A 72,089-nucleotide genomic window follows, 5' to 3' on the forward strand; every position below is an offset into this window, starting at 1 on the left:
CTAGAATCGGCATGCAGGGCCGATTGAAATATAATAGTGGCAACCAAGAAAGGGAACGGGCTAATGAAAAATGAGCTGAGTGGCAGAAACATGACATTTCTGTATAAAGTATGGAGTCAGATGTGTATTTGTTGGAGAACTTCAGGTGAACTCTGTGTTTGTCACTTTCCTTGCTCGAGCAAATAAAGGTTTAACCTCTTGAAACCCGGCTCCTTGGTCTGTGAGATTTCTTTCTGCATTGGACAACTGATTCCGCCAAAACAATACATTAAAAAACAAAACATTAAGTCATTAAATCATCTTCATAAGTCATTCGTATACAATCATCTTTGGATAAATGTGGTTTCAGATAATACTCCTATTCTAATGTTCCTATGAATACTTCTTAATACTGCTTACGTATATCATAACTGTGATAAATAATAGTGCACATTGCATGTGAAATCAGCATCAAATCATCTCAAAACAACCCAGAAATGACACAATACATACGCTACAGAAATATAAAATCCAGCTGTGTCTGTGAGACCTGGAAGCCTATGCCTGAGAAGTTCAGAAGTTGAGACATGGAAAACCTTGGTACTTTCCACTGACCATTGTAACTAAGTTGTAACATTGTATACAATTATTTAAAAACACTTGGTAATAGCGAGCCAACCACCATTCATAACGTATCCTGTTGCCTGGGAGAAGAACAGCAATTGGTTCATAAAAATAAGAGATAACAGGGACTTAACCTTCAGAAGTTTCACTATAACACTGTATTTTCAGATGCTTTGGGAAGATCTCACTTTGTTTGGCTTGAACGAGTAAAGTTAACTCTTTGACACCTGGACCTTCTTCGTCTGAGGAATTTTTTGAACTACAAGATCCACTTCATACCATATATAAGAGGTCCGGTGCGCTCAACCACATCTCTCACAACCTTCAAAAAACGACTTCAAACCTCTTCTGTGAATACTTGACACACAAATGAAAAGAATAACGTACACTAAGCCTCTCTCTCTTTTCTCTCAACAGGTAGTGTTCTAGCTTTTGTTGAATCTAGTATCTTTGTATTAGCACCTAATGTATGTGACATATCGCTTATTGCTCCCTGAACTCCATGTAAGTCAATTTAAATAAAATAATAAAAGCGTCTGCTAAATGACTAAATGTAAATGTGAAGAGTAAACTAAATGAGTTCAAAAGCTCGATACGTCTCTGTGTCTCCCAGATCTGCACAGAAAGAAACTTGGTGAAGTTTTACAGGCATGTTTTATCCAGACGCTCATTGAGTAACATGTCCTCATCACCCTTAAATTCAAAGCCAAACCTGAAAGGCTCTTTGGCCCTTATTCAGTTCTGCCTGTGAAAGCTGCAGAGGGGCTTTTCCATCACATTCCTTAAGTCTCATTGGTCACTACACTGGTCACTACACTGGTCACTACACTGGTCACTACACTGGACACTACACTGGACACTACACTGGTCACTACACTGGTCACTACACTGGTCACTACACTGGACACTACACTGGTCACTACACTGGTCACTACACTGGTCACTACACTGGACACTACACTGGTCACTACACTGGACACTACACTGGACACTACACTGGTCACTACACTGGTCACTACACTGGTCACTGGTCACTACACTGGTCACTACACTGGTCACTACACTGGTCACTACACTGGTCACTACACTGGACACTACACTGGTCACTACACTGGACACTACACTGGACACTACACTGGTCACTACACTGGTCGCTACACTGGTCGCTACACTGGTCACTACACTGGACACTACACTGGTCACTACACTGGTCACTACACTGGTCACTACACTGGTCACTACACTGGACACTACACTGGACACTACACTGGTCATTACACTGGTCACTACACTGGACACTACACTGGACACTACACTGGTACACTGGTCACTACACTGGACACTACACTGGTCACTACACTGGACACTACACTGGTACACTGGTCACTACACTGGTCGCTACACTGGTCACTACACTGGTCACTACACTGGTCACTACACTGGTCACTGGTCACTACACTGGTCACTACACTGGTCACTACACTGGACACTACACTGGTCACTGGTCACTACACTGGTCACTACACTGGTTGCTACACTGGTCACTACACTGGTCACTACACTGGTCACTACATACACTGGTCACTACACTGGTCACTACACTGGACACTACACTGGTCACTACACTGGTCACTACACTGGTCGCTACACTGGTCACTACACTGGACACTACACTGGTCACTACACTGGTCACTACACTGGTCGCTACACTGGTCACTGCACTGGTCACTACACTGGCCACTACACTGGTCGCTACACTGGTCACTACACTGGTCACTACACTGGTCACTACACTGGACACTACACTGGACACTACACTGGTCGCTACACTGGACACTACACTGGTCACTAGACCGGTCACTACACTGGTCACTACACTGGTCGCTACACTGGTCACTACACTGGACACTACACTGGTCACTACACTGGTCACTACACTGGTCACTACACTGGTCACTACACTGGACACTACACTGGTCACTACACTGGTCACTACACTGGTACTACACTGGTCGCTACACTGGTCACTACACTGGTCATGTTGTGGAAAGTTGTTCTTGTAGTTTAAAAAAACTGCTCAAAAAAAAGGTCCAGTTGTCAAAGAGTAAACTTTATTTGTTCGAATCAAACAAAGTGACATCTTCCCAAAGCATCTGAAAATACAGTGTTCTTCAGCCCATAGTTATAGTGAAACTGGTGCAGGGGGTTCGTCTGTTACACCAATCAGGTAAATTCCCTTTATCTCTTATTTTTAATAACCAATAACCCTGCTTCTGCCACCAATAGATCACAGGCAACAGGATACGTATTTAATCGTGGTTGGCGCATAAACAAATAATTCATGTGCCCATATTTGGACACTTTTCCGGTTCTCTTCCGGTGAAGCAACTTAGTGAACTCATGAGGCGTCCTTGGCCATATGCAATAACTCATGAGGCGTCCTTGGCCATATGCAATAACTCATGAGGCGTCCTTGGCCATATGCAATAAATTTAATTTAATTGGATTTGTCTACCAAAATGTGTGTGGGGTACGTGCAGGTGTTCTATGTAAAAGTGTTTTCTGTATGTCATCCTCTGAGCTTTATTTGAACTTTAGGCCTCAGGCCTCTAGGCCTCACAGACATCACTGGATTTTATATTGCTGTAAAATGTTGAAAAGTATTCTTAAACATGCTATATATACACTGTTGGTAACCTCCTATATATATATATATATATAAATATATATTCAATAGTTCTACACAATGTTACTGTTACCCACATATATTTTAAAAGTACATATGTAACTAGAATAGATATGTAGGAGTAAGATAATCTGGACGATCTGAAACCACATTTATCCAAAGAAGAATGACTAAGACTATGCAGTTGATTATGAAATGATTTAAGGGCTATGATCAGTATACTAAGCCATAATCAAGTATCTTTTATTTACATTTATCAAACATATATATTTACACTTATGGTTTAAGAGCACGGCAGAGCACAGCATTTTAAAAATTCAGGGTTGTCTAAAAACGCATGATCCACACTTTTTGAACACCTGCACATACACCACACACACTTTTGTGGACAAATTTAATTAAATGTAACTTATTGCATGCAGCAAGGAAGCCTTATCACAAGTAGCCAAGGACGCCAGCTGAACATGAGCTCATTTTTAATAAAAGCCAATGATAAATCATGTTTAGTCGGAAGACCCAGGAAAAGTGTCCAAATAAGGGCACATGAGATATTGGGCTCTCACTATAAGTCTTGTCCTGTTGGAAATCCATTTCTTCGGCAGGATATGTTAAACGACTTTTTACAGTTTTATGCATGAGTTGCATTTTTAACAAACATGCCTTATGAACATTGAAACGATGTATAGGGCTATATGTTTTTAAAAAAGGGATCAATGATTGGCTAACCATAAGTAAAAACATACTTGACTGCTGGAAATCTATTGGTGGAATGTCATGTCATGTAATGAAAAGATAACAGTAAGGTGTTTGATTGGTTCAAAAGAAGCCCCCCTGTCAGAAATTCTACTATAACTATGGGCCTGAAAACACTGTCATTTTAGATGCTTTGGGAAGATCTCACTTTGTTTGGCATGCGCAAATAAAGTTCACTTTTTGACACCTGGATCCTCTTCGTCTGAGCAATTCTTTGAAACTACAAGAACAACTTTCCACAACATGACCAGTGTAGTGACCAGTGTAGTGACCAGTGTAGTGACCAGTGTAGTGACCAGTGTAGCGACCAGTGACCAGTGTAGTGTCCAGTGTAGTGACCAGTGCAGTGACCAGTGTAGTGTCCAGTGTAGTGACCAGTGTAGTGACCAGTGTAGCGACCAGTGACCAGTGTAGTGTCCAGTGTAGTGACCAGTGTAGTGACCAGTGTAGTGACCAGTGTAGTGACCAGTGTAGCGACCAGTGACCAGTGTAGTGACCAGTGTAGTACCAGTGTAGCGACCAGTGTAGCGACCAGTGTAGTGACCAGTGTAGTGTCCAGTGTAGTGACCAGTGTAGCGACCAGTGTAGCGACCAGTGTAGTGACCAGTGTAGCGACCAGTGACCAGTGTAGTGACCAGTGTAGTGTCCAGTGTAGTGACCAGTGTAGTGTCCAGTGTAGTGACCAGTGTAGTGACCAGTGACCAGTGTAGCGACCAGTGTAGTGACCAGTGTAGCGACCAGTGACCAGTGTAGTGTCCAGTGTAGCGACCAGTGACCAGTGTAGTGTCCAGTGTAGTGACCAGTGTAGTGACCAGTGTAGTGACCAGTGTAGTGACCAGTGTAGTGTCCAGTGTAGTGACCAGTGTAGTGACCAGTGTAGTGACCAGTGTAGTGTCCAGTGTAGTGACCAGTGTAGTGACCAGTGTAGCGACCAGTGTAGTGACCAGTGTAGTGACCAGTGACCAGTTTAGTGACCAGTGTAGTGACCAGTGACCAGTGTAGTGACCAGTGTAGTGTCCAGTGTAGTGACCAGTGTAGTGACCAGTGTAGCGACCAGTGTAGTGACCAGTGTAGTGACCAGTGACCAGTGTAATGACCAGTGTAGTGACCAGTGACCAGTGTAGTGACCAGTGTAGCAACCAGTGACCAGTGTAGTGACCAGTGTAGTGACCAGTGTAGTGACCAGTGTAGCGACCAGTGTAGTGACCAGTGTAGTGACCAGTGTAGCGACCAGTGTAGTGACCAGTGTAGTGACCAGTGTAGTGTCCAGTGTAGTGACCAGTGTAGCGACCAGTGTAGCGACCAGTGTAGTGACCAGTGTAGTGACCAGTGACCAGTGTAGTGACCAGTGTAGTGACCAGTGACCAGTGTAGTGACCAGTGTAGTGACCAGTGTAGTGACCAGTGTAGCGACCAGTGACCAGTGTAGTGACCAGTGTAGTGACCAGTGTAGTGACCAGTGTAGCGACCAGTGTAGTGACCAGTGTAGTGACCAGTGTAGTGTCCAGTGTAGTGACCAGTGTAGTGACCAGTGTAGTGACCAGTGTAGTGACCAGTGACCAGTGTAGTGACCAGTGTAGTGACCAGTGACCAGTGTAGTGACCAGTGTAGCAACCAGTGACCAGTGTAGTGACCAGTGTAGTGACCAGTGTAGTGACCAGTGTAGCGACCAGTGTAGTGACCAGTGTAGTGACCAGTGTAGCGACCAGTGTAGTGACCAGTGTAGTGACCAGTGTAGTGACCAGTGTAGCGACCAGTGACCAGTGTAGTGACCAGTGTAGTGACCAGTGTAGTGACCAGTGTAGTGACCAGTGTAGTGTCCAGTGAAGTGACCAGTGTAGTGACCAGTGTAGTGACCAGTGTAGCGACCAGTGACCAGTGTAGTGACCAGTGTAGTGTCCAGTGTAGTGACCAGTGTAGTGTCCAGTGTAGTGACCAGTGTAGTGACCAGTGTAGTGACCAGTGTAGCAACCAGTGACCAGTGTAATGACCAGTGTAATGACCAGTGTAGTGACCAGTGTAGTGACCAGTGTAGTGACCAGTGTAGTGACCAGTGTAGTGACCAGTGTAGTGACCAGTGTAGTACCAGTGTAGCGACCAGTGTAGTGACCAGTGTAGTGACCAGTGTAGCGACCAGTGACCAGTGTAGTGACCAGTGTAGTGACCAGTGTAGTGACCAGTGTAGCGACCAGTGACCAGTGTAGTGACCAGTGTAGTGACCAGTGTAGCGACCAGTGTAGTGACCAGTGTAGTGACCAGTGTAGTGACCAGTGTGGTGACCAGTGACCAGTGTAGTGACCAGTGTAGTGACCAGTGTAGTGACCAGTGTAGTGACCAGTGTAGTGTCCAGTGAAGTGACCAGTGTAGTGACCAGTGTAGTGACCAGTGTAGCGACCAGTGACCAGTGTAGTGACCAGTGTAGTATCCAGTGTAGTGACCAGTGTAGTGTCCAGTGTAGTGACCAGTGTAGTGACCAGTGTAGTGACCAGTGTAGCAACCAGTGACCAGTGTAGTGACCAGTGTAGTGACCAGTGTAGTACCAGTGTAGCGACCAGTGTAGTGACCAGTGTAGCGACCAGTGACCAGTGTAGTGTCCAGTGTAGTGACCAGTGCAGTGACCAGTGTAGTGTCCAGTGTAGTGACCAGTGTAGTGACCAGTGTAGCGACCAGTGACCAGTGTAGTGTCCAGTGTAGTGACCAGTGTAGTGACCAGTGTAGTGACCAGTGTAGTGACCAGTGTAGCGACCAGTGACCAGTGTAGTGACCAGTGTAGTGACCAGTGTAGTGACCAGTGTAGTGACCAGTGTAGTGTCCAGTGTAGTGACCAGTGTAGTGACCAGTGTAGTGTCCAGTGTAGTGACCAGTGTAGTGACCAGTGTAGTGACCAGTGTAGTGTCCAGTGTAGTGACCAGTGTAGTACCAGTGTAGCGACCAGTGTAGCGACCAGTGTAGTGACCAGTGTAGTGTCCAGTGTAGTGACCAGTGTAGCGACCAGTGTAGCGACCAGTGTAGTGACCAGTGTAGCGACCAGTGACCAGTGTAGTGACCAGTGTAGTGTCCAGTGTAGTGACCAGTGTAGTGTCCAGTGTAGTGACCAGTGTAGTGACCAGTGACCAGTGTAGCGACCAGTGTAGTGACCAGTGTAGCGACCAGTGACCAGTGTAGTGTCCAGTGTAGCGACCAGTGACCAGTGTAGTGTCCAGTGTAGTGACCAGTGTAGTGACCAGTGTAGTGACCAGTGTAGTGACCAGTGTAGTGTCCAGTGTAGTGACCAGTGTAGTGACCAGTGTAGTGACCAGTGTAGTGTCCAGTGTAGTGACCAGTGTAGTGACCAGTGTAGCGACCAGTGTAGTGACCAGTGTAGTGACCAGTGACCAGTTTAGTGACCAGTGTAGTGACCAGTGACCAGTGTAGTGACCAGTGTAGTGTCCAGTGTAGTGACCAGTGTAGTGACCAGTGTAGCGACCAGTGTAGTGACCAGTGTAGTGACCAGTGACCAGTGTAGTGACCAGTGTAGTGACCAGTGTAGTGACCAGTGACCAGTGTAGTGACCAGTGTAGCAACCAGTGACCAGTGTAGTGACCAGTGTAGTGACCAGTGTAGTGACCAGTGTAGCGACCAGTGTAGTGACCAGTGTAGTGACCAGTGTAGCGACCAGTGTAGTGACCAGTGTAGTGACCAGTGTAGTGTCCAGTGTAGTGACCAGTGTAGCGACCAGTGTAGCGACCAGTGTAGTGACCAGTGTAGTGACCAGTGACCAGTGTAGTGACCAGTGTAGTGACCAGTGACCAGTGTAGTGACCAGTGTAGTGACCAGTGTAGTGACCAGTGTAGTGACCAGTGTAGCGACCAGTGACCAGTGTAGTGACCAGTGTAGTGACCAGTGTAGTGACCAGTGTAGCGACCAGTGTAGTGACCAGTGTAGTGACCAGTGTAGTGTCCAGTGTAGTGACCAGTGTAGTGACCAGTGTAGTGACCAGTGTAGTGACCAGTGTAGCGACCAGTGACCAGTGTAGTGACCAGTGTAGTGACCAGTGTAGTGACCAGTGTAGTGTCCAGTGTAGTGACCAGTGTAGTGACCAGTGTAGTGACACGTGTAGTGACCGGTGTAGCGACCAGTGACCAGTGTAGTGACCAGTGTAGTGACCAGTGTAGTGACCAGTGTAGTGACCAGTGTAGTGTCCAGTGAAGTGACCAGTGTAGTGACCAGTGTAGTGACCAGTGTAGCGACCAGTGACCAGTGTAGTGACCAGTGTAGTGTCCAGTGTAGTGACCAGTGTAGTGTCCAGTGTAGTGACCAGTGTAGTGACCAGTGTAGTGACCAGTGTAGCAACCAGTGACCAGTGTAGTGACCAGTGTAGTGACCAGTGTAGTGACCAGTGTAGTACCAGTGTAGCGACCAGTGTAGTGACCAGTGTAGTGACCAGTGTAGCGACCAGTGACCAGTGTAGTGACCAGTGTAGTGACCAGTGTAGTGACCAGTGTAGCGACCAGTGACCAGTGTAGTGACCAGTGTAGTGACCAGTGTAGTGACCAGTGTAGCGACCAGTGTAGTGACCAGTGTAGTGACCAGTGTAGTGACCAGTGTAGTGACCAGTGACCAGTGTAGTGACCAGTGTAGTGACCAGTGTAGTGACCAGTGTAGTGACCAGTGTAGTGTCCAGTGAAGTGACCAGTGTAGTGACCAGTGTAGTGACCAGTGTAGCGACCAGTGACCAGTGTAGTGACCAGTGTAGTATCCAGTGTAGTGACCAGTGTAGTGTCCAGTGTAGTGACCAGTGTAGTGACCAGTGTAGTGACCAGTGTAGTGACCAGTGTAGTGACCAGTGTAGTGACCAGTGTAGTACCAGTGTAGCGACCAGTGTAGTGACCAGTGTAGTGACCAGTGTAGCAACCAGTGACCAGTGTAGTGACCAGTGTAGTGACCAGTGTAGTACCAGTGTAGCGACCAGTGTAGTGACCAGTGTAGTGACCAGTGTAGCGACCAGTGACCAGTGTAGTGACCAGTGTAGTGACCAGTGTAGCGACCAGTGACCAGTGTAGTGACCAGTGTAGTGACCAGTGTAGTGACCAGTGTAGCGACCAGTGTAGTGACCAGTGTAGTGACCAGTGTAGTGACCAGTGTAGTGACCAGTGTAGCGACCAGTGACCAGTGTAGCGACCAGAGTAGTGACCAGTGTAGTGACCAGTGTAGCGACCAGTGACCAGTGTAGTGACCAGTGTAGTGACCAGTGTAGTGACCAGTGTAGTGTCCAGTGTAGCGGCCAGTGACCAGTGTAGTGATCAGTGTAGTGACCAGTGTAGTGACCAGTGTAGTGACCAGTGTAGTGTCCAGTGAAGTGACCAGTGTAGTGACCAGTGTAGTGACCAGTGTAGCGACCAGTGACCAGTGTAGTGACCAGTGTAGTGACCAGTGTAGTGACCAGTGTAGTGACCAGTGTAGTGTCCAGTGTAGTGACCAGTGTAGTGACCAGTGTAGTGTCCAGTGTAGTGACCAGTGTAGTGACCAGTGTAGTGTCCAGTGTATTGACCAGTGTAGTGACCAGTGTAGTGACCAGTGTAGTGTCCAGTGTAGTGACCAGTGTAGTGACCAGTGTAGTGTCCAGTGTAGTGACCAGTGTAGTGACCAGCGTAGTGACCAGTGTAGCGACCAGTGACCAGTGTAGTGACCAGTGTAGTGTCCAGTGTAGTGACCAGTGTAGTGACCAGTGTAGTGTCCAGTGTAGTGACCAGTGTAGTGACCAGTGTAGTGTCCAGTGTAGTGACCAGTGTAGTGACCAGTGTAGTGTCCAGTGTAGTGACCAGTGTATCGACCAGTGTAGTGACCAGTGTAGTGTCCAGTGTAGTGACCAGTGTAGTGACCAGTGTAGTGTCCAGTGTAGTGACCAGTGTAGTGACCAGCGTAGTGACCAGTGTAGCGACCAGTGTAGCGTGTAGTGACCAGTGTAGTGACCAGTGTAGTGACCAGTGTAGTGACCAGTGTAGTGACCAGTGTAGTGACCAATGAGACTTAAGGAATGTGGTGGAAAAGCCCCTCTGCAGCTTTCACAGGCAGAACTGAATAAGGGCCAAAGAACCTTTCAGGTTTGGCTTTGAATTAAAGGGTGATGAGGACATGTTACTCAATGAGCGTCTGGATAAAACATGCCTGTAAAACTTCACCAAGTTTCTTTCTGTGCAGATCTGGGAGACACAGAGACGTATCGAGCTTTTGAACTCATTTAGTTTACTCTTCACATTTACATTTAGTCATTTAGCAGACGCTTTTATTATTTTATTTAAATTGACTTACATGGAGTTCAGGGAGCAATAAGCGATATGTCACATACATTAGGTGCTAATACAAAGATACTAGATTCAACAAAAGCTAGAACACTACCTGCTGAGAGAAGAGAGAGAGAGGGTTAGGGTACGTTATTCTTTTCATTTGTGTGTCAAGTATTCACAGAAGAGGTTTGAAGTCGTTTTTTGAAGGTTGTGAGAGATGTGGTTGAGCGCACCGGACCTCTTATATATGGTATGAAGTGGATCTTGTAGTTCAAAAAATTCCTCAGACGAAGAAGGTCCAGGTGTCAAAGAGTTAACTTTACTTGTTCAAGCCAAACAAAGTGAGATCTTCCCAAAGCATCTGAAAATACAGTGTTATAGTGAAACTTCTGAAGGTTAAGTCCCTGTTATCTCTTATTTTTATGAACCAATTGCTGTTCTTCTCCCAGGCAACAGGATACGTTATGAATGGTGGTTGGCTCGCTATTACCAAGTGTTTTTAAATAATTGTATACAATGTTACAACTTAGTTACAATGGTCAGTGGAAAGTACCAAGGTTTTCCATGTCTCAACTTCTGAACTTCTCAGGCATAGGCTTCCAGGTCTCACAGACACAGCTGGATTTTATATTTCCATAGGCTTCCAGGTCTCACAGACACAGCTGGATTTTATATTTCCATAGGCTTCCAGGTCTCACAGACACAGCTGGATTTTATATTTCTGTAGCGTATGTATTGTGTCATTTCTGGGTTGTTTTGAGATGATTTGATGCTGATTTCACATGCAATGTGCACTATTATTTATCACAGTTATGATATACGTAAGCAGTATTAAGAAGTATTCATAGGAACATTAGAATAGGAGTATTATCTGAAACCACATTTATCCAAAGATGATTGTATACGAATGACTTATGAAGATGATTTAATGACTTAATGTTTTGTTTTTTAATGTATTGTTTTGGCGGAATCAGTTGTCCAATGCAGAAAGAAATCTCACAGACCAAGGAGCCGGGTTTCAAGAGGTTAAACCTTTATTTGCTCGAGCAAGGAAAGTGACAAACACAGAGTTCACCTGAAGTTCTCCAACAAATACACATCTGACTCCATACTTTATACAGAAATGTCATGTTTCTGCCACTCAGCTCATTTTTCATTAGCCCGTTCCCTTTCTTGGTTGCCACTATTATATTTCAATCGGCCCTGCATGCCGATTCTAGAGAAAGAAAAACATGTATATCATGATGTAACCTTCAAAAACCTTTTAGCAGGGAGATGATGATGTTATCCTCTTTACCAGACATCGTTCTGGACGATATATGACTTACTACAGTTTTACTCCGGTACACGGTTTATGATTAAGTGTAATACTGTGCAACCCAGCGCCTGTGAGTTTGTTTAGAAAAAGTAATAACGGACAAACCAGTGTTCTTGACTTTGTGCATTAAATGAAATAATGAACAAACTAATGTCTACAAAAGTGTGTGTGGTGTACGTGCAGGTGCCTGGTGCTCAAACCCATATAGAGTTGAGGCCCGTAGCCTGTATTATATCTGAGGAATACATGAAAACTAACTGAATGTATCATTCTAACCTCTTATATTCCTATATTTGTATGCACACATTTCTACATGTTGCATATATAAACATATTCAAAGTATACATTTAAAACATTTAATTCTGTTTTCAGTACATCAAAATCATCCAACGAGAACTATGAAGTGAAGGACAAAAACCCAGAAGTTCCCTTCTGTCCAGTTTAAACAGTGCTGGATCATAATATATTTCTTCATTTCATTATGATAGAAACAATCTCAAAAAGCCTCAGACTGCCAACGAACAAACTTCTGACGAATGGCTCTTTCTCGAGAGGTGCGTATGACAATCTTAAACCCTTATCAACTGTCAAACAGTAAAACACAAGATAAATGTTTAACAGATATAAGTCAAAGAAGTCCATATATCTGTTAGTCAGGTATATTTCTTTCCCAAAACCTCTGGTTAGAAAGTAATCACGCAGTTCATAAGCATGAGTTCACACGTGTGACATTTCACTGTTAAATGTCATGTTTTTAACTGAAACTAAAAAGCTCTTTGTATGGACGTCTATTCAATCATCATTGTAAGTTGTGAAGAATTGCAGCACATTGAAGACTTTACACAAGCGTTTTATATAAACATTATTATGTGCAAACAATCTGACAATTCTCTGGAAAAACAACAATCAAGAAATATATGCAGCAGAGGAATGTAGTCTACATATCTTAATAGTAATCTAAAGCATCTCTTTACTGATGTGTTTTTCAGAGCTTTGGCGCCACCGCGTGGATTCTTTGTGTAACAGCAGCGGTAAGGGCGCAGATCTAACTAACTGGACGGAACGTTATTCGTGGTATGATTACAATAACATGTCACAACACGTTTTTAGTCATTCTTAATAAATAAATGTTTGTATTTATTACGTTATTTTTTTACTTTTTTTAAATGAATGTAAATTCGTTATTTTCATTGTATTTATGTCTTGAACATCTAATTCACTCGGCTTTATAACTATAATTTAACTTAAACTAAAGTTATGCTTCAACCCTGTTAGTCATTCTGACAAGTTTATTTAAAGTTTGGTAACTATTTTGAAAAATGTTGGTTGCAAAATTTGAACCTTGAATAGTTTTTTTGACCCGATCTTCCCAATCAATATGAACATTTCTCAAACCTTACAAACAACAATTCTAACTGGTTATCTAAATGTGATGAAGTGCTTGAATCTTAACATAAAAGTTTCTTCTTCATGTTTTAAATCATGAAAAGTGAAAAGATAATGAAGAATAAACACCAAGCTCTTCTTTAGTGTCATTTTATCAGATTTTAGCTCTCAGTGATGCTTTTATGAATTATGAGATTAAAAGTCATATAAATACATTTTATTAGACGACTAAAAATTGTGAACCAAATAAGAAAAAAAGAAAAGAAAAGCCCAAAGATTAAATTTCTGCCTATTCTAGAAACGGCTGATAATGCCAAGAGGACAATTTTGGAAAGGGTGGATTCTAGTCTTAAAGTATTATTTCTGTTTGAGGCTTCTTAAATGGGACTCTGGATCAGTTCAAAAGAAATGAATCAGGTTGTTTGTATCCGCCTAATTAAATAAAATAAAAAATGCACAATTTATTTATATTTATACCGTATTAAGCAGCGTGCAGTCTTTTGCCTGCTCTGGACATTTTTAAATCATCATTTCAATGACTTCATTTTTGTATCTCATAATTATGACTTTTTAGATCCTGATTTTCTTTATCACGTGTTGGAAATCGGCTTCCATATGATACAGGGTCAAAAACCGGTCTGTCTGTCTAAATTCACAAATTTATTTTTAAGATTATTCTGTTTCTTTGTTAAAATAACAGCAAATAGGCAAGAAAACTAGTAAAGGACTGTAAGAAAAACATTTGAACCAACAACCCTCAGTATGTAATGAGCTTTAAGTGGCATTTTACAGCAAGAGACATCCGCATAACAAATGAAGTGACAATATAAAACACTTTTAATATTTGTGAGCCTCAGACCATCAGTAGTGACCAAAAGGGAACAACCCAACAGGCATATACACATTATTTTATCTTCAATAATATGTTCAAAGAGTGTAACTGTAAATTTACCAACTCAGGACATCACCTTTGGCCTTTAAAATCATTGTGTAAGAACGCTGTGCTTTCCACAGGCCCTGACGACAGATGATATTTCTCATCTTTTTTACTAAAGTTTACTAATTACCTGTATTTTCTTCACATATGCAGATTCTGCAAATGCATGGAGAAGAGAAAAGAAAGAGTGACCATGGCCGAGATCGAAGAGTTCAGAAACCCTTGACAGGCACAAACCAGCCTGAAGGTCAACAACCAAACCTCTTTCCAACGGGCCAGAGAACACCAGGCGTCCATGACTTTGCAGGTACAACAGGGCTTACAGTGAAGGAAATCCTTTGCCTTCATCCTATAAATGTATAAAAAATACTGCCAAAACTAATATTAAATCTATAATAGGCTTACTATGCAGTGATATTGTCCATTTATTTTATCATTGTTTTTTATCATGTGTTCTCCTGAATGGACGGCCATTTACAGGTGCATCTAATAAATTAGAATATCGTGAAAAGTCAGAGCAGTCATCTAATAGGACATTTTCATGCTTCCTTCTGCTGAAAAGCTTTATGGAGATGGTGATTCACTTTCCAGCAGGACTTGGCACCTGTCCACACTGCCAAAGGTACCAAAAGCTGCTTCAATGACCGTGATGTTACTGCGCTTGACTGGCCAGCAAAACCCTATAGAGAATAAATGAGAGGAAGATGAGAGACACCAGACCCAACAATACAGATGACCTGAAGGCCGCTATCACTCCATCACACCTGAGCAGTGCCACAGACCGATAGTCTCCATGCCACATCTCCATTCAGTCACTGAATTTCAGTTTCATTATCTGTAAGTCATAATCATCATATTTCACTCTATGTGTAAAGAATCTATATTGGTCTTACTTTCTGAAATGAGTGACAACGAATATTGACCTTTTTCACGATATTCTAGCCCAAGCTGCAGACATGACCATGAATCCAACAGGTCCTCCATAATATACAACAATGAGTATATGTGCGCAACTACTTAATATTTAGACAAAGTTTAATCACTAACTCACTTTTTATATGAAACATTCTCATATATGCTGTCATTTCTTGGATGGTTACTTTTGACCTCTGATCTACTCTGACCGATCCTCCTGGCTGCCGTTCTTCTGCTGGCGGGAGCCGTCGACTGCGATAAAACAAAAAAACATGCGTTTGTTACCACATCATGGTTCTAAGGAACGCTCACAATGAGAGAAAGAAAATAAAACTTACTCTCTGACCACCATCTCTGTTTTTCCTTCTCCTGTCAATATAACACATCACATGTTTTGTTTATAAATGAATGGAGCTGATCTTTTTCACAATCACTTCATTGCTTTTACATTAGGAGAGATAAAAGAATAAAGTCAGATAATAAAACACATTCATATCAGATACACGTTTACTGGCCCATGTCCTTCCGTTTGAAAGATCCCCTCAGTGCAAGTAACACCAGAGGTCACGTCTACAGAAAATTCTCTGTCATGGACTGATTTTTATACCACCTTAAGTCACGGAGAAATTTGAAGGCCGTTCGATTTTTACAGATTGTCCTCTTTTTGTCGTGTTGGTAGCATCCAATAATTTTCTTTCATCCGAATGTTTCCGTTCAGGAAAACCCACGCAGGATTATGGCAAGCCTTTGGTGTCACAATTACACTATAAATTAAACGCGTTCATATGGGATCAGTGGAGACTCGCGGTGCAGAGCCGGGTAACATCGGTAAACTGAGGATTTTCCCCAGATGTGGCAGATTAGTTTTGTTATTTATTTGTATAGCTAGTCTTTTGCATTTAGCAAACACAGCAAAACGTGGAGAGCATGAGGTGAGTGGACAGAGGCAAATAGCGAATGAACATCAAATGAATGGTTGGATGATTCAAACTATTTATCGTCAGAAAAAATGATCCCATCTGCGCCGCTGGAACTCGAAAGTTGTGAAGCATCTGTCTCTCCGTCACCTCGATCAGGATGATCTCAGCAATAAACGATAAACCTTCAATATCAGTGAGAGGAAAAATGTCTCTCTGCGTCTTCTCCGTTCATGACCAGACAGCAGCACTCGTAAGTGAACGAAGGATTACAAAACAGCGTTTCATTGTTATTGTTACTGACTGGACATATGAGGATAAACATTGTCTGTTATTATTAACAGAAACATTAAATATGTAAACGACTTCGGCCTTATCGGGTACTCGGTTGGATTAAAATACAGTAAGTTCAGAGAGTAAACGCATTTGCTTTGCGATGACTTCGAGAACATGCTGATAAGCACATAATGTTTTACAAGCCTTATGAGAAAGTCTAGTGCAACCTCTACACCACTAAAAAGTACTTCTACTAAAAATATTGTAAAATCCATATTTTAAAGCTGTAAAAGAAGGAGAGGAAGATGGTTAAGGTGCTTTATGCTGTGAAACCGTAGACCACTGTGGTACTCTTGACTGCTTTTGAGTACGAAAGATTAACCAAAAACTAATATATATATTTGTTGACAGTCTCGTGTGTCTCACCAGTGAACGCAGACGATGAAGCCGATCATCAGACAGACCGTAATAACTCCAGCACATGAGATGAGGATGTAGAATAATCTGTGGTTGACAAACACTTCTGGTGTATTTTCTGCAAAACACAAAGCAAACAATTTTGATCTCATATCAGTCAATCGACCCTCAGAATGATGAAAATACAGTCAAAGAAATCCTGGAGTAACCTGTTACTGTTAATATCCATCTCATTGTTGTTCTAGTATTATAACAGGAATAGTTTCCAGCATCAGATGTTTGTATTTGACTTATTTTCAGTGTCATTGGAGCTGCTGGACTGATATACATCCTATCTGAAGTGAAGTTTGTCAGAGTTCTGTTATGAAACCAGTCGTAACTAAAAATAACACTGTTGTATATTTTCCATGTCAAATCTTCATTATGAAGAGTTGTGTTGCAGTGAAGTGTCACTGTGTCTTCAATAAAGACGCTTGTGTAGACATGATGCTGAATCTTTTGACCGCTGGATTCAGAATCTGATGAAAAGACACACAAGACCTCAGTCACTGAATGTTTTATAAGATCTGATAACACAAGTTAAACAGCACATGTATTTATCAACAAATCTGAAGAATATAATACAGTGAATCACATTCAAATGTACCTGCATGAGTCAGTAGAGTAAGAAAGACGCAGAGATTCAGATGAAGAATCCTGGTTTGTGAAATCTTCATGATGAGAACAGCAGTATCACAAACTCTTGCTCTCCTGTGAATGATCTCGAGCTCTTCTGGTGACAGGGGATGTGGTAACACAAGAGAAGCTGATAATAAAGCTTCTTTCTGAATGTCATTCACCTCTGGATTTCACATCTGTTATTTGATCATTTTACAATATACTGTACAGTGTTATGTCAAGTCTCCAGATGGTTTGGTTCTATATGTGAGATTATAGCACTCAAACACTGCACATACATTCATGCCATACCTGTGGGTATTTGTAAATGTTTTAATTTGTACACTGAGGTTCATGAGCTTTAAAATGACGTGTGAAACATCAGCCACAGATTTCCTGTGAATCTGTCATCCGCAAAAGCACATGCAGGCACGCAAAAGCACATACTATGACATAACAATATAAACAGTTCGACACTGGTTACACAATGAACAATAATAAATGACGTTTATTTAATTTAATTGGTGTAGGTAAAAATAGCACATCGCCTGTTGATGTCTCGTTCCCCTCTGGGAAGTTGGGAAATCATTTTGGTTCCCAAGATGGGCGTAGTGCCTTACAGTATGTCTTGTCATTAAATTAGTACATATATTTATAACCATTTTTTATAAACAGCGAAAACAGCATTCACCAATATTCTAGAATAGTCAGCAGGCTGACAGTAGGATGTACGGTTAAACTATTACCATAGTTTATATATAGGCTATAACAATTTCCCAAGACACACACAAACATGAATCTGGCGTCCTCCATTTTTATTCAACAACAAAGCACCTGAACACAACCAGCTCAGAATCATGACTTCACATCATGTTATGCACCCTGCAAAGTGTTGGGAACATAATAAAACCAAAGTAAGAAGTTTATGATGGATAAGTAATATTTGTGTCTTCATAAAAATACTGTAGTATACTATATACTTGATTCAGTGGGAATAGGCGATTCAATGTTTAGGTTCGCAAAGAACCTATTAAAGCACTAAGACATGGGAACAGTATAGATAACATTCACATTTCAATATTTATCTCAAGTCATATCGTCATCACAATATTAAACAATGTTATCGCACATCGCAGCTTTTCCTCATATCGCGCAGCCCCACTTGAACCATTAAATGTTTTTGCCTTTATATTTTTATTTAAAATAAGAAGGAACCAATTCAACGAAATGAAATAGAGACAGAAAGGAGAGATGGCCCGTCTTGAATGATCCTTAACTGCTTTAATGCATTTTCCACTGGAGTGGTTTTCTTACTTCTTCTCCCTTTTCCCCCTAAAGAGCAAGACCGTCCGAGTCGTGGCTGCATGGTCTGTCCATTTCTTAAGAACAACCTTCCAATTGCATTTGAATACAATTTGCACATTTATTTATTGATGTATAGCTAGTGATGTTGTCATTTAGTTATGAATTAAATTCAAAACAATTCAAATTGACTTCTGTTGTGCCCTTTACCATTTTGTATTATTGATAAGTAGTTAAAAATAAGTAAAATCTAGCGGCATCTAGAGGTCAGATTCTGATTTACAACCAATGGCTCACTCCCCCCTCCCCTTTGAAGTACTGCAGCTGCTCCTATGTTTGTATGGAGGGATTATTGGGTCAGATTGTAAACTAAAAGTCTAAATTTGAAACTAAAAGTCCAAATCAAAAATTAATCTGGTATATAGGATTGGGCATTTAATCGTTTAGCCATTTAGGTTTGAGGATTTGGGCATTTGAGGATTGAGGAGTGTATGCAAATTAGAAGGCGTGGCCCAAATACTAGAGGATGGGTTTGAAATGGCTGGTGAGCAGAGACACCTTATGGACAGCAGAGGGAGCTCCCAGTGCTAAGGAGCACACTGTAATGAAAACAAACAGAGCGAGTGAGTGGCTGGAGCGAGAATATGAGGCGCCGTATAGGGTTTAAATCAAACTGCGATTATGAATACATATATAAAAGCGTGCATACACACATATACATTGCTCATATATACATGTATAGTATTGGATGTTCAAGAAAACACATATGAAAAACATGTGCGCACTAATGTGAAATCCATACAAATACATATTATGTTAGGATCTTGCGCCTCCCCATCAAGTCGAGGGGCTACTTGTGTTACTCTGCCAACAGGCCTTTTCATTGGTTAGTAGAAGAATGACGAGACTTTTTTGTGATGAATAATGCCTGTGTTGTGTAACGAAGACGCGCATGAGTATATAACTGAGAAGATTGCACTGTGCAGATGAAGCGACGCCTGACTTGATAACTGCGCAGCTCGTGCTGTATAAAGAAGACCCGCCTGACATTGTAACTGTCTAAAATACAGGGATATTGTCTCCGCTATCGTTTGGGGCCTGAACGGACGCTGTGGCCTCGGTGACTGACGTATTATAACTGCGAATGCACGCAACGCGAATGCAAAAGACACTTATGCATATCATCAGCATCCAAAAGTGACCCTGACCTTTTTGTCGCATTCCGTGGATTTCTCCTTCTGTCCGGGCGGGGAATCTGAGGGCGAATGTGAACAGACGACCCCGTTCGTGATTGCATTCCGGAGACGGCCATTGTTACAATTACTTTTTTTGCAGTTGTTTATGTTGCGGTTCTGTTGTGCAATCAGTAAAGTGTTAAGTTAGTAAAATTTAGCAACTTTTTATAAACGTTTCAAGAGATCAAGACAAATACCTGAACAATATTAAATTTAACACATAGAAGATGATTCTTTGTTGTTTAAATCCTTATTAAAGCCAAAAGGCTTACATTATAATCGCATAAGCAGCCCTGTTGGAAAATTTCATAACCCTTCGGTTGAAGTGAGGTCCTGAAAAATGTTAGTTTGAATGGCAATATGGCCCTTCCGCTAACCCCTCGAATCAAAAGAGAATCAAGACAGGAGAAAGTGTAGGGGTAAGGGGTAGAAATGGGATTGGGCCTTAATATCCAATACTCCGCAGTACCCTCAGTTTCCGGTTGTAGAAACTAGGGCAATACGCAAATGCAGAAGTGGTTATATCATTACGATGACATAAAATATAATTCATTCTTTACCTCGTCCGTGAACATGATGAGCGATCTCCATAAGCCCTTGGATGGTGAAAACGACATGTCCCATAAATCCTCTCTCCTACATTACGTCATTTAGCTTTGCCTTTTGCTGTTTCAAAGCGCACCATCTACAGGACCAAATGTAAATATTGTGGCTTTAACTGAAAAACTCTAAGCTTGAAATCAGACTTTTCTATTCATAGTACTAGTAAGCACTGTACACTGTACTGTATATGACATTTTTTAATGATTAATACTAATAGTACTTACTGGAAAGATGATAGTCTGAAGATTGTAATGAGTTACTATGCAGAAAGAGTTGATGCTGACCATACATGTATGTGCCCTTTTTCCCGGACCTGTCCTGGCCAGGATTTCAGGTGTCCTCCGGAGGTCGCATTTGCCGTCCCCATAGGTCATCGAGGTTCTCATATTTCAGAAAAAAAAACAGTATAATATTAACGTTTATTCCCCTTAAAGCAGCATTATAGAACTTTTGCTCACAGCTCCTCCAGGTGGTTTATAGCACAGTTGTCTGTTACCGATGTCGTAAATAATGTCGGTTTATAAGCTTCCCAGTGGACAGCGGAATATATGTGAATTTGTTTACTAAGCTGATGAAACCGGCGAATGTAGAAATATTGTTTGGAAACCATGTGGTACCCTGAGCAGGGACCGATCAGAAACACACAACAGAGTGTGATTGAAATCGCTATGAAGCTGCTCAGGTGGCAGCGGCAGTAGAATTTGTCCGGTTAAAAGTTACAATATGCCTGAAACATTTGCAATAATCCCCCAATGTGTGAATAAACGGTGTTGCAGTTAAACGTATAAATAAGGTTAACGTATAATGTTATCTTAATTGCAAACTAGAAGCAGTGTCAGCGGTCTCGCAGTGAGCATGCCAGTGGCAAGGAACCAAAACTCCACTTGTGTGCAGGTGGAGAAAAAAACCTTTGGAAAAACCAGACTTAACTGAGAGGGGCAGTTCTCCTCTGGCACATGTGGCGAGTCCCCTATTGCGCAATCAGCATCCCATGAAACCGGAGGCAATCAGCACGGTGCACCTGCCGATAGTCCGCACCTGAAGCTACACAGAGTAAAGCCATATTTCAGTCAAAATTCACAATCTTCTAATGTGTTACTCACCCTCAAGGCATCCTGACTGAATATGACTTTCTTCTGGAAGAATACTGCAGTCGGAGTTATAATACCACGTATCATTTTACTTCCAAGCGATAGAAAGAGTGCATTCATCGATCAAAGAACAGCTCGACACGGCTCTGTGGTCTTTAAAAAAAGTCTTCTGAAGCGAATCGATGAGTTTGTTTAAGAGAAATATCCATATTGACGGCACTATTAACATTGATGTCCAGCTCCTTCACTCCCATTCTTTAGCTTGGAAGTAAAATGATACGTGGTTTCTAGAAGAATACCATATTCAGTTAGGATGCCTTAAAGGTAGGGTGGTTGATTTGGAAAGGTACTAACTTTAGCCTGCTATCACCGAAATTATAATATAACCTATGCAATTGGCCGTCCAAAGCCACGCCTCCTCCTAACACATGGATGTGTTTCGTGTACATAAACCATGTTATCGTCTTTCAGACCCTTTGCCTGCCGGAGCTGTCTCCATGTTAAAGCTAAACCGATGTTGATTCAAGTCTTTGCTTTTTCAAAAACTTTGTTTGGTAGATTTACTTGTTGTCCGTTCCGCAGGACACTTTAATTGTTGCTGTTTGTCTGCCATTCTCCCTACATTGACACAGCAGGTGTGAGCGTGCTTTATGACGCATGCTGTCTGCGTGAACAGGGTGAACAATGGCTGAAAATGTAAACATGACCAGTCACAGCTTTCGGCCAGAGCGTTTTGATTGGGCGAATAATTTTTTGTCCTACGCCTTTCACAGAAAATATATATTCTGAAAGATATATATAAAGATATATTAAAAAATATTATTTGACCACAATACTTCTTGACTGCTATCAGTATGTAAAGAGATTTCCAACCAACATCTTGTCTGAAATATCCCTTTAACATTACACAGCTGCCACTAGAGAGAGAATGTAAGCTGTGACATTCTGTGGAATGCATGCAGTTAAATCATATAAATAATAGAACAAAAACCACCAAGAGTGTCCTTTGTTAATGATGAGCATCACAGCGATACTGAAGCTGGGCCTCGGGTGTCCTCTGGAACCTGAGGATGAGACATGAAAATAAAAATATCAGCGTAGTGCCGCTCTCTTGCAGTATAAGTCTATGCAGAAAATAAATAAACACTGAAATGACCAGCTAACTAAATTACTAAAAATGATCTCAGTGTAGTGTCAATCTCATACAGTCTAAGTCTATGCAGAAAATAAATAAACACTGAAATGACCAGCTAACTAAATTACTAAAAATGATATCAGTGTAGTGTCAATCTCATACAGTCTAAGTCTATGCAGAAAATAAATAAACACTGAAATGACCAGCTAACTAAATTACTAAAAATGATATCGGTGTAGTGTCAATCTCATACAGTCTAAGTCTATGCAGAAAATAAATAAACACTGAAATGACCAGCTAACTAAATTACTAAAAATGATATCAGTGTAGTGTCAATCTCATACAGTCTAAGTCTATGCAGAAAATAAATAAACACTGAAATGACCAGCTAACTAAATTACTAAAAATGATATCAGTGTAGTGTCAATCTCATACAGTCTAAGTCTATGCAGAAAATAAATAAACACTGAAATGACCAGCTAACTAAATTACTAAAAATGATATCAGTGTAGTGTCAATCTCATACAGTCTAAGTCTATGCAGAAAATAAATAAACACTGAAATGACCAGCTAACTAAATTACTAAAAATGATATCAGTGTAGTGTCGATCTCATACAGTCTAAGTCTATGCAGAAAATAAATAAACACTGAAATGACCAGCTAACTAAATTACTAAAAATGATATCAGTGTAGTGTCAATCTCATACAGTCTAAGTCTATGCAGAAAATAAATAAACACTGAAATCCATCCATCCATCCATTTTCTACCGCTTATCCGGGGCCGGGTCGCGGGGGCAGCAGTCTAAGCAGAGATGCCCAGACATCCCTCACCCTAGACACTTCCTCCAGCTCTTCCGGGGGGACACCGAGGCGTTCCCAGGCCAGCCGGGAGACATAGTCCCACCAGCGTGTCCTAGGTCTTCCCCGGGGTCTCCTCCCGGTCGGACGGGCCCGGAGCACCTTCCGGGGAAGGTGTCCAGTAGGCATCCGTAACAGATGCCCAAGCCACCTCAGCTGACCCCTCTCGATGTGGAGGAGCAGCGGCTCTACTCCGAGCTCCTCCCGGGTGACCGAGCTTCTCACCCTATCTCTAAGGGATCGCCCAGCCACCCTGCGGAGGAAGCTCATTTCAGCCGTCTGTATCCGGGATCTTGTCCTTTCGGTCATGACCCAAAGCTCATGACCATAGGTGAGAGTAGGAACGTAGATTGACCGGTAAATTGAGAGCTTCGCCTTGCGGCTCAGCTCTTTCTTCACCACGACGGACCGGTACATCGACCGCATTACTGCAGAAGCTGCACCGATCCGTCTGTCAATCTCCCGTTCCATCCTTCCCTCACTCGTGAACAAGACCCCGAGATACTTAAACTCCTCCACTTGAGGAAGGAACTCTCCACCAACCTGAAGTGGGCAAGCCACCCTTTTCCGACTGATGGCCTCGGATTTGGAGGTACTGATTTCATTCCAGCCGCTTCACACTCTGCTGTAAACCGTCCCAGTGCATGCTGAAGGTCCTGGTTTGAAGGGGCCAACACGACAACATCATCCGCAAATAGCAGAGACGAGATCGTGTCGTCCCCAAACCTGACACCCTCCGGCCCCTGGCTGCGCCTAGAAATTCTGTCCATAAAAATTACGAACAGAACCGGTGACAAAGGGCAGCCCTGCCGGAGTCCGACATGCACTGGGAACAAGTCCGACTTACTGCCGGCAATGCGAACCAAGCTCCTGCTTCGGCCGTACAGGGACCTGACAGCCCTTAGTAAAGGACCACAGACCCCATACTCCAGAAGCACCCTCCACAGGATGCCACGAGGGACACAGTCGAATGCCTTCTCCAAATCCACAAAACACATGTGGATTGGTTGAGCAAACTCCCATGAACCCTCCAGCACCCTGTAGAGGGTGTAGAGCTGGTCCAGCGTTCCACGGCCTGGACGAAAACCACACTGTTCCTCCTGAATCCGAGGTTCTACTATCGGCCGTATTCTCCTCTCCAGTACCCTGGCATAGACTTTCCCGGGAAGGCTGAGAAGTGTGATCCCCCTGTAGTTGGAACACACCCTCCGGTCCCCCTTCTTAAAAAGAGGGACCACCACCCCGGTCTGCCATCCCAGAGGCACTGTCCCCGACCGCCACGCGATGCTGCAGAGGCGTGTCAGCCAAGACAGCCCCACAACATCCAGAGACTTGAGGTACTCAGGGCGAATCTCATCCACCCCCGGTGCCTTGCCACTGAGGAGTTTCTTGACTACCTCAGTGACTTCGGCTTGGGTGATGGACGAGTCCACCTCTGAGCCCTCAGCCTCTGCTTCCTCAATGGAGGACGTGACGGTGGGATTGAGGAGATCCTCGAAGTACTCCTTCCACCGTCCGACGACATCCCCAGTTGAGGTCAACAGCCTCCCACCTCCACTGTAAACAGCATTGGTAGGGCACTGTTTCCCTCTCCTGAGGCGCCGGACGGTTTGCCAGAATCTCTTCGAGGCCAGTCGATAGTCCTTCTCCATGGCCTCACCAAACTCCTCCCAGGCCCGGGTTTTTGCCTCCACAACCACCCGGGCAGCAGTCCGCTTGGCCTGCCGGTACCTGTCAGCTGCCTCAGGAGTCCCACAAGCCAACCAGGCCCGATAAGACTCCTTCTTCAGCTTGACGGTTTCCCTTACTTCCGGTGTTCACCACCGGGTTCGGGGATTCCCGCCTCGACAGGCACCGGAGACTTTACGGCCACAGCTCCGAGTGGCCGCTTCGACAATGGAGGCGGAGAACATGGTCCACTCGGACTCAATGTCTCCGGCCTCCCTCGGGATCTGGTTGAAGCTCTGCCGGAGGTGGGAGTTAAAGATCTCTCTGACAGGAGACTCGGCCAGGCGTTCCCAGCAGACCCTTACAGTACGTTTGGGTCTGCCGAGTCTGCCCAGCTTCCTCTCCTGCAATCGGATCCAACTCACCACCAGGTGGTGATCAGTTGACAGCTCCGCCCCTCTCTTAACCCGAGTGTCCAAAACATATGGTCGCAGGTCAGATGAAACGACCACAAAGTCGATCATCGACCTGCGGCCTAGGGTGTCCTGGTGCCACGTGCACTGATGGACACCCTTATGCTTGAACATGGTGTTCGTTATAGACAAACTGTGACTAGCACAGAAGTCCAATAACTGAACACCGCTCGGGTTCAGATCAGGGGGGCCGTTCCTCCCAATCACGCCCCTCCAGGTGTCACTGTCGTTGCCGACATGGGCGTTGAAGTCCCCCAGTAGGACGACGGAGTCCCCAGTCGGAGTACTTTCCAGCACCCCTCCCAGAGACTCCAAGAAGGTCGGGTACTCTACACTGCTGTTCGGCCCGTAGGCACAAACAACAGTGAGAGACCTAACCCCCGACCCGTAGGCGCAGGGAAACGACCCTCTCGTTCACCGGGGTAAACTCCAACACATGGTGGGAGACCTGGGGGGCTATAAGCAGACCCACACCAGCCCGCCGCCTCTCCCCATGGGCAACTCCAGAGTGATGAAGCGTCCATCCTCTCTCGAGGAGTGTGGTTCCAGAGCCCAAGCCATGCGTAGAGGTGATCCCGACTATCTCTAGTCGGAACCTCTCAACCTCACGCACCATCTCAGGCTCCTTCCCCCCCAGCGAGGTGACGTTCCACGTCCCTAGAGCTAGCTTCCGTGTCCAGGGATCCACTATCCACTACGCACCGACCCCCTATGGTCCCTCCCGCACGTGGTGAGCGCACGGGAAGGCGGCCCCACGTCGCTCCTTCGGGCTGAGCCCGGCCGGACCCCGTGGGGAAAGGCCCGGCCACCAGACGCTCGCATACGAGCACCGACCCCGGGCCTGGCTCTAGGGTGGTGCCCCGGTTGCGCCATACCGGGCAACGTCACGGTCCTTGTTATATTCAACATCATAGGGGGTTTTTGAACCACTCTTAGTCTTACCCGTCGCCTAGGACCTGTTTGCCTTGGGAGACCCTACCAGGGGCATATAGCCCCCGACAACATAGCTCCTAGGGTCACTCGGGACACTGAAATGACCAGCTAACTAAATTACTAAAAATGATATCAGTGTAGTGTCAATCTCATACAGTCTAAGTCTATGCAGAAAATAAATAAACACTGAAATGACCAGCTAACTAAATTACTAAAAATGATATCAGTGTAGTGTCGATCTCATACAGTCTAAGTCTATGCAGAAAATAAATAAACACTGAAATGACCAGCTAACTAAATTACTAAAAATGATATCAGTGTAGTGTCGATCTCATACAGTCTAAGTCTATGCAGAAAATAAATAAACACTGAAATGACCAGCTAACTAAATTACTAAAAATGATATCAGTGTAGTGTCAATCTCATACAGTCTAAGTCTATGCAGAAAATAAATAAACACTGAAATGACCAGCTAACTAAATTACTAAAAATGATATCAGTGTAGTGTCAATCTCATACAGTCTAAGTCTATGCAGAAAATAAATAAACACTGAAATGACCAGCTAACTAAATTACTAAAAATGATATCAGTGTAGTGTCAATCTCATACAGTCTAAGTCTATGCAGAAAATAAATAAACACTGAAATGACCAGCTAACTAAATTACTAAAAATGATATCAGTGTAGTGTCGATCTCATACAGTCTAAGTCTATGCAGAAAATAAATAAACACTGAAATGACCAGCTAACTAAATTACTAAAAATGAACACGTGTCTGTCAAACTTTTAGATGTCATCCTTGGGTAAACCAGCGGTGAGGTAAGATCTGTTCCAACGTTGGCCGTTTCGTTGAATCAATGGATGTACACCAATTCATAAGGTTTCTGCATGCTGTAAAAGTTTGAAGAAGAGATCTGGTTAGTCATGACCCCTGACACACATAACCTCTGATCATCTTAACTAAACTCTATCAAGTCTCTGATGACGTAATGCCAAGGTCACACCGGAAACATTTAGGACGGTTTTACACTGGTACTTGCTAGATATGACATCTGCTCTATTAACGTACGGCAACATTTGTTTGTCACTTCACTCACCCTGAGAGGTCAAAATGGAGTAAGGATCGTGAGGTCCGTCGATCATTTGCCGCAGGAGGATCCCTAGTTGCCAGACGTTTGCCCAGATGGCTCTGTACTCGTACACGTACGGTATTTCGTCATCTGTGAGAAAGAAGTTATCAGAGTTGAGGGAATCAGTGAAAAATCGAAATGATGAATATGTTTTTACAAACGGTTCGAAGCGCTAGCTCACCGGCACGTTGATGCCATATTTTGCCAGTATATGACTCCGAAAAGCCGAAGTCAAACAGCTTGATGTCCAAAGTGCTTGTGTTGACCAGAATGGTGTCTGCACTGATGTTGAAGTGAAAGACGCCGTGGGAAATGCAGTGCTGTGCTGCCTGTACTGCCTGACGCATAATGACGCGTGCTATCTTTTCGTTCAGCGGATTATGGTCGATTAATTTCCTCAATACAACACAGGAACCAGGGTCCTCCATGACAATAAACGTATGAAAGGGCTCGTGAAACCACTCCAACATTTGTATGACGTAGGGGCTCGTGGGAGGTTGTTTCAGTAGAGTCATCATTGCCACTTCGGTCATCACCTTATCGGTATAACCAGCCTAGAGAAAAGAGTATAAGACAGGGTTACTTCGCTATCGTAAACATTTCCCGCTTATATTTGGATGGACGTTATGTAGATACGATCACAAACACCTGACCTGCTCAAAGCTCTGTGGACTATATTCTTGTTTACTGCAGGTTCATATTAATTGTATCGTGTCATAGGCCATTGAATAACTACACATAAATGCATTCTGATTGATCAACTTACCATACTATAAGTGAAATTGATCCAAAAAGGCCTATGGACTTCTTTGACAGCGAGCTGTAAATAAAAAAAACACGATTATATCACAATCCATTTAATGCGTACATGTGTTGATTCATCTCTAGGTACAAAAGGAGTAAAATGTTTGGTGAAATAGCGCTACCCTTTGGCCATCGGATTTTCGGGTTACCAAACTGACTTTGCCGAGGCGTTCCTGCCCTAAAACAACGTCCTCCTCGTGATAAAGAGAACGAAATATTCCTGAAAAACACACAGACACAGCGAATGTAGTATAACTGTATATGATGTGGCCAATTCATGTGATTGTCCAGTGATCTTTGTGGTTAGTTTCATCGGGTGAAATTTCAAATATAACCGCAGGCGATTAAGTAACTGGAGGACTCACCATCAGACGGCTTAAACATCGGGGGAACAGACAGCGGTGTTCTTTGGTGCATCTCTTCTGCACGTTTTTCTAAAACACAAAGTAACAGAACAGTGATTATAACAGTCACAACAATCGACGTGAAAAGGCAAATTGTGAGTATAAATGTCCAGGTTATTTCATCTCACTGTGTTGTTTGTTCTTGTCATTGTTCTGGAGGTTGACGCTCTCTGTGCCAGTGGAAACACGGACAGAAGAACACTCAGAGCGGATTTGCTTGCTGTCAGCCGTTTGCTGGAGGCCGGAAGCACACGGGACGGGATCGTCCTCCACAAAAGCCTCCACTCTGGTCTCGCGATCACGAAAGCGACGCTTTACAGCCTTCCACCTTCTCTTGAAGAACCCACGGATTCCTTTCTTCTTCTTCTCTTTGCTACATTGTTCTAAAACACAGAACAAATAACTATAATTACAAGTGTGTGATTATCACGTATTCGCCTATTTCAATGAACTATTTCAACGAAAAGAACATCAACAGAAATGTCCAGGTTTACACAATTACTGTTTGTCATCTCACCTTCTAGCGTGGGCACCACCCTGATTTTGGAGCGGAAGCGCATGACGGGATGCCTCCTCTCTTTCCTGCGGTTTTCAACTCGATCTGCATTGATTGAAATTATAAGCCAGAGGCCAAACACACACCCAAAAATAACATTTAAAGTCATGATGAGCATAAATGATGACATGCACATTTGTTTCGTCTTACATTGTTCTGGGAAGCTCAGAAAGGGGCGAGTGACTGAAGGCACCGTCGACAAGATCTGCTCTCGGACACCTAAATAAATCTGCTCTTCTGTCAAACAGCAGCTGTGATCGTGTTCGCAGCAGTGGTGGTGGTGGCAGCGGAAGTAGTCCATGTGGTCATCCAAGGAGTTGGGACAACTTTGGAGGAAATAATCTATTAACTGCACCTTTCTTATTGATGCCAACTTGAGACGGCTACAAGCACTCCGTGTTCTCTTTAAGCAGCCACACTTTCCTTTCTTCCTCCCTATTTTAAAACACAGAAGTGTGTGTTACTGTATTACATCATGTATTTGGCCCTTCAGACTCAGGCGGACAGAAAACGTGTCATTCATTCAGCTGTTATCTGCATACATGTCTAGGTTTGCCCGGTTTTGTCACCTCACCTTGTTGTTTATTGTTCTCTCTGTCCTTGCAGCGGTGGCGACGGAAGGGACGCTTTAAAGCCTTCCATGCTCTCTTGAAGCAGCCACCCTTTCCTTTCTTGCTCTCTATTTTAAAACACAGAAGTGTGTGTTACTGTATATCATCATGTATTTGGCCCTTCAGACTCAGGCGGACAGAAAACGTGTCATTCATTCAGCTGTTATCTGCATACATGTCTAGGTTTGCCCGGTTTTATCACCTCACCTTGTTGTTTATTGTTCTCTCTGTCCTTGCAGCGGTGGCGACGGAAGGGACGCTTTAAAGCCTTCCATGCTCTCTTGAAGCAGCCACCCTTTCCTTTCCTCTTCTCTTCTTTGGTATGTTGTTCTAAAGCACAGAACAACAACAGTGATAATCAAAAACAAAGAGAACGTTGATCATGTGTTTGGCTTTTCCGACTGAGGCACACAGAAGTATGATATATCTGTTATCATCATAAATGTCCAGGTTTGTCATCTCACCTTGGTCCTCATTGTCCTGTGGGCTGACACTATCTATGTCTTCTGCTGAAGCATCAACTGGCAGCGCAGGGTCCTGCTGGATGATTCTGACTACTTCCAGATCATCGGCTCGGGCCTCTTTGGGTGGAGAAGCTGTAGTCGGTGGCTGGCAGGGACCGGTCTGTTCTCTGTCAGATTTTCGCTGGAGGCCTGAAGTGCTCGGGACGGGCTCGTCCTGTACAATAGTCTCCACTTGGGTCTCGTGGCAGCTGCGACTGAAGGGACGCTTCATAGCCTTCCAAGTTTTCTTAAAGAAGCCACGGATTCCTTTCCTCTTTTTATCTTTGGCATGTTGTTCTACAACACAGAAAAACACACTGTAAAAATGACCAAACAAAAGCCACAACTGACACATAACATTTACATTTACATTTATTCATTTGGCAGACGCTTTTATCCAAAGCGACTTACAAGTAGTTTTTTTTTACAGTGTCACATTACTGCAGAGCGATCAGGGGTAAGGTGTCTTGCTCAAGGGCACTTCAGTCATGACCTGCTGACACTGAGATTAGAACCTTCTGATCACAAACCCAACGCTCTAACCATTAGGCCACAACTGACCCCTGACTTAAGGAAATGATTGTGAAGACAGAGAGAACCTTTGACAGGGACCTGATATGCTAGAAGTCCATCTGACCATAAAGTGATTTGTTAGAGATTTAACATCATGGATGTTTGTCATAAATAAAAGTTCTCATCAGATTGACTTCCAGAAATGTGCAATAATCGCTGTATTGGATGAATCGTTAAACGCATATGAAGAACTATAATCGTGAAGGTACCGGCTGCAGTGACCTCAGCACATAAGATTAGATTCAACTTTATTGTCATTACACACATATACAAGTACAGTGTAACGAAATGTAGTTTAGGTTTAACCAGAAGTGCAGAATATACAGTGAATAAATACAGAATACAACATGAGAGAATATAACACAGTGGGCATATGGACTATGAAAATATGACAGTAGGTATATACTATGAACAATATATACAGATAACCACACACAGTCACACAAACACTGTTTAGACATGTCGCGACATGCAAATAAAAACATGTCAAACGCTTTCTGGTGTTATTGAGACGATTCGCACCCAGAAATCATCGTTAAAGATGTTTGCTCACTGTGTTTACAAAACAAACACATACCGTGTGTAGTGCCATCGGACAGCGCCGTGACAGGACCAGGTTCTGGTCTCCTATCCTCGGTGAAAGCTGTACCTGGGACACTCATGGAAGATGATCCGCTCAAACACTTGATATCCGACATGAACTGAAGCGATGATCGCAGACTTGAGCAGAAATTCACTCTTGTGAGTCGCTGAGGGACGGAGCTCTTCTAGCGTTACAAACAAACTGACGTCACCGGGAGCGGGGGCGGGGCGGGAGGGGGAGAGAGAGACAGAGAGACAGAGAGAGAGACACAGAGAGAGAGAGAGACGGTTCGTGTACGGTTTCTCTTCATTTGTCAAGTATTTGCAGAAGAGGTGTGTTTTAAGTAGTTTACTTAAACTTGTAATGGTAACTGTTGAGTTATATGTTGTCATTAATCATATTATTATTTATGTAAGTTACTTTTGTTTTTTGATGTATGCTATTGTGCCCATGTGTGAACAAACGGGCCTTTTATTTTGACTTGAGCTCTACAAGTGTGTTTTCTGCTGCTCGTGTGCTGATGTTAAACCAGTGTGTTGAGATGTAAGTTAACAAATAAATAACACAAAGAAGTTATACCTGAACGAGTCTTTAATGAATAGATGACGGCAACATATTGCACATTAACATGACGGATGGAAATGAAAACTTTTAGTCATTTGGCAGACTCTTATGATCCGAAGAGACTTATCCTTTACATTTATACATAGGTGTGTGCCCACATACATCAATGCTCTTACCGCTGAGCTACAGTAAGAGTATAATGAATCCAGGATGAAGACCTCAATAATAACTGAACTATATGAAGCCTGAACTAAACACACAAACCATAAGAGTCATATTCAATATGACATGTGTTAGTCTTACAGATGTCTCGGTGGGTTTGCTGTTTGTTTGTTGTCGAACTGCTTTACTGCGGGATGTCAGCAGTGTTCTCCAAACACAATATAAGATCAAATGACATTATGTAATGTAACATGCACAGTAAATGTATAATACACATATGGAAGCTTAAACAAAAAGTGCTTCTTCCGTCTCCTAACTGCTATTCATAACTACTATAGTGTAATTTCTGAGTTGTTTTCTAGATGTCTGGGGCATCTTGCTTGCATCTTGCAAGGGGGTATAGGCATACTTGTAGTGGGTGGGCTTGCAGGCTCACAGGGCACCATAGTTTTCATCTAAGGGGCATCTGGAATAAACATCTTGCAGATATGGATTATGGAGCATCATGAACAGGGGCCCATGAGAAACTGGAATAATTAGGTATTAGTGTTATGATCGGATTGAGCTGAAACTATATTTAATCAAAGGTGGTTGTGTATGATTTAATACTATAATGTGATCATGTATTTACACTTAAGCATGTTTGGTCTCTTATGTTTTAAGAGCAAAGTAAAGTAAACTCCAGCAATGTCTGTAAGACCCAAGCTTGACACTTGACCAATGCATACATCTATTGGTGGAATGACAAGACAAAAGAAGGTAACAGGAACAGATCTGATTGGTTTAAGAGAGACCCCCTCCTTTGAGGGATTTCACTATAACTATGGGTTGGAAAACACTGTAAACTTTAGATGCTTTGGGATGAACAAATAAAGTAAATTTCTCGACACCTGGGCCCTCTTGTCTGAGCAATTTTTTGAAACTACAAGAACAACTTTCCACGACACTACCCAAACACAAATATATGTTTTTCAGTAGCACATATTAAAGTTATGTTTACATTACTCAAGTTTCCCACTTATGCTTGTAAAACAATGACAATGTTCAATCATGTTTATACATAAAATCAAAAATATGCAACATTATGTATACGTTGAAGTATGTGTTAAGTTAACAGAGCTCAAAAGATTTTCAGGTTTAATTTTTTTTTAAATATAACAAACTCTTCTAAAAAAGAGAAATGAACAATAAACACTAACAAGCACAGAGCAACACTTCCAAATTTAGTCTTCCGCAAAGAATGCTGGGAACTATAAATCCTTTGCCCAGTTTGAACAAAACACAACTCATTCATATAATAGTTATAATGAAACAAAAAAAAATTTAGGGGCAGACCTTATTTTAATTCAATTTACCCATGTTGTTCTTCTTACACATGCACAGATGATGTGTAAAATTATCATCTTAAGTGTATAGTCTAAAAAATAAATAATTGCACACTGACTACTACTTGATCCTGAGATCAGAGGTCCTAATACTATGAGTAAATAAATGACAAATGATAGGATGATCTTACAAACCACTTTATGATAAATTAACAAGCACTAGGGATGGAACGGCTTATTAAAAAAATGTGAACTGTTCAATTTACTAGTCATTGTTCTGTCAGGTCATGCGCTACATGATTTTTATTCACCATACACTGTAAGACTTTCTTGTTTTGATGTCTTGTGCACGGGCAGTTCTTCTGCGCTGTCAGTGTCACATGTGTTCAGAGGAGATGAAGAAAAGTCTGGCTGAACCTATGAAAGAGTGAGAAGAAACATTAAGCATGAATTGTTAGTGACCCAATCCTGAAACCAGTGAGAATGAATTCGGTAACGACTTACTTGTTTTGATGTCTTTTGCACGGGCAGTTCTTCTGCGCTGTCAGTGTCGCATGTGTTCAGAGGAGATGAAGAAAAGTCTGGCTGAACCTATGAAAGAGTGAGAAGAAACATTAAGCATGAATTGTTAGTGACCCAATCCTGAAACCAGTGAGAATGAATTCGGTAACGACTTACTTGTTTTGATGTCTTTTGCACGGGCAGTTCTTCTGCGCTGTCAGTGTCGCATGTGTTCAGAGGAGATGAAGAAAAGTCTGGCTGAACCTATGAAAGAGTGAGAAGAAACATTAAGCATGAATTGTTAGTGACCCAATCCTGAAACCAGTGTGAATGAATTCGGTAACGACTTACTTGTTTTGATGTCTTGTGCACGGGCAGTTCTTCTGCGCTGTCAGTGTCGCATGTGTTCAGAGGAGATGAAGAAAAGTCTGGCTGAACCTATGAAAGAGTGAGAAGAAACATTAAGCATGAATTGTTAGTGACCCAATCCTGAAACCAGTGTGAATGAATTCGGTAACGACTTACTTGTTTTGATGTCTTGTGCACGGGCAGTTCTTCTGCGCTGTCAGTGTCGCATGTGTTCAGAGGAGATGAAGAAAAGTCTGGCTGAACCTATGAAAGAGTGAGAAGAAACATTAAGCATGAATTGTTAGTGACCCAATCCTGAAACCAGTGAGAATGAATTCGGTAACGACTTACTTGTTTTGATGTCTTGTGCACGGGCAGTTCTTCTGCGCTGTCAGTGTCGCATGTGTTCAGAGGAGATGAAGAAAAGTCTGACTGAACCTATGAAAGAGTGAGAAGAAACATTAAGCATGAATTGTTAGTGACCCAATCCTGAAACCAGTGAGAATGAATTCGGTAACGACTTACTTGTTTTGATGTCTTGTGCACGGGCAGTTCTTCTGCGCTGTCAGTGTCGCATGTGTTCAGAGGAGATGGAGAAAAGTCTGGCTGAACCTATGAAAGAGTGAGAAGAAACATTAAGCATGAATTGTTAGTGACCCAATCCTGAAACCAGCGAGAATGAATTCGGTAACGACTTACTTGTTTTGATGTCTTGTGCACGGGCAGTTCTTCTGCGCTGTCAGTGTCGCATGTGTTCAGAGGAGATGAAGAAAAGTCTGGCTGAACCTATGAAAGAGTGAGAAGAAACATTAAGCATGAATTGTTAGTGACCCAATCCTGAAACCAGTGAGAATGAATTCGGTAACGACTTACTTGTTTTGATGTCTTTTGCACGGGCAGTTCTTCTGCGCTGTCAGTGTCGCATGTGTTCAGAGGAGATGAAGAAAAGTCTGGCTGAACCTATGAAAGAGTGAGAAGAAACATTAAGCATGAATTGTTAGTGACCCAATCCTGAAACCAGTGAGAATGAATTCGGTAACGACTTACTTGTTTTGATGTCTTGTGCACGGGCAGTTCTTCTGCGCTGTCAGTGTCGCATGTGTTCAGAGGAGATGGAGAAAAGTCTGGCTGAACCTCTGAAAGAGTGAGAAGAAAACAACAGCAGGAGCAAATAATTGCTAAAGTAAATTATTTGATGAGCAAATTGAACCCAGGAGTCCAAGACATGGAAATGCCTGAAAACCCAGTTGAGTTTCCATTAAAATCGATGGAGGAAGTGGAGAATTTTGAGGAGTGGCTGAAAAGTCATGCCAATAATCAAGTAAAGTCGAGTGTGGTGAGTTTTTTTAGTTTATCTCATTACAGTGTAAGTTTACTTTACATTCTAGAATTTGGAAAATCAATGGTGCCCCAAAGCAAACTGGTGTCACAGTCACAAGGTCACTAACCCTCAGCACTACACTTCCCATAATCCTCTTGGCCCACCACCGGCACACATTCTTCCATACATTCTACATGTTGAATCAGCCCAAAAAAAACAGACTGTGTCGGCCAATGGTGTAAAACACATCAAAAAAACATAGTCATTCCATGTTTAAGAACGGCCCAACGTTGCCTGACAGTTGATAGTCAGCTTGGTATGTCTCGCTTTAAGATTCCACTATCAGATGGTCCCATTAAGCACTTGGGGCAAATCGTTTTCCCAAAACTGTCAATATCTATGCTATTATATACACAAAATATTAAATAGCACAAGGGAAACCGGTTATTGGTCATCGAGGTCTTAAGATTTTTTTTTTTTAAATAACACAACATTCTTTTTGTAAATAATTGTACCAGTGTTAATTCTAAGAAATCAACAGAATTTTCTTTTACATTTCAGATTTCCTCCCTGGCAACTATTGGGGGCCATGACACAAAACGTGTCACATGGAACATCCTTTCCCACATGTTCCATGATGATGTTGGGAGGAGGATCAACTGGAAGGGCATGAATGGGAAAAATTTTTTTAATCAGATGGAGTCTAGAAAATTCCTCCTGTGTAAGTAAATGTAACAAAATGTACCTGGTTTAAAAATATAAGCGCATAACTCTTTTGTTTTTAAATGTATCTAAAGCGAGTACATCATGTATCCGTCTTCCGAAGTTTGTTTTTGTCTTATCCTGAATCATTAAAATACACCTAGGGTTTACTTTCAGACTATTCTAGAAAGCAACCGCTTTTGAGTAGCCCAGTACCTGAGTGAGAGAAGTGTCTGTACAAGACTGTACAAGTTTGTTTGAAAACATTGGTTGTGTGTATCCTTACAGGAAAACTCCACCGTTTTTACATATCCCACTATGCAGTTACCTTAACTTAAAATAGTTGATACATATCTGTCCTGTCTCAGTGCGTGCACTTAATCGCTGTAGCGCGCGATGCCACTATGTTAACGTTTATCTTAGCACCATTCGTTCCATTCATTCATGCATTACGATCCAAACAGGGATGAATTAAGACCCAAACACCAAACACTTCAGAGCGATTAAGTGAACACACAGAGATGAGACAGATACATATCAACTTGAGGTAAGAACATTTTGACATATGTTGAACGGTGGTGTTTCCTTTAAAAAAAACTGGTTGCTCCTATGTGATTTCATGAGTTTGTTTAATAATAATTCTGCTTGTGTATTGCAGGTGCTGTGAGAAAGAGCCATGTCTCCCGTGCTGCCACGGATGATGAGATTTCAAAACACGTGATACGGTGGTTCAACCTGGCAGCAGACAGGGGAAATTCAAGGAGCCGTCCCAGTGTCAGCACCCAACTGTAGTGTTTTATTATTTAACTTCTGTGTTCAGTGTTCGTTTACCAGTTAAACTATTACTAATTTAAATTGGTTTTTTCTAGTTTGTATTCATCGATCTTTTGAAAACCCAATGTTCACCAAAAAAAGATTTAATTAAATGGTTCTTGAGCTACATTTAAAAAAAATTAATTTTTCCTTAAGTAAATAAAAATATTTTTACAATTTATGGTTGCATTTCATTTTCGTTAATACAATTCTATACATAAATAATACAACTCTAAAAACATTCTGTAAGAAACTCTTTTTATAGTTGAATTGTTACTGGCTAAAACGAGTGAATTTAGATTTATACGTTTTGAATGATTTCATCATGTGTTATTAATATTAATAAAGGGAGGCATATTAAAAATAAAAGAGCAATCCGTTTGTCAATTAGATTTGAAATATTTCTTTAGCTAGTTTTGGCCAGAATATACTATCGTCAAATGAGGGATCTGAAGGTATCCAGAGAGAATGACTAGATCCGTGGCGGATTATAAACGGGTCCGGAACGGGTCCGTGGCGGATCCGCTGCTTTATAAACAGGTCCGGAACGGGTCTGCCCCAGATCTGGTCTGGATCCGCCATCCTTATCCGTTCTGGATCCGCTGCGCTGTGCAAGTGGACTCCATTCCGGATCCGTTTTGCACATCCGTTCCGGAGCTTGTGGTACTTCTGGGGCGGATCCGTTCCGGAGTCAATTTGCTATCTGGGTGAACAGTGTTCTTAAGGATCCCTATCTGCACCCTATCTGTGTGCTGTATGCTGGGACATGGAGCTCAAATATAATCTGCATAAGGCCCACAATGTTCTCTCCATAAATGTTTTTCTTTGATTCTGCAACTATTCTACAAGTGAACTTAAAAGTACGCTGATACATTATTTTACTAACTTATTTTTAATTTGAAGAAGTTTACTTCTTTAGAAGAACTTTTAGTGAACCCTATGTATAGTTTAATATTATTTATTGTCATTAATTTACTTTCATGAAAAAATCTATTAAAAGGCTACTCAATTTAGCACAACTAGTCAAGTGAAGTACACTTAGAAGACTTCATTATATGTGCAAAAGGCATCAAAACAAGTAAGTCGTTACCGAATTCATTCTCACTGGTTTCAGGATTGGGTCACTAACAATTCATGCTTAATGTTTCTTCTCACTCTTTCATAGGTTCAGCCAGACTTTTCTCCATCTCCTCTGAACACATGCGACACTGACAGCGCAGAAGAACTGCCCGTGCACAAGACATCAAAACAAGTAAGTCGTTACCGAATTCATTCTCACTGGTTTCAGGATTGGGTCACTAACAATTCATGCTTAATGTTTCTTCTCACTCTTTCAGAGGTTCAGCCAGACTTTTCTCCATCTCCTCTGAACACATGCGACACTGACAGCGCAGAAGAACTGCCCGTGCACAAGACATCAAAACAAGTAAGTCGTTACCGAATTCATTCTCGCTGGTTTCAGGATTGGGTCACTAACAATTCATGCTTAATGTTTCTTCTCACTCTTTCATAGGTTCAGCCAGACTTTTCTTCATCTCCTCTGAACACATGCAACACTGACAGCGCAGAAGATCTGCCCGTGCAAAAGACATCAAAACAAGAAAGTCTTACAGTGTATGGTGAATAAAAATCATGTAGCGCATGACCTGACAGAACAATGACTAGTAAATTGAACAGTTCACATTTTTTTAATAAGCCGTTCCATCCCTAGTGCTTGTTAATTTATCATAAAGTGGTTTGTAAGATCATCCTATCATTTGTCATTTATTTACTCATAGTATTAGGACCTCTGATCTCAGGATCAAGTAGTAGTCAGTGTGCAATTATTTATTTTTTAGACTATACACTTAAGATGATAATTTTACACATCATCTGTGCATGTGTAAGAAGAACAACATGGGTAAATTGAATTAAAATAAGGTCTGCCCCTAAATTTTTTCTTGTTTCATTATAACTATTATATGAATGAGTTGTGTTTTGTTCAAACTGGGCAAAGGATTTATAGTTCCCAGCATTCTTTGCGGAAGACTAAATTTGGAAGTGTTGCTCTGTGCTTGTTAGTGTTTATTGTTCATTTCTCTTTTTTAGAAGAGTTTGTTATATTTAAAAAAAAATTAAACCTGAAAATCTTTTGAGCTCTGTTAACTTAACACATACTTCAACGTATACATAATGTTGCATATTTTTGATTTATGTATAAACATGATTGAACATTGTCATTGTTTTACAAGCATAAGTGGGAAACTTGAGTAATGTAAACATAACTTTAATATGTGCTACTGAAAAACATATATTTGTGTTTGGGTAGTGTCATGGAAAGTTGTTCTTGTAGTTTCAAAACATTGCTCAGACAAGAGGGCCCAGGTGTCGAGAAATTTACTTTATTTGTTCATCCCAAAGCATCTAAAGTTTACAGTGTTTTCCAACCCATAGCTATAGTGAAATCCCTCAAAGGAGGGGGTCTCTCTTAAACCAATCAGATCTGTTCCTGTTACCTTCTTTTGTCTTGTCATTCCACCAATAGATGTATGCATTGGTCAAGTGTCAAGCTTGGGTCTTACAGACATTGCTGGAGTTTACTTTACTTTGCTCTTAAAACATAAGAGACCAAACATGCTTAATAAGTGTAAATACATGATCACATTATAGTATTAAATCATACACAACCACCTTTGATTAAATATAGTTCCCTTTCTGTCGGTCTCTCGACGTTGTGTCGAAGCCGACAGATGGGGTTCGCCCTTGAGAACCAATCATCTCTGACTATTTTGAAAAGGCCAATGAAATTGGCGAATGAAATTTGCATGCCGGGCTCCGCCCCCGGATATCCGGGTATAAAAGGGGAGCCGGCGTGCTCATTCATTCACCTTTTGTGCTTCGGAGCCTTCGCATCTGATGACATTCTTCGAATTGCCGGTTTCTACGACGCGGTGCAGCGGAGATTCCCCTGGGCGTCCTGGCAGTTCCTGAGGTATTTTTCTAAAAGAGCAATTTCCTCAGCGTGGCATTGCCCGCTGATCTCTTGGGTGCAGTACACTCATCGAGGACGGGGACGGACACGGTGGTTGCCGCAAGTGTTCGGGGGTCCGATCGCTGTGGCAGCCTCGTGGATTCGTCCTGCCCGCACGGCGCGCGGATGGCTATTCAGACGTTGCGTCACTGCGCGCGGATGGCTAGTCAGACGTTGCGTCACTGCGGGCGGACGGCTATTCAGACGTTGCGTCACGTTGGCTACGTTCTGTCAAGAGCAAGCCACCACCTCGTTTGCTTCCCGTTCTGTGACCGCAGCGGCTACGGCCCTGCCGTCAGCGGCGGCGAGCAGCGAGGGTGATGTGGGGATTATCGTGAGCGTTAATCCGTCAGCCGGTCGGCTCGCGGACCGCTCGCGCCCCGTCTCGCTTGTTTAGCAGGTCCCCAAGGATGGTCCTAAGCCATCTTATTCCTCAGCCACGCGCTCGGACACGAGCCGTGGAGATGAGGTGTCTCTTGCAACATCGGAGCGCGACCTGCTGGCATCAGACTCTGGCGATTCCCTGAAGCTCCCTCCCTCGGGAGGTCGAGCACAGGTGAGAGCAGACGTCAAGATGTCAGCCATGCTCGCTCGGACCGCCGTGAGCGTCGGGTTGCGGTGCAGCCCTGGTGCTCGCGGCTGGGTACTCGCACATTGGGCCCGGCTCAAGTGCCAAGTTTTACCGAGCTGCATAAGGAGTTCAGTAAGACCTGGAGCGTCCCTTTTCGGCGCGCTTCCGTCTAGCTGACTCTATCGCCCTCTCTTCCCTCGGGGCGGGGAGGCAGCTAGGGACTATGTCAATGCACCCTGGGTGGAGCATGCAGTCGCGGGTATCCGCAGACGGCGGCCACCTGGGGGGCTTGACCTAGACTCACCGTCCAGGGCATGTAAGGTCTCAACATCTCTGGTGTTGAGGCTGGCAGTGCCGTGGACCAAGCTGCCTCCACTCTTACGCATGGCCTTCCTGCAGGCCAGGGCGCTAAAGAGAGCCCCACGGGGTAAGACCGACCCAAGTAGTGCCGCCGCCGACTGGCCCTCCGGGGACCGCGGTGGCAGCGCAGGCTGGGTCGGACGATGTCCACATCAGTGGCCCGGAAAGATGCCTCGGACCCAATCTTGCGCAGGGGGGCGATGTCGAGAAAGGCCACTTTCCCGACTCCCCTCTCGCAAGGTCGGCTGATTGGTGGCGCTGTCAAGGACTGCTCCAGCAGCCTTTTGACAGTGTAGAAACAGACCGGCCTGCTGTGACCCGGCCGCCTTTCGGCCGTCGAGGTCTCGCACGTGGTCTGCCCCCAGCAGCCCTGGCCTTCTCCAGCGTCGACTCCGGTTCTGGTGCCCCCGCAGGTGGCCCCCCGGAGGAAGACGTTGAGAGGAGGACCACCTAGAGAGATTGAACCATCGGGCCCGACCCAGCCTGGGTTGCTGGATGGTCGGACTGGGGCGGTCCCTGCCGCGTCCCAAACACCTTCTGGGCCCCTTCGGGGGCCTAGTGCCCGCCTTCTCACAAGGAGAGGTCTCTCTCTGGGTCCCACTTGCAGCCGCTCTCACCCTCTGAAAGATGGTGTTCGGCAACTCGACGTTGCGTCGTGGCGGCACGCAATGACGAGTATAAAGCAGCCCTCAGCACTCTCGCTTCGACGGTGCGTCGAGCTGCGCCATCGCCTGGCAGGTGATTTAGCGGAGCCGTTCCCCCCGGGGAGAACAGCACTGCTAGTCATTGAACCAACCCCCGCGGGTTGATGAAGTAGATCGCAGCCCCCCCTGTGAGGTCTCTGGGTGCTTGGTTAGCATTTCAAACCATCACGGTGGCTGGGAGTGTGGTCCGTCTCGGCATTCGATCCAGCTCGCCAGACCTCCGCCGGACTTCAGGCATCCTCTTACCTCAGCAGAGGCAGGGATGTTCCTGTGCTCCAGGCCGGGGCTGCCACCCCTCTGGCGAAGGCGATCGAACCGTCCCCTCGGCCGAGATGTCCAGTGGCTTCGACAGCCGCACTTCATCATCCCCAAAACCAGGGGTCGCTGCATACCTTGAGCAGCACCTTGCAAGGGTGCCGTTCGGGAGGCGCAGAAGCGCGTCCTGGTGTCTGTCAGACGCCAGGAGTGGTTCATGACAACTGACCGCATACTCTCATGTACAGTTTCCCTCGGCACTGTCGAGGGGCTGGCATGTCAGTAACGGGTCAGCCGGGAAAAAGAGAGCAGCTCTCCCTGGCGCGGAGCTCCCCCTTTTCCTGGTAGAGAACTCAACACTGTCTCCATGACGGTGTGCTCGCTCACGAGCACGCACAGTCAGTGCTGAGCTGCTTGAACTTTCAGGCAGCAGCCAGCGGTCCCCTGAAATCAGTTTCAGAGGCTCCTGGGCATGGTGTCCTCGGGGGTGGCCTGTCCCCCTCGGGTTGACGCACATGGGACCGCGACAGCACTGACTACAGAGATGAGTTCCCTGGAGAGCGTGGCGCACTGGCAGTAGGCGTATCGTCATTACGCCTGCTGCCGTCGCATCCTAACCCCGAGCAGGTCTTGAGGCCGGTCGTGGAACGACAGACGCCTCCCTACGGGGTGCGGGTGCGGTGTGCAATGGGCGCGCAGTGTCGGGTCGCTGGACGGGCCCCCGCCTGCGTCGGCAGATCACTGCCTTCAAGTTGCTAGCTGTCCTGCTTGCACTGATGAGGCTCCGGCCTCTCGTGCAGAGCCAGCATACTGGCCCGGACAGCACGACCGGCGTAGCGTACTAAACCTCAGGGTGGCACTCGCTCGCTGCAGTCATCGCAACTCGCCCAAAACGCCTCCTCCCGTGGAGACAGCAGGTGGCAAAGCCCCTGCAGGTCACAGGCCCACCGGGTGTCCTGAACCAGACAGCCAAGCGCTCTCTCGTCAGTTGACACCCCGTGGGAAGTGATGACTCCACCCCTGCGGGCTGGCCTGGGTGTGGTTTGGGCGGGCACAGGGGGACCTGTCGCCTCCCTGAACACCACCCAGTACCGCTGGGCATTCCTTGGACGAGGACCCCCTCGACACGGAGGCCCTAGCGCGCAGCCTCCAGTGGAGACAGCAGGTGGCAAAGCCCCTGCAGGTCACATAACCACCGGGTGTCCTGAACCAGACAGCCAAGCGCTCTCTCATCAGTTGACACCTCGTGCGAAGTGACGACTCCACCACTGCGGCCGGCTTGGGTGTGGTTTGGGCGGGCACAGGTGGACCTGTTGCCTCCCTGAACACCCCCCAGTGCCGCTGGGCACTCCCTGGTCGAGGCTCCCCCCTCGACACGGAGGCCCTAGCGCGCAGCTGGCCGCGGGACAAGCGGAACTACGCTTCCCCCCAGTGAGCTTCATTGCGCAGGTCCTGTGCAAGGTCTGGGAAGGGAGTATCAAGTGCTGCTAGTTGCGCCTTACGGGCCCAACTACACTTGGTCCTCGGAGCTGATACTCCTGACGACAACTCCCCCTGGCCAAATCCCCTGACGAAGGGCCTACTCGCAGGGGATGGACACGTTGTGGCGTTCGAGCCGGACCTCTGGGTCTGGCTCCTGGATGGGACGAGGAGTTCCTGGATGACCTACCCCCCTCAGTGGTGGAGACTGTCACTCAGGCAAGGGCCATGCCCACAAGGCTGGATGCCTTTAAGTGGCGCCCCTTCTCGTCCTGGTGCTCTTCTCGAGGAGAAGACCCGCGGAATTGCTCGCTCAGGAACGTGCTGTCCTATTGCAGGAGAGGCTGGGGAGTAATCTCCCCTTCCACATTGGAACGTGGGTACCCGCTGTCGCGGCTATCACGTACCAGTTGCTGGTGAGCCTCTGGGGCGGCATGACCTGATTATTAGGTTCCTCTAGGGCGCGAGGGGCTAACGCCTCGTCCGCGCCCCGTACCCTCTTGGGACCTTAAGGTGGACCTGTGGGTCCCCTTTTTTCGGGCCCTGCCGAGAGCCCCTTCCTCGTTCTGCGAGGGGGGTTGGCTCTCCTGCTGGGGCTCGAGTCCATCCAGAGGGTGAGGCACCTGCAAGCATTCCGTGTCCACCGATTGCCAAATTTCAGGCCCGGTGACTCTCACGTGATCCTGAGACCCCGGCCGACTTACGTGCCCAAAGTTCCGCCACCCCCCTTTGGGACTAGGTGGTGAACTTGCAGGCGCTCCCACACCGGGAGAAAGACCCAACCTGTACGTGGGGTGTCCAGTAAGCGCATTGCGCCTCTACTCGAACCACACTGAGGGCTTCAAGGCCCTGAGCAGCTCTTGTCTGTTATGGAGGTCAGCAAAGGGAGTGCTGTATCCGAGGAGAGTTGTAGCGCTGGGTCGCACACGCCGTCACTACGGCGTGCCGATCCTAGCCCGTGCCCATTTGAGTGACGGTACACTCCGCTCGGGGTGTGACCTCCTCGTGGGCATCGGCTTAGTGCGCCTCTCTGGCAGACATCTGTAGAGCTGCGGGTTGGGCTACGCTATACCTCGCAGAGGCTTGCAACCTCCGTGGGGAGTCGGCAGCTCGAGTCTTGCCAGCAGGTGAGACCAGCGGTCGTGGGGCGTACGCCTGCGCATAGCGCCATTCCCCTTCTGAGGTGGACCAGTGCGCTATGGGCTGCCTCCCTTCTTTCCCCAAGGGTGAAGAATAGGCAGTCCGTCCATCCATCAATAGCACTCAGGGCGGCGGGCTCGGCGGAGCAGCCCTGCCGCCTATGGCCGGGTATCAAGCTGAGTTATTACATATAGCTCTAACCGGACCTAGTGCCCCACACGTAGTAACCCCCCACTAGGGTGGTTCCGTCTGAGATGTCGTCATGAGATGGTTCCCCGCGTGGCAACCCATGACCTCCCCAGGTGGACATCCACCTTGCGGCATTCCGCACATACCTCCCATGAGTTCTCCCCTATTTGGTGAGACCATGTTGGTGTCTCCACTGTATTCCCACCTAGGGTGGGAAGTGGTCTCCGTAGCGCACGTCCTCATTGAAGGAACAGCGCTTACCCAGTAGCCCTACGACTGGATGGCCCTCGCCAATGGGGCCGTCTGAGTTGGCAGAGGGCAGGGGCTACTCATCTTTGCCAAAAGCTCTGGGAGCCCCTGCCTGCCCACTGGAAGGTTACAAATTTCGCGATAGCGCTCACGTGTGGCTCGCCCAGGCCGGTCAACGTCGCTTCGCTAGAGATTGTGACGCGGCTAGTGCCGTGGCGTTTTCCATAGGAACCCCATCTGTCGGCTTCGACACAACGTCGAGAGACCGACAGAAAGGGAACGTCTCGGTTACGTATGTAACCTCTGTTCCCTGATGGAGGGAACAAGACGTTGTGTCCTTCTTGCCACGACAATAGCCGTCCGCTGCAGCAGTCACGAGATGCTCTCAGGCTCCTCAGCACAAAAGGTGAATGAATGAGCACGCCGGCTCCCCTTTTATACCCGGATATCCGGGGGCGGAGCCCGGCATGCAAATTTCATTCGCCAATTTCATTGGCCTTTTCAAAATAGTCAGAGATGATTGGTTCTCAAGGGCGAACCCCATCTGTCGGCTTCGACACAACGTCTTGTTCCCTCCATCAGGGAACAGAGGTTACATACGTAACCGAGACGTTTCAGCTCAATCCGATCATAACACTAATACCTAATTATTCCAGTTTCTCTATGAATACTTCTTAATATATATATATATATATACACATACACACACATACACACATGTGGTTTTGTAAAATCATTAAAGGCAAGTATGTGAATATGTGATATCTTCACAACATCTACACATATTCACAACAAGTATATATGTTGAAGACAAATAAGTATGTGGTCAAATAACAACGTGTGCCCTTTTGACCGTAGCCAGCTTCTCTTTAACTCTCAACAGTAGCAGGCGCCTCTTAATCATGTACCACGACTCTGGACACCTTTCCTCCCTTCTTGACCAATTCCCAATGTTCAGATGCAAAAATCCTATACCTTTTTCATGTCCTGGTAAAAACAAATATATAATGTCCTGTGCCCCTTAACACCCTGCAAGATGCTCCCTGAGAGCTGCTCCCTTGGGAGCCCATAGGAGCCCATATATCTCATGGGCCCCTGTTCATGATGCTCCATACTCCATATCTGCAAGATGTTTATTCCAGATGCCCCTTAGATGAAAACTATGGTGCCCTGTGAGCCTGCAAGCCCACCCACTACAAGTATGCCTATACCCCCTTGCAAGATGCAAGCAAGATGCCCCAGACATCTAGAAAACAACTCAGAAATTACACTATAGTAGTTATGAATAGCAGTTAGGAGACGGAAGAAGCACTTTTTGTTTAAGCTTCCATATGTGTATTATACATTTACTGTGCATGTTACATTACATAATGTCATTTTATCTTATATTGTGTTTGGAGAACACTGGTGACATCCCGCAGTAAAGCAGTTCGACAACAAACAAACAGCAAACCCACCGAGACATCTGTAAGACTAACACATGTCATATTGAATATGACTCTTGTGGTTTGTGTGTTTAGTTCAGGCTTCATATAGTTCAGTTATTATTGAGGTCTTCATCCTGGATTCATTATACTCTTACTGTAGCTCAGCGGTAAGAGCATTGATGTATGTGGGCACACACCTATGTATAAATGTAAAGGATAAGTCTCTTCGGATCATAAGAGTCTGCCAAATGACTAAAAGTTTTCATTTCCATCCGTCATGTTAATGTGCAATATGTTGCCGTCATCTATTCATTAAAGACTCGTTCAGGTATAACTTCTTTGTGTTATTTATTTGTTAACTTACATCTCAACACACTGGTATAACATCAGCACACGAGCAGCAGAAAACACACTTGTAGAGCTCAAGTCAAAATAAAAGGCCCGTTTGTTCACACATGGGCACAATAGCATACATCAAAAAACAAAAGTAACTTACATAAATAATATGATTAATGACAACATATAACTCAACAGTTACCATTACAAGTTTAAGTAAACTACTTAAAACACACCTCTTCTGCAAATACTTGACAAATGAAGAGAAACCGTACATGAACCGTCTCTCTCTCTCTCTCTGTGTCTCTCTCTCTCTCTCTCTGTGTCTCTCTCTCTCTCTCTCTCTCTCTCTCTCTCTCTGTCTCTCTCTCTGTGTCTCTCTCTCTCTCTCTCTGTCTCTCTGTCTCTCTCTCCCCCTCCCGCCCCGCCCCCGCTCCCGGTGACGTCAGTTTGTTTGTAACGCTAGAAGAGCTCCGTCCCTCAGCGACTCACAAGAGTGAATTTCTGCTCAAGTCTGCGATCATCGCTTCAGTTCATGTCGGATATCAAGTGTTTGAGCGGATCATCTTCCATGAGTGTCCCAGGTACAGCTTTCACCGAGGATAGGAGACCAGAACCTGGTCCTGTCACGGCGCTGTCCGATGGCACTACACACGGTATGTGTTTGTTTTGTAAACACAGTGAGCAAACATCTTTAACGATGATTTCTGGGTGCGAATCGTCTCAATAACACCAGAAAGCGTTTGACATGTTTTTATTTGCATGTCGCGACATGTCTAAACAGTGTTTGTGTGACTGTGTGTGGTTATCTGTATATATTGTTCATAGTATATACCTACTGTCATATTTTCATAGTCCATATGCCCACTGTATTATATTCTCTCGTGTTGTATTCTGTATTTATTCACTGTATATTCTGCACTTCTGGTTAAACCTAAACTACATTTCGTTACACTGTACTTGTATATGTGTGTAATGACAATAAAGTTGAATCTAATCTTATGTGCTGAGGTCACTGCAGCCGGTACCTTCACGATTATAGTTCTTCATATGCGTTTAACGATTCATCCAATACAGCGATTATTGCACATTTCTGGAAGTCAATCTGATGAGAACTTTTATTTATGACAAACATCCATGATGTTAAATCTCTAACAAATCACTTTATGGTCAGATGGACTTCTAGCATATCAGGTCTCTGTCTTCACAATCATTTCCTTAAGTCAGGGGTCAGTTGTGGCCTAATGGTTAGTGTGTTGGGTTTGTGATCAGAAGGTTCTAATCTCAGTGTCAGCAGGTCATGACTGAAGTGCCCTTGAGCAAGACACCTTACCCCTGATCGCTCTGCAGTAATGTGACACTGTAAAAAAAAAACTACTTGAAAGTCGCTTTGGATAAAAGCGTCTGCCAAATGAATAAATGTAAATGTAAATGTTATGTGTCAGTTGTGGCTTTTGTTTGGTCATTTTTACAGTGTGTTTTTCTGTGTTGTAGAACAACATGCCAAAGATAAAAAGAGGAAAGGAATCCGTGGCTTCTTTAAGAAAACTTGGAAGGCTATGAAGCGTCCCTTCAGTCGCAGCTGCCACGAGACCCAAGTGGAGACTATTGTACAGGACGAGCCCGTCCCGAGCACTTCAGGCCTCCAGCGAAAATCTGACAGAGAACAGACCGGTCCCTGCCAGCCACCGACTACAGCTTCTCCACCCAAAGAGGCCCGAGCCGATGATCTGGAAGTAGTCAGAATCATCCAGCAGGACTCTGCGCTGCCAGTTGATGCTTCAGCAGAAGACATAGATAGTGTCAGCCCACAGGACAATGAGGACCAAGGTGAGATGACAAACCTGGACATTTATGATGATAACAGATATATCATACTTCTGTGTGCCTCAGTCGGAAAAGCCAAACACATGATCAACGTTCTCTTTGTTTTTGATTATCACTGTTGTTGTTCGGTGCTTTAGAACAACATACCAAAGAAGAGAAGAGGAAAGGAAAGGGTTGCTGCTTCAAGAGAGCATGGAAGGCTTTAAAGCGTCCCTTCCGTCGCCACCGCTGCAAGGACAGAGAGAACAATAAACAACAAGGTGAGGTGATAAAACCGGGCAAACCTAGACATGTATGCAGATAACAGCTGAATGAATGACACGTTTTCTGTCCGCCTGAGTCTGAAGGGCCAAATACATGATGATATACAGTAACACACACTTCTGTGTTTTAAAATAGAGAGCAAGAAAGGAAAGGGTTGCTGCTTCAAGAGAGCATGGAAGGCTTTAAAGCGTCCCTTCCGTCGCCACCGCTGCAAGGACAGAGAGAACAATAAACAACAAGGTGAGGTGACAAAACAGGGCAAACCTAGACATGTATGCAGATAACAGCTGAATGAATGACACGTTTTCTGTCCGCCTGAGTCTGAAGGGCCAAATACATGATGTAATACAGTAACACACACTTCTGTGTTTTAAAATAGGGAGGAAGAAAGGAAAGTGTGGCTGCTTAAAGAGAACACGGAGTGCTTGTAGCCGTCTCAAGTTGGCATCAATAAGAAAGGTGCAGTTAATAGATTATTTCCTCCAAAGTTGTCCCAACTCCTTGGATGACCACATGGACTACTTCCGCTGCCACCACCACCACTGCTGCGAACACCATCACAGCTGCTGTTTGACAGAAGAGCAGATTTATTTAGGTGTCCGAGAGCAGATCTTGTCGACGGTGCCTTCAGTCACTCGCCCCTTTCTGAACTTCCCAGAACAATGTAAGACGAAACAAATGTGCATGTCATCATTTATGCTCATCATGACTTTAAATGTTATTTTTGGGTGTGTGTTTGGTCTCTGGCTTATAATTTCAATCAATGCAGATCGAGTTGAAAACCGCAGGAAAGAGAGGAGGCATCCCGTCATGCGCTTCCGCTCCAAAACCAGGGTGGTGCCCACGCTAGAAGGTGAGATGACAAACAGTAATTGTGTAAACCTGGACATTTCTGTTGATGTTCTTTTCGTTGAAATAGTTCATTGAAATAGGCGAATACGTGATAATCACACACTTGTAATTATAGTTATTTGTTCTGTGTTTTAGAACAATGTAGCAAAGAGAAGAAGAAGAAAGGAATCCGTGGGTTCTTCAAGAGAAGGTGGAAGGCTGTAAAGCGTCGCTTTTGTGATCGCGAGACCAGAGTGGAGGCTTTTGTGGAGGACGATCCCGTCCCGTGTGCTTCCGGCCTCCAGCAAACGGCTGACAGCAAACAGATCCGTTCTGAGTGTTCTTCTGTCCGTGTTTCCACTGGCACAGAGAGTGTCAACCTCCAGAACAATGACAAGAACAAACAACACAGTGAGATGAAATAACCTGGACATTTATACTCACAATTTGCCTTTTCACGTCGATTGTTGTGACTGTTATAATCACTGTTCTGTTACTTTGTGTTTTAGAAAAACGTGCAGAAGAGATGCGCCAAAGAACACCGCTGTCTGTTCCCCCGATGTTTAAGCCGTCTGATGGTGAGTCCTCCAGTTACTCAATCGCCTGCGGTTAAATTTGAAATTTCATCCCGATGAAACTAACCACAAACATGACTGGACAATCACATGAATTGGCCACATCATATACAGTTATACTACATTCGCTGTGTCTGTGTGTTTTTCAGGAATATTTCGTTCTCTTTATCAAAAGGAGTACGTGGTTTTAGGGGAGGAACGCTTTGGCCAAGTCAGTTTGGTAACCCGAAAATCCGATGGCCAAAGGGTAGCGCTATTTCACCAAACATTTTACTCTTTTTGTACCTAGAGATGAATCAACACATGTACGCATTAAATGGATTGTGATATAATCGTGTTTTTTTTATTTACAGCTCGCTGTCAAAGAAGTCCATAGGCCTTTTTGGATCAATTTCACTTATAGTATGGTAAGTTGATCAATCAGAATGCATTTATGTGTAGTTATTCAATGGCCTATGACACGATACAATTAATATGAACCTGCAGTAAACAAGAATATAGTCCACAGAGCTTTGAGCAGGTCAGGTGTTTGTGATCGTATCTACATAACGTCCATCCAAATATAAGCGGGAAATGTTTACGATAGCGAAGTAACCCTGTCTTATACTCTTTTCTCTAGGCTGGTTATACCGATAAGGTGATGACCGAAGTGGCAATGATGACTCTACTGAAACAACCTCCCACGAGCCCCTACGTCATACAAATGTTGGAGTGGTTTCACGAGCCCTTTAATACGTTTATTGTCATGGAGGACCCTGGTTCCTGTGTTGTATTGAGGAAATTAATCGACCATAATCCGCTGAACGAAAAGATAGCACGCGTCATTATGCGTCAGGCAGTACAGGCAGCACAGCACTGCATTTCCCACGGCGTCTTTCACTTCAACATCAGTGCAGACACCATTCTGGTCAACACAAGCACTTTGGACATCAAGCTGTTTGACTTCGGCTTTTCGGAGTCATATACTGGCAAAATATGGCATCAACGTGCCGGTGAGCTAGCGCTTCGAACCGTTGTAAAAACATATTCATCATTTCGATTTTTCACTGATTCCCTCAACTCTGATAACTTCTTTCTCACAGATGACGAAATACCGTACGTGTACGAGTACAGAGCCATCTGGGCAAACGTCTGGCAACTAGGGATCCTCCTGCGGCAAATGATCGACGGACCTCACGATCCTTACTCCATTTTGACCTCTCAGGGTGAGTGAAGTGACAAACAAATGTTGCCGTACGTTAATAGAGCAGATGTCATATCTAGCAAGTACCAGTGTAAAACCGTCCTAAATGTTTCCGGTGTGACCTTGGCATTACGTCATCAGAGACTTGATAGAGTTTAGTTAAGATGATCAGAGGTTATGTGTGTCAGGGGTCATGACTAACCAGATCTCTTCTTCAAACTTTTACAGCATGCAGAAACCTTATGAATTGGTGTACATCCATTGATTCAACGAAACGGCCAACGTTGGAGCAGATCTTACCTCACCGCTGGTTTACCCAAGGAAGACATCTAAAAGTTTGACAGACACGTGTTCATTTTTAGTAATTTAGTTAGCTGGTCATTTCAGTGTTTATTTATTTTCTGCATAGACTTAGACTGTATGAGATTGACACTACACTGATATCATTTTTAGTAATTTAGTTAGCTGGTCATTTCAGTGTTTATTTATTTTCTGCATAGACTTAGACTGTATGAGATCGACACTACACTGATATCATTTTTAGTAATTTAGTTAGCTGGTCATTTCAGTGTTTATTTATTTTCTGCATAGACTTAGACTGTATGAGATTGACACTACACTGATATCATTTTTAGTAATTTAGTTAGCTGGTCATTTCAGTGTTTATTTATTTTCTGCATAGACTTAGACTGTATGAGATTGACACTACACTGATATCATTTTTAGTAATTTAGTTAGCTGGTCATTTCAGTGTTTATTTATTTTCTGCATAGACTTATACTGTATGAGATTGACACTACACTGATATCATTTTTAGTAATTTAGTTAGCTGGTCATTTCAGTGTTTATTTATTTTCTGCATAGACTTAGACTGTATGAGATTGACACTACACTGATATCATTTTTAGTAATTTAGTTAGCTGGTCATTTCAGTGTTTATTTATTTTCTGCATAGACTTAGACTGTATGAGATTGACACTACACTGATATCATTTTTAGTAATTTAGTTAGCTGGTCATTTCAGTGTTTATTTATTTTCTGCATAGACTTAGACTGTATGAGATTGACACTACACTGATATCATTTTTAGTAATTTAGTTAGCTGGTCATTTCAGTGTTTATTTATTTTCTGCATAGACTTAGACTGTATGAGATTGACACTACACTGATATCATTTTTAGTAATTTAGTTAGCTGGTCATTTCAGTGTTTATTTATTTTCTGCATAGACTTAGACTGTATGAGATTGACACTACACTGATATCATTTTTAGTAATTTAGTTATCTGGTCATTTCAGTGTTTATTTATTTTCTGCATAGACTTATACTGCAAGAGAGCGGCACTACGCTGATATTTTTGTTTTCATGTCTCATCCTCAGGTTCCAGAGGACACCCGAGGCCCAGCTTCAGTATCGCTGTGATGCTCATCCTTAACAAAGGACACTCTTGGTGGTTTTTGTTCTATTATTTATATGATTTAACTGCATGCATTCCACAGAATGTCACAGCTTACATTCTCTCTCTAGTGGCAGCTGTGTAATGTTAAAGGGATATTTCAGACAAGATGTTGGTTGGAAATCTCTTTACATACTGATAGCAGTCAAGAAGTATTGTGGTCAAATAATATTTTTTTATATATCTTTATATATATCTTTCAGAATATATATTTTCTGTGAAAGGCGTAGGACAAAAAATTATTCGCCCAATCAAAACGCTCTGGCCGAAAGCTGTGACTGGTCATGTTTACATTTTCAGCCATTGTTCACCCTGTTCACGCAGACAGCATGCGTCATAAAGCACGCTCACACCTGCTGTGTCAATGTAGGGAGAATGGCAGACAAACAGCAACAATTAAAGTGTCCTGCGGAACGGACAACAAGTAAATCTACCAAACAAAGTTTTTGAAAAAGCAAAGACTTGAATCAACATCGGTTTAGCTTTAACATGGAGACAGCTCCGGCAGGCAAAGGGTCTGAAAGACGATAACATGGTTTATGTACACGAAACACATCCATGTGTTAGGAGGAGGCGTGGCTTTGGACGGCCAATTGCATAGGTTATATTATAATTTCGGTGATAGCTAAAGTTAGCACCTTTCCAAATCAACCACCCTACCTTTAAGGCATCCTAACTGAATATGGTATTCTTCTAGAAACCACGTATCATTTTACTTCCAAGCTAAAGAATGGGAGTGAAGGAGCTGGACATCAATGTTAAAAGTGCGGTCAATATGGATATTTCTCTGAAACAAACTCATCGATTCGCTTCAGAAGACTTTTTTTAAAGACCACAGAGCCGTGTCGAGCTGTTCTTTGATCGATGAATGCACTCTTTCTATCGCTTGGAAGTAAAATGATACGTGGTATTATAACTCCGACTGCAGTATTCTTCCAGAAGAAAGTCATATTCAGTCAGGATGCCTTGAGGGTGAGTAACACATTAGAAGATTGTGAATTTTGACTGAAATATGGCTTTACTCTGTGTAGCTTCAGGTGCGGACTATCGGCAGGTGCACCGTGCTGATTGCCTCCGGTTTCATGGGATGCTGATTGTGCAATAGGGGACTCGCCACATGTGCCAGAGGAGAACTGCCCCTCTCAGTTAAGTCTGGTTTTTCCAAAGGTTTTTTTCTCCACCTGCACACAAGTGGAGTTTTGGTTCCTTGCCACTGGCATGCTCACTGCGAGACCGCTGACACTGCTTCTAGTTTGCAATTAAGATAACATTATACGTTAACCTTATTTATACGTTTAACTGCAACACCGTTTATTCACACATTGGGGGATTATTGCAAATGTTTCAGGCATATTGTAACTTTTAACCGGACAAATTCTACTGCCGCTGCCACCTGAGCAGCTTCATAGCGATTTCAATCACACTCTGTTGTGTGTTTCTGATCGGTCCCTGCTCAGGGTACCACATGGTTTCCAAACAATATTTCTACATTCGCCGGTTTCATCAGCTTAGTAAACAAATTCACATATATTCCGCTGTCCACTGGGAAGCTTATAAACCGACATTATTTACGACATCGGTAACAGACAACTGTGCTATAAACCACCTGGAGGAGCTGTGAGCAAAAGTTCTATAATGCTGCTTTAAGGGGAATAAACGTTAATATTATACTGTTTTTTTTTCTGAAATATGAGAACCTCGATGACCTATGGGGACGGCAAATGCGACCTCCGGAGGACACCTGAAATCCTGGCCAGGACAGGTCCGGGAAAAAGGGCACATACATGTATGGTCAGCATCAACTCTTTCTGCATAGTAACTCATTACAATCTTCAGACTATCATCTTTCCAGTAAGTACTATTAGTATTAATCATTAAAAAATGTCATATACAGTACAGCAGGGGTGTCAAACATACGGCCCGCGGGCCGTATCCGGCCCGATAAGGCGTCCAATACGGCCCGAGGGAAGATTTGAAAAATAATACAAATATGAAATAAAAGTTTATTATTATTTTAATTAATTTAAAGTTTATTAATACAATCAGGTTTTCGCTGCCATATTATGTTTTGTTTTATTACATTTTTTATTTTATCATTGATCATTTAATTGGGCTTCTGCCGGAACCCCTAACAAGCATGCGCATTCTAAAGCGCCGCCTACATTTCGAAAACAAAGTCGGCTAAGTTGTGCGGCAAGGACTAGTGATTTTAAAATGTCCAAATAAAGAAAACTGACGGAAGAAGACGTATTTCTTCTGTGAGTTCAACGGTAGGCCGGTATGTTTAATCTGCTCACAAGCCGTGGCTGTGCAAAACGAGTACAATATTAAACGGCACTATGAGATATACGCAGAGAAATATGATAAATACACTGGACAACTTCGAAAAGTCAATAATTTAACTTTAGCCTCGGAAAAAAGCAGTCAATGATCACAAAAAGAACAGAGACTGATGAAGCTGTAACGCTATTTGATTGCCAACGAAATCGCCGTCAAAGCCGTTTTCAGAGGGAGAATTCATCAAGAATCGGTAATGAACATTAACAAGTCCAACCTGCGCTCTCGACTCACAAACAGACAGCTAAATGACATCATGAGATTGATGTGGTTGAAGAAAAGAGATGTCAGGAATTAAAATCATAATGCAGATGCGATCTAGATCTTTTGTTGTTAAAGGAAATTTCTAGTATATATTTAATGTTCATATCCAAAGTGAAGTTGTACTACTGTACTAATTGTTAAATATGTTAAGGCAGTTTTTCCTATTAGTGAATTATATTGTATAGCTTGTATGGTTCATATTTAATGTGACCGTCTGTACACAAATAGAGTCTGTTGCATTTTTGTCATTACTAGTTTAAAAAGTATCTGACAAAAAATATTCATATTCAAAGGAAAGGGTTTTGATTGCCTTTACCTAAACAAAATAGTTTTTTCAAAGAGGAATAAGAGTGTTATTGAACCGTTCTGAGGATTTATTAAATGCACCTTTTACAGAACAGTATGTCTTTCTAGTTTTTTTGCTAATTCATTTGTAATTTGGTGCAATATGGTTTAAAAAAGGTGATTCGGCCCGCACATTGTCACTTTTCTCTCCATCCGGCCCTTACCCTAAAATGAGTTTGACACCCCTGCAGTACAGTGTACAGTGCTTACTAGTACTATGAATAGAAAAGTCTGATTTCAAGCTTAGAGTTTTTCAGTTAAAGCCACAATATTTACATTTGGTCCTGTAGATGGTGCGCTTTGAAACAGCAAAAGGCAAAGCTAAATGACGTAATGTAGGAGAGAGGATTTATGGGACATGTCGTTTTCACCATCCAAGGGCTTATGGAGATCGCTCATCATGTTCACGGACGAGGTAAAGAATGAATTATATTTTATGTCATCGTAATGATATAACCACTTCTGCATTTGCGTGTTGCCCTAGTTTCTACAACCGGAAACTGAGGGTACTGCGGAGTATTGGATATTAAGGCCCAATCCCATTTCTACCCCTTACCCCTACACTTTCTCCTGTCTTGATTCTCTTTTGATTCGAGGGGTTAGCGGAAGGGCCATATTGCCATTCAAACTAACATTTTTCAGGACCTCACTTCAACCGAAGGGTTATGAAATTTTCCAACAGGGCTGCTTATGCGATTATAATGTAAGCCTTTTGGCTTTAATAAGGATTTAAACAACAAAGAATCATCTTCTATGTGTTAAATTTAATATTGTTCAGGTTTTTGTCTTGATCTCTTGAAACGTTTATAAAAAGTTGCTAAATTTGACTAACTTAACACTTTACTGATTACACAACAGAACCGCAACATAAACAACTGCAAAAAAAGTAATTGTAACAATGGCCGTCTCCGGAATGCAATCACGAACGGGGTCGTCTGTTCACATTCGCCGTCAGATTCCCCGCCCGGACAGAAGGAGAAATCCACGGAATGCGACAAAAAGGTCAGGGTCACTTTTGGATGCTGAGGATATGCATACGTGTCTTTTGCATTCGCGTTGCGTGCATTCGCAGTTATAATACGTCAGTCACAGAGGCCACAGCGTCCGTTCAGGCCCCAAACGATAGCGGGGACAATATCCCTGTATTTTAGACAGTTACAATGTCAGGCGGGTCTTCTTTATACAGCAAGAGCTGCGCAGTTATCAAGTCAGGCGTCGCTTTATCTGCACAGTGCAATCTTCTCAGTTATATACTCATGCGCGTCTTCGTTACACAACACAGGCATTATTCATCACAAAAAAGTCTCGTCATTCTTCTACTAACCAATGAAAAGGCCTGTTGGCAGAGTAACACAAGTAGCCCCTCGACTTGATGGGGAGGCGCAAGATCCTAACATAATATGTATTGGTATGGATTTCACATTAGTGCGCACATGTTTTTCATATGTGTTTTCTTGAACATCCAATACTATACATGTATATGTGAGCAATGTATATGTGTGTATGCACGCTTTTATATATGTATTCATAATCACAGTTTGATTTAAACCCTATACGGCGCCTCATATTCTCGCTCCAGCCACTCACTCGCTCTGTTTGTTTTCATTACAGTGTGCTCCTTAGCACTGGGAGCTCCCTCTGCTGTCCATAAGGTGTCTCTGCTCACCAGCCATTTCAAACCCATCCTCTAGTATTTGGGCCACGCCTTCTAATTTGCATACACTCCTCAATCCTCAAATGCCCAAATCCTCAAACCTAAATGGCTAAACGATTAAATGCCCAATCCTATATACCAGATTAATTTTTGATTTGGACTTTTAGTTTCAAATTTAGACTTTTAGTTTGCAATCTGACCCAATAATCCCCCCAATACAAACATAGCAGCAGCTGCAGTACTTCAAAGGGGAGGGGGGAGTGAGCCATTGGTTGTAAATCAGAATCTGACCTCTAGATGCCGCTAGATTTTACTTATTTTTAACTACTTTTCAATAATACAAAATGGTAAAGGGCACAACAGAAGTCAATTTGAATTGTTTTGAATTTAATTCATAACTAAATGACAACATCACTAGCTATACATCAATAAAATAAATGTGCAAATTGTATTCAAATGCAATTGGAAGGTTGTTCTTAAGAAATGGACAGACCATGCAGCCACGACTCGGACGGTCTTGCTCTTTAGGGGGAAAAGGGAGAAGAAGTAAGAAAACCACTCCAGTGGAATATGCATTAAAGCAGTTAAGGATCATTCAAGACGGGCCATCTCTCCTTTCTGTCTCTATTTCATTTCGTTGAATTGGTTCCTTCTTATTTTAAATAAAAATATAAAGGCAAAAACATTTAATGGTTCAAGTGGGGCTGCGCGATATGAGGAAAAGCTGCGATGTGCGATAACATTGTTTAATATTGTGATGACGATATGACTTGAGATAAATATTGAAATGTGAATGTTATCTATACTGTTCCCATGTCTTTGTGCTTTAATAGGTTCTTTGCGAACCTAAACATTGAATCGCCTATTCCCACTGAATCAAGTATATAGTATACTACAGTATTTTTATGAAGACACAAATATTACTTATCCATCAAAAACTTCTTACTTTGGTTTTATTATGTTCCCAACACTTTGCAGGGTGCATAACATGATGTGAAGTCATGATTCTGAGCTGGTTGTGTTCAGGTGCTTTGTTGTTGAATAAAAATGGAGGACGCCAGATTCATGTTTGTGTGTGTCTTGGGAAATTGTTATAGCCTATATATAAACTATGGTAATAGTTTAACCGTACATCCTACTGTCAGCCTGCTGACTATTCTAGAATATTGGTGAATGCTGTTTTCGCAGTTTATAAAAAATGGTTATACATATATGTACTAATTTAATGACAAGACATACTGTAAGGCACTACGCCCATCTTGGGAACCAAAATGATTTCCCAATTTCCCAGAGGGGAACGCGACATCAACAGGCGATGTGCTATTTTTACCTACACCAATTAAATTAAATAAACGTCATTTATTATTGTTCATTGTGTAACCAGTGTCGAACTGTTTATATTGTTATGTCATAGTATGTGCTTTTGCGTGCCTGCATGTGCTTTTGCGGATGACAGATTCACAGGAAATCTGTGGCTGATGTTTCACACGTCATTTTAAAGCTCATGAACCTCAGTGTACAAATTAAAACATTTACAAATACCCACAGGTATGGCATGAATGTATGTGCAGTGTTTGAGTGCTATAATCTCACATATAGAACCAAACCATCTGGAGACTTGACATAACACTGTACAGTATATTGTAAAATGATCAAATAACAGATGAGAAATCCAGAGGTGAATGACATTCAGAAAGAAGCTTTATTATCAGCTTCTCTTGTGTTACCACATCCCCTGTCACCAGAAGAGCTCGAGATCATTCACAGGAGAGCAAGAGTTTGTGATACTGCTGTTCTCATCATGAAGATTTCACAAACCAGGATTCTTCATCTGAATCTCTGCGTCTTTCTTACTCTACTGACTCATGCAGGTACATTTGAATGTGATTCACTTTATTATATTCTTCAGATTTGGTGATAAATACATGTGCTGTTTAACTTGTGTTATCAGATCTTATAAAACATTCAGTGACTGAGGTCTTGTGTGTCTTTTCATCAGATTCTGAATCCAGCGGTCACAAGATTCAGCATCATGTCTACACAAGCGTCTTTATTGAAGACACAGTGACACTTCACTGCAACACAACTCTTCATAATGAAGATTTCACATGGAAAATATACAACAGTGTTATTTTTAGTTACGACTGGTTTCATAACAGAACTCTGACAAACTTCACTTCAGATAGGATGTATATCAGTCCAGCAGCTCCAATGACACTGAAAATAAGTCAAATACAAACATCTGATGCTGGAAACTATTCCTGTTATAATACTAGAACAACAATGAGATGGATATTAACAGTAACAGGTTACTCCAGGATTTCTTTGACTGTATTTTCATCATTCTGAGGGTCGATTGACTGATATGAGATCAGAATTGTTTGCTTTGTGTTTTGCAGAAAATACACCAGAAGTGTCAGTGAACCACAGATTACTCTACATCCTCATCTCATGTGCTGGAGTTATTACGGTCTGTCTGATGATCGGCTTCATCGTCTGCGTTCACTGGTGAGGATGTCAGAAGCATTATTATTGATCTCCCACACACATCCTTTCACTTTCAAACACATTTACTTGCGATATATTTATCAAGTATTACAGTTGTGTGCAAATGCTATACACCTGCATAAGGTAAATGCGAGGAAAACAGTCAAATAAAAGTCCTCATTAAATCAGTTTATGATATTACACCTCACTCGATTGCCTCTGCTTCTGGGTTTTACATTTTAATTATATATATATATATATATATGTATATAAAGTAAAGTAAAAAGTGTTTGTTTAATTATTATTTAAATATGTATTCTTTTTAGTGTTGCAATTGTCATGATCCTGCCTCTCCTTGTCTTGGTTTTCGAGTCTTGTGGCAGGATCATGTCAGTCCCATATGTTTTGTGTGGAGAAAGAGCATTGTTTTGGTTTGAGAAGCCATGCTCTCTCTCCGGTGTCACGTCCTTTAGCCCCGCCCCCTTGTTTCCCTGTTTGCAGTCCGTTAGTGTTAGTCTTGTCTCCAGCCCTGATCCATCCTTCCCTTAGTGTTTCAGTCCCCTCACCTGCCTCGTGCAATCCTCCTGTTAGCTTTCCCTTAGTGTTTCATCCTTGTCACCTGTGGCCACTCTCCCTGTGTCATCAGTCCTTGTTAGTGTTTTCCCTTTATCAAGCCCCAGTTTTCCCTCTGTCCCTTGTCGGTTCATTGTCATTTCGTCATTATCGTACCTCCTCACGTCACCTTGTTGGACTATTCCTCTCTATGGATTATCGTGTTTGTTCCTGTTCTAAGTTTGTGGATTTCGTTGATTTATTATTCAAAGGACTTTGTTTGTTTTGTTCCCCTTGTGGAAAGTTTTAGTTTACACTTTTTGTCTTGTTTTAGATCGTGTTTTCCTCATCGAGGGTCTTTTGTTTAAATAAAGTTTTTGTTATTTGACTCTGCTGCCTGCGTTTGGGTTCTGTCCACACACCGTGACAGAATGAACCGACCACAGAGAACCCAGCAGGCAGCCAGGGACCGTGAGCAGTCCTCTGCCAGCCAGGACCACCAGCATTGGTGGCAGTCGACTGCTGACTTAATTCAGCGGGGCGATGGTCCTTTCCAGCCTCAGGGAGATAGATCCCTTAGTGAGTATGCTCAAGCGTCTGTGGCAAGACGGGGTTTTCTGCCAGAGACGCTCATGAATGCCTACTTCCTGGCGGGCCTCGTTAAGCCTCCACCGTTGGAGGAACGGGAGAGGCTGATCCGGGGGTCCTTTCAGCAACTGGTCAGCAGTCTTGCCTCCAGCTGCCCCTCGGCTGCACGCTCTCTCCTGCCTTCGATCCCAGAGAGTCGTGCCCTGAGGATTGGAGTTTTGGGCGTCACCACACACTCTGCTCCACCACCAGCTAGCCTCCGTGGTAGGCGTGGACGGCGGGAGTCGTGGGACTCCCCGTCCGACTCATCCAGCACAGAGATAGTGGGGTCCCCCACCGCTACTCTGCAGCCGGCCACACGTCCTGTGAGCCGGTCAAAGAGGAAGAAGCAGAGGAGAGTGGCACCATCCTGTCCTGCCCAGCAGCCGGTATCCAGCCCTGCCCAGGCGTCAAGTCCGGTGGTCCCGTCAAGTCCGGTGGTCCCGTCAAGTCCGGTGGTCCCGTCAAGTCCGGTGGTCCCGTCAAGTCCGGTGGTCCCGTCAAGTCCGGTGGTCCCATCAAGTCCGGTGGTCCCAAGTCCGGTGTCAAGTCCTGCCCAGCCGGCCTTCCAGCCGGCGTCAAGTCCTGCCCAGCCGGCCTTCCAGCCGGCGTCAAGTCCTGCCCAGCCGGCCTTCCAGCCGGCGTCAAGTCCTGCCCAGCCGGCCTTCCAGCCGGCGTCAAGTCCTGCCCAGCCGGCCCTCCAACCTACAAACCAGTCAGCCTTGCCCCAGCCGTTCCCTACTACGGCCGTCCTGTCATGCCCTACCCCTTCTAGTTCCTCCCACTCCAAGAGAGGTATCCCTTCCATGCCCAGACCTTCCTACCCCACCCCTCCGCCCAGCTCTAGGAAGCAGGGTCCTGTCCCTCCTAAGTCCCCACCCAGTTATGTTCCCAAGTTTTTCCCACCAATTCCGCCTCCCCCCTTCCCATTGATATTTATTTTATTGTCCAACCCCAATCCCTTTCTAGTCATGTCAGCCCTGCCCCTAGTGTGTTCTGTTCTGTGTTTATGGTGTCTGTCCTCCTGTCTGTCAGTCTTGTCATGTTTAGTGTGATCTTGAAGAACTCCTGGAGGAGTTCTTTAAGGCGGGCGCTCTGTCATGATCCTGCCTCTCCTTGTCTTGGTTTTCGAGTCTTGTGGCAGGATCATGTCAGTCCCATGTGTTTTGTGTGGAGAAAGAGCATTGTTTTGGTTTGAGAAGCCATGCTCTCTCTCCGGTGTCACGTCCTTTAGCCCCGCCCCCTTGTTTCCCTGTTTGCAGTCCGTTAGTGTTAGTCTTGTCTCCAGCCCTGATCCATCCTTCCCTTAGTGTTTCAGTCCCCTCACCTGCCTCGTGCAATCCTCCTGTTAGCTTTCCCTTAGTGTTTCATCCTTGTCACCTGTGGCCACTCTCCCTGTGTCATCAGTCCTTGTTAGTGTTTTCCCTTTATCAAGCCCCAGTTTTCCCTCTGTCCCTTGTCGGTTCATTGTCATTTCGTCATTATCGTACCTCCTCACGTCACCTTGTTGGACTATTCCTCTCTATGGATTATCGTGTTTGTTCCTGTTCTAAGTTTGTGGATTTCGTTGATTTATTATTCAAAGGACTTTGTTTGTTTTGTTCCCCTTGTGGAAAGTTTTAGTTTACACTTTTTGTCTTGTTTTAGATCGTGTTTTCCTCATCGAGGGTCTTTTGTTTAAATAAAGTTTTTGTTATTTGACTCTGCTGCCTGCGTTTGGGTTCTGTCCACACACCGTGACAGCAATGGTGGGGGTATTTCAGTTTGAGAATGGTGTACATGTGTATCACATTTAATGTGCACGCCTACATTAGACTGTATATACAGTATTATACTGTTACTCGGTGTCTATTATTAAGATTTAAACAAAACACAATGTTTTCAATCGACAGGAGAAGGTCAACAAACAGCAGAGATGCAGGTCACAGAGTAAGTTTACGTTCTTTCACAGTAAATGATTCTACGAATAGACCGAGCAGTGTTATGGTTAACAGGATTTGGGGGTTTTATTTTGTATTTTCCATCGGTCACAGAGACGAGCCAGCAGAATAATGAATGACAACAGGATCTATGAGGGCACAGCAGCTGTCGAAAGTGACGAGCAACGTAATCACACCATATATGAAAATGAAACAAATTATTTTCAATAAATAACCATTAGTGGTTCACATGTAAGTGCAGTCTTAACAGAAACAGCTAGATTCTGTAATGTGTTTTTGACTTTATCATATGACAAAATGACTCCCATGGCTCAATTAAAATCTGTAATACAGCTCAGTTTATTTAATCTTTATGAAATTCTGTAAACACTTTACACTATATTTCCCTTTAAAGGGAAAATCGTTCAAGTAATGGTCCTGTGGTTTTTTTGCTGAAGAGTGTGTAAAGTTCTGTAAAATGGGGATTTTCTGTGACGGGAGAATCTGTTGGAAAGACATCTAGACATAATAATAAAATCATAAAAACTGGAAAATTATCAAATATAGAATACATGATATTATAAGTTTGTGAGTGTTCCAACAGTGCAAATGTTCATTTCTACTACTTGTACAAGCAAATAAACAAAACAAACTTGATATAATTGCCCTAATTTGACAGACATTGGAGTTGGAAAATAACCAGCTGTAAATAAATGGTAGATATACTATTGTTTTTATACAGTATATTTATATTTAGAATTCACCTTTTTACAATCCGCTTCAGTCTACTCAACCCTCGCATATGTTTATTTATTATTGGGATCAGTCATCGCTTTATACATTCAGAACAGAACCTTGTTTAGTATTTGTGAGTTATTGTACCACAAATAATATGATTTTCTGATCGGATCACTTATCTGACACTCTATGCCCAACAGTCCTACATTATTATAGTGTATGAATACATTATTAACAGTCCTACATTATTATAGTGTATGAATACATTATTAACAGTCCTACATTATTATAGTGTATGAATACATTATTAACAGTCCTACATTATTATAGTGTATGAATACATTATTAACAGTCCTACATTATTATAGTGTATGAATACATTATTAACAGTCCTACATTATTATTATAGTGTATGAATACATTATTAACAGTCCTACATTATTATTATAGTGTATGAATACATTATTAACAGTCCTACATTATTATAGTGTATGAATACATTATTAACAGTCCTACATTATTATAGTGTATGAATACATTATTAACAGTCCTACATTATTATAGTGTATGAATACATTATTAACAGTCCTACATTATTATAGTGTATGAATACATTATTAACAGTCCTACATTATTATAGTGTATGAATACATTATTAACAGTCCTACATTATTATAGTGTATGAATACATTATTAACAGTCCTACATTATTATAGTGTATGAATACATTATTAACAGTCCTACATTATTATAGTGTATGAATACATTATTAACAGTCCTACATTATTATAGTGTATGAATACATTATTAACAGTCCTACATTATTATTATAGTGTATGAATACATTATTAACAGTCCTACATTATTATTATAGTGTATGAATACATTATTAACAGTCCTACATTATTATTATAGTGTATGAATACATTATTAACAGTCCTACATTATTATTATAGTGTATGAATACATTATTAACAGTCCTACATTATTATTATAGTGTATGAATACATTATTAACAGTCCTACATTATTATTATAGTGTATGAATACATTATTAACAGTCCTACATTATTATTATAGTGTATGAATACATTATTAACAGTCCTACATTATTATAGTGTATGAATACATTATTAACAGTCCTACATTATTATAGTGTATGAATACATTATTAACAGTCCTACATTATTATTATAGTGTATGAATACATTATTAACAGTCCTACATTATTATTATAGTGTATGAATACATTATTAACAGTCCTACATTATTATTATAGTGTATGAATACATTATTAACAGTCCTACATTATTATAGTGTATGAATACATTATTAACAGTCCTACATTATTATTATAGTGTATGAATACATTATTAACAGTCCTACATTATTATTATAGTGTATGAATACATTATTAACAGTCCTACATTATTATTATAGTGTATGAATACATTATTAACAGTCCTACATTATTATTATAGTGTATGAATACATTATTAACAGTCCTACATTATTATAGTGTATGAATACATTATTAACAGTCCTACATTATTATAGTGTATGAATACATTATTAACAGTCCTACATTATTATAGTGTATGAATACATTATTAACAGTCCTACATTATTATAGTGTATGAATACATTATTAACAGTCCTACATTATTATAGTGTATGAATACATTATTAACAGTCCTACATTATTATAGTGTATGAATACATTATTAACAGTCCTACATTATTATAGTGTATGAATACATTATTAACAGTCCTACATTATTATAGTGTGTGAATACATTATTAACAGTCCTACATTATTATAGTGTGTGAATACATTATTAACAGTCCTACATTATTATAGTGTGTGAATACATTATTAACAGTCCTACATTATTATAGTGTGTGAATACATTATTAACAGTCCTACATTATTATTATAGTGTGTGAATACATTATTAACAGTCCTACATTATTATTATAGTGTATGAATACATTATTAACAGTCCTACATTATTATAGTGTATGAATACATTATTAACAGTCCTACATTATTATAGTGTATGAATACATTATTAACAGTCCTACATTATTATAGTGTATGAATACATTATTAACAGTCCTACATTATTATAGTGTATGAATACATTATTAACAGTCCTACATTATTATAGTGTATGAATACATTATTAACAGTCCTACATTATTATAGTGTATGAATACATTATTAACAGTCCTACATTATTATAGTGTATGAATACATTATTAACAGTCCTACATTATTATAGTGTATGAATACATTATTAACAGTCCTACATTATTATAGTGTATGAATACATTATTAACAGTCCTACATTATTATAGTGTATGAATACATTATTAACAGTCCTACATTATTATAGTGTATGAATACATTATTAACAGTCCTACATTATTATAGTGTATGAATACATTATTAACAGTCCTACATTATTATAGTGTATGAATACATTATTAACAGTCCTACATTATTATAGTGTATGAATACATTATTAACAGTCCTACATTATTATAGTGTATGAATACATTATTAACAGTCCTACATTATTATAGTGTATGAATACATTATTAACAGTCCTACATTATTATAGTGTATGAATACATTATTAACAGTCCTACATTATTATAGTGTATGAATACATTATTAACAGTCCTACATTATTATAGTGTATGAATACATTATTAACAGTCCTACATTATTATAGTGTATGAATACATTATTAACAGTCCTACATTATTATTATAGTGTATGAATACATTATTAACAGTCCTACATTATTATTATAGTGTATGAATACATTATTAACAGTCCTACATTATTATTATAGTGTATGAATACATTATTAACAGTCCTACATTATTATTATAGTGTATGAATACATTATTAACAGTCCTACATTATTATTATAGTGTATGAATACATTATTAACAGTCCTACATTATTATAGTGTATGAATACATTATTAACAGTCCTACATTATTATAGTGTATGAATACATTATTAACAGTCCTACATTATTATAGTGTATGAATACATTATTAACAGTCCTACATTATTATAGTGTATGAATACATTATTAACAGTCCTACATTATTATAGTGTATGAATACATTATTAACAGTCCTACATTATTATAGTGTATGAATACATTATTAACAGTCCTACATTATTATAGTGTATGAATACATTATTAACAGTCCTACATTATTATAGTGTATGAATACATTATTAACAGTCCTACATTATTATAGTGTGTGAATACATTATTAACAGTCCTACATTATTATAGTGTGTGAATACATTATTAACAGTCCTACATTATTATAGTGTGTGAATACATTATTAACAGTCCTACATTATTATAGTGTGTGAATACATTATTAACAGTCCTACATTATTATTATAGTGTGTGAATACATTATTAACAGTCCTACATTATTATTATAGTGTATGAATACATTATTAACAGTCCTACATTATTATAGTGTATGAATACATTATTAACAGTCCTACATTATTATAGTGTATGAATACATTATTAACAGTCCTACATTATTATAGTGTATGAATACATTATTAACAGTCCTACATTATTATAGTGTATGAATACATTATTAACAGTCCTACATTATTATAGTGTATGAATACATTATTAACAGTCCTACATTATTATAGTGTATGAATACATTATTAACAGTCCTACATTATTATAGTGTATGAATACATTATTAACAGTCCTACATTATTATAGTGTATGAATACATTATTAACAGTCCTACATTATTATAGTGTATGAATACATTATTAACAGTCCTACATTATTATAGTGTATGAATACATTATTAACAGTCCTACATTATTATAGTGTATGAATACATTATTAACAGTCCTACATTATTATAGTGTATGAATACATTATTAACAGTCCTACATTATTATAGTGTATGAATACATTATTAACAGTCCTACATTATTATAGTGTATGAATACATTATTAACAGTCCTACATTATTATAGTGTATGAATACATTATTAACAGTCCTATTATTGATGCTTTTCCATGAAACCTTTGGGTCTTGTTTAAAGGAGTCATATGACACGGCTAAAATGAATATTATGGTTTTTTTTAGATGTAATTCATTGTGTAAACACGATTTAAGGTTCACAAACGCTATATTTATATCATACTGTGCATGTCTGTATCTCCTCTTTGCTCCGCCTCTCTGTAGCATGCAGGTTTCTTACAAAGCTCAGGCCTCTGAACAGCAAGGTGTGCTGTGATTGGTCAGTTAACCAGAGCGTCGTGATTGGTGGAATACTGCAAGCGTGTGATGGAAATGTATAACAGCTCAGGATCCAGAGCAATTGTACTGACGGGTGATGAAATGTCATCAGTGCTTCCTTTTATCAATTCGAGACCAAATCTGATCTGAAAAATGAACATGATCAAATCCGATACATCAACTTTGCCAGCGCAACTTGAGCAGAATGTGAAGGACTGGTAAGGTTTTATTAAAAAAAACATTATATTAAACAAACTATAGCTAAATGTTTTACCGTTTATGTATGATGTTATAAAGATTCACCGTTAGTGATCAACCAGCGATACGCCATGTCTCGTCTCGACTCAACAAAGACAAATAAAAACATTACAAACACGACATTTGTTGCCTCTAGTCGGAACATTATTACTGATTATTAGGACTTGTGTTGTCTTATTTCACGTTGCACGCTCGTCTGCATTTGCAGAACACACACAAAGAAACAACCACGACATGGCTGCGGCGGCGATGATACAATGAGATTTACAAGTACGCCCACCTTACCTTAGTTTACATTTGGGCGGTCTTAGACAAGTCATTCCACGAGCTGACGTACATTCGAGGGGGTGTGGTTACACGAGGTGTTTCAGGCAGGTCTGGGTGAGCATTCGCTTTTAGATACTTTAATTGTTGCAATTGTACGTGTCTAATACATGCATGGGCAACTTATAACACACCAAAGACACGTATTTGAGCCATATGACCCCTTTAAAAAGCATTATGATCACCATATTCTTGGGTTTGAGCTCACAACTATTCAGTCTTTGAGTAAGAGACAATCATGTTTCTGATGAAGAGAGATCAAGTGTGACCGATTGCAAGAGTAAACTGTGGTCTAAACCTTCTGTATGATCTACAAAACCGTAGTCATGATCTGTCTGTTCCAATGTCCTCGTGTGTCCATCGTGTGTTGATGTCTCACCAGTGAACGCAGACGATGAAGCCGATCATCAGACAGCCCATAATAACTCCAGACCGGATGTTATTGGTGATTCTGGTGTGTTTTCTGTGAGACAAAAGAACCAAGTTACATCTTATCAGTAAACCAGCCCTCACTACTAGTACACAAAAGTATATAAATACAGTCAAAGAAATCCTGGAGTAACCTGTTACTGTTAATATCCATCTCATTGTTGTTCTAGTATTATAACAGGAATAGTTTCCAGCATCAGATGTTTGTATTTGACTTATTTTCAGTGTCATTGGAGCTGCTGGACTGATATACATCCTATCTGAAGTGAAGTTTGTCAGAGTTCTGTTATGAAACCAGTCGTAACTAAAAATAACACTGTTGTATATTTTCCATGTCAAATCTTCATTATGAAGAGTTGTGTTGCAGTGAAGTGTCACTGTGTCTTCAATAAAGACGCTTGTGTAGACATGATGCTGAATCTTGTGACCGCTGGATTCAGAATCTGATGAAAAGACACACAAGACCTCAGTCACTGAATGTTTTATAAGATCTGATAACACAAGTTAAACAGCACATGTATTTATCAACAAATCTGAAGAATATCATAAAGTGAATCACATTCAAATGTACCTGCATGATTAGATTAGATTAGATTCAACTTTATTGTCATTACACATATACAAGTACAGTGTAACGAAACGTAGTTTAGGTCTAACCAGAAGTGCAGTTAGCAAGTGCAGGATATACAGTTAGAATAAATACAGAATACAATATGAAAAATATAATACAGTGGGCATGGACTATAAAAATATTTTGCAGTAGGTGTGTTCTATGAAAATATGACAGTAACTATGAACAATATATACAGATGACTATATACTATGAGCATTAATGTACAGGTGGATATGAACAGATAATAATTTAGACTAAAATAGTGCAAGTGACTTAGGTATGCATAAATTATTGACATTAGCTATTAAAGTTGCAGTGCAATAGGTGAGTTAATGCAGTTGTAGAAGTTGATGCAGTTATTAAAGTTACGGTGCAGTATACGAATTAATGTAGTTAATAGGTTGCAGTCCAGAAGATGAGTTAATGCAGTTAATAAGGTTACAGAGCAGTAGATTAGTTAATGCAGTTATTGAAGTTACAGTGCAATTGATGACTAGATGCAGTTAATAGAATTACCGTGCAGTTGATTAGTTAATGCAGTTATTGAAGTTACAGTGCAATTGATGACTAGATGCAGTTAATAGAATTACCGTGCAGTTGATTAGTTAATGCAGTTATTGAAGTTACAGTGCAATTGATGACTAGATGCAGTTAATAGAATTACCGTGCAGTTGATTAGTTAATGCAGTTATTGAAGTTACAGTGCAATAGATGACTAGATGCAGTTAATAGAATTACAGTGCAGTATATAGGTTAATGCAGTTATTGAAGTTACAGTGCAATAGATGACTAGATGCAGTTAATAGAATTACAGTGCAGTATATAGGTTAATGCAGTTATGGAAGTGGTCCATTAGTGCAAATGAGCATTCAGTGAAATATTCCTGGTGTGCAAGTGAGCAGTATAGAGTGCAAATGATGCTGTGCGTGTGTAAACAGTCCAGTAGAGCAGATAACATGAAGTACTGGTGTGTACAGTTCAGTCATGCATTCAGCCCTGTAGTGCAATGTAAACAATGTTGTAGCAGCATTGGAGTTAAAGGTATGAGAGGTAGTGGAATCAGTGGGGGGCAGAGTTCAATAATGAAACAGCTCTGGGAAAAAAGCTGTTTCTTAGTCTGCTGGTTCTTGTCCGGAGGCACCGGAAGCGCCTACCAGAAGGCAGGAGAGTAAACAGTCTATGAGCGGGGTGAGAGGAGTCCTTGAGAATGCTGCGAGCTCGACGCAGACAGCGTTTCTTCTGGATGTCCTCAATGGCAGAAAGTGTAGTCCCTGTGATGCGCTGGGCTGTTTTCACCACCCGCTGCAGTGCCTTGAGCTCAGCAACAGAACAGTTCCCGTACCAGACTGTGACACAGTTGGTCAGGATGCTCTCTATCGTGCAGCGATAGAAGTTCACCAGGATAGTTGAAGACAGTTGGTTCTTCTTCAGTGTCCTCAGAAAGAAGAGACGCTGGTGAGCCTTCTTGACCAGGCATGAGGTGTTGGTGGTCCAGGACAGATCCTCCGAAATGTGGGTCCCCAGGAACTTAAAACTGGAAACACGTTCAACAGCCATTCCATTAATGTGGATGGGGTCGTGTGTGTCTCCTTTCGCCTTCCTGAAGTCCACGATGATCTCCTTTGTCTTGGAGGTGTTAAGGAGCAGATTGTTGGCTGAGCACCATGTGGCCAGGTGCCGGACCTCCTCCCTGTACGCAGTCTCATCGTTGTTGCTGATGAGACCAATCACTGTTGTATCGTCTGCAAACTTGATGAAGGAGTTAGATCCGTTCACAGGCCTGCAGTCGAGTGTGAAAAGGGAGTAGAGGAAGGGGCTCAGTACGCAGCCCTGTGGTACACCAGTGTTGAGGGTGGTGGTGGTGGAGCAGATGGGGCCTAACCTAACAAGCTGAGGCCTGTTCGTCAGGAAGTCCATAATCCAATTGCAGGTAGGGTTGTTGATGCCTAGGTTTCCAAGTTTGACGATTAGCTTGGAAGGGATGACGGTATTGAACGCAGAACTGAAGTCTACGAACAGCATACGTGCATAAGTGTCCT

General features: G+C 42.4%; 2 protein-coding genes across 4 annotated transcripts in view; one reads left to right on the forward strand and one right to left on the reverse strand.

Moving 5' to 3' along the window:
• Positions 1-33,441: 33,441 nt before the first annotated feature.
• LOC306899040 (uncharacterized protein) lies at positions 33,442-35,999 on the reverse strand (the record flags this gene model as incomplete). Its single annotated transcript, XM_079464991.1, has 9 exons — positions 33,442-34,061; positions 34,497-34,583; positions 34,671-34,757; positions 34,845-34,931; positions 35,019-35,105; positions 35,193-35,279; positions 35,367-35,453; positions 35,541-35,629; positions 35,942-35,999. The coding sequence occupies 9 exons, from the start codon at positions 35,997-35,999 to the stop codon at positions 33,948-33,950; spliced, it is 783 nt and encodes a 260-aa protein (XP_079321117.1). The 3' UTR covers positions 33,442-33,947.
• Positions 36,000-70,023: 34,024 nt separating this feature from the next.
• Positions 70,024-72,089, forward strand: part of cUnh2orf76 (chromosome Un C2orf76 homolog) — a 292,668-nt gene continuing 290,602 nt past the window's right edge. The window contains exon 1 of one of the 3 annotated variants that reach the window (XM_079463542.1): positions 70,024-70,312. The gene's annotated coding sequence lies outside the window, so the exon portion shown is untranslated. The remainder of the gene's footprint in view (positions 70,313-72,089) is intronic. The other 2 variants (XM_079463544.1, XM_079463543.1) reach the window with 2 other exon arrangements.

This window comes from Barbatula barbatula (genome assembly GCF_947034865.1).
Source record: "Barbatula barbatula genome assembly, chromosome: 9".
In the NCBI taxonomy this organism is placed as follows: domain Eukaryota; kingdom Metazoa; phylum Chordata; class Actinopteri; order Cypriniformes; family Nemacheilidae; genus Barbatula; species Barbatula barbatula.